Genomic DNA, 72089 nt, shown 5'->3' with positions numbered 1-72089 from the left:
TACTATATTTTACGGAAGCCTTAACAATGATTTCTAACCTATCTTTTTCTGGGACTACGATTGTTAGGGTTGATAGTTTGGTTCAGTTGTTATTGGTATTATATTATGGGAAAGAACCTCAGCCAAGTTTCAGAAAAGGTTAGGAACGTGCAGCATTCCCAGCACTTCCAATTGTCCAGTGACATCATTCAGTCCTTCAGGTTTCATATTAGCAAATTAGGACTTTTCTTGGTGTGTTGTGGCAAGACATTTAAAAGACTATACAAATGACAGTTGAAATCCAGCATAGTTGTTACTCGCTGAGATGGACAACAGGGTCATAAATGGTGACCTTCTCGTTACTTAAAGTTGGCTACTTCTGTGTGTGGTATGTTATTGTCGGTCAAGCTTGGCGCATGCTGTCTGTGTTAATTCTTTCTTATTGTATGTATTGCCATGCCAGCAAAGCTAAAAGGTGGTTTGGAACAGGTGAAATTGATAGCAGCACGGGTGGATGACAAAGAGAGGCGCCCGAGTGACCTCAGTTTTCTCTTAGTGTGGCAACGGATGAAAATGCCACCACAATTATGAAACAAATAGCATAAAAGTTACCATGTTCTAGTAAAGTAAGAGGCACTAATCACTTGAAAAAAGTGCTGCTGGTCAGAGCTTTGGAGTGAATTGCTCTTGGTCATAACATGACTATTTTTACAACTCAAATGGAACTGTGTCTACAGACTGATAAAGGGTGTTATTACTCACTTGCTTTATCAGTCTTCTAGTGATATGCAAAGTCTTCCTCCTGTTTTTAATCACCTGAAGTGTCCATCCCATGTTTTTAAGTTGGTAATGCTCTGGTCCAGTCTTGTGTGACTAACAGCACTGGAAAGAAGCATATTCCTACTTCAACCACTTCAGAACGCTGCCAGATTTTTTTTTTTTTTTTTTTTTTTTTTTTAGGGGGAGTGGGGGCTTCAAAAGCATGATTACACCTGAGTACCGGTGAAAAGGGTTTTATTCAAAGCTCCAGTGCGGATCACACAACAATACGCTTGAAATATTCCTCTTTTCTCTCTGCTTAATTCTGCAAAATATAGCACAGCCCGTTATGTTTTATCTTCCCCATTCATCCAGACTGTGCAGGGCTTCATGGAATCTTCCAGTGATCTCTCTAAATTCACCATTAGGGGTGATTTTAATTTTCACTCAGAGCTTCTTGACTATTCAGATAGTGAACATCTTGTAGACAACCTTTATGGTTTTAATCTTACTCAGATCATAAATGAACCTACCCATAAGACAAATCATACAGTAGATGGAGTATTTATTTAGTAATAATCCAGCCCCTAGTCTGGAAAAAATTCTGCTTCAAGTTTGGAGATATCATACATCCATTTTTCTCACACTTCAAGTTTCCTCTAATAACGGTCCCAATTCCGACTCTTCCAGTATGTTTAAAAGCCACTGTTAGAAAAACCTTCATTTTGGGCTATTAAATGACACACTTTCAAACTCTAGTCCTGCCTTAGACATTATTGTTCAAACTGCAGCAGTCAGTTATGTAAATTGGATAGACTCTGCAGTATTGTTGCTAGTCCCTGAGAAACTAATCACCGAAAGAGGCGCTCATCCCCCGGGAATTCACAGAAACTAAAACAATTAAAACAGAAATGTAGATATCAAGAGCACAGGTGGAGGAAAGAAGATCTTTCTAAAGAAGTATAAATCACTCCTTATTGAGTACAGGCGTTAATAATTGAAGTGAAATCTAAATACTACACAGAAAAAATAAGCTTGGACAAACTCTCCACTACAGAACTATTTAAAATAGTCAAACCATTGTCTAACTTTAGTAATGGCAGCATCTTTAATCGCAACAAATCCTTCTGCAACAAACTGGTGGAGTTTTTTCAGCCCAAGGTGAATCATATTTTTCAAGATTTGACCTCCAATCGTAATTCCTTTTGTGCTGATGGATATATTTCCACATCCACCACTGTAGACATTCAGGAAACCAGTATTAGTACTGACCAAAAGAGGTTTGATAAATGTACTCTTCTCTCCGTGCAGAAAGTAATCAAACTCATTAACTCCACAAAGTCGGGGACTTCTTCTGACCCCCTACCATCCTCATGTTTTACATGAGATTTCTAGGACAGATTCTGTCCATCTTACAGGACTACTAAATAACATTTTGATTGTAGTACAGTTTCCAGTTCTCTGGAAAAAAGCTTCAATACTCCTTTTGATATAAAACAGCCCTCTCTAGATCCCCAGGATGCAAAAAACTATAGGCCTTTATCTCGCCTCACTTACCTGCTAAGATATGCAAATGACTACACAGAGTCGGCTTTAGTGGCAGCCATGGCAGAAACAGGATGGTGGTTGACAAGGGTGAGAAGGAGGAGTTGGTTTTATTAGATTTATCGGCCTCTTTCGACACGGTCAACCACTTACTTCTTATTAACCGGCTTGAGGCAATCAGCTTTAGGAACTCAGCACTGGCCTTGCTGAGCTCTGTTATGTGTGATAGGGAGCAGGAGATGGAGCTTGGAGACTTCCTCTTGGATCATTTCTCCCTTCCGTGTGGGGTGACTCAGGTGTTCCTCGCTTAGTCCTACACTTTTAACATCTATGCCACCCCCCCTGGCTAATCTTATCCTCAGCTCGGCTTTGAAGAAATCTACGCTGACGACAAACAAATTGGGGCTGAAGAGGTGGCTAACTGCATGGCTCACATTGTGAGCTGGATGCAAAGAAACTGTCTGAAACTAAACTCAGATAAAACTGAGGTATTACTCTTTAGGAACATCTCCACCTTTTGGAATTCTTCAAAACCTATCCAACCTTGGTTCACTTCCTTCCCAGTTCAAAAGGCCAAAAATCTGGGAGTCATATGACACAAAATTATGTTTTTCAGACCAAATAAATAAAACCACCTCCTTTTGTTTCTTCCTGCTTAGGACGCTAAAGTAGATCTTTCACTTCATTCCTTTAGAATGACAAAAAAGGGCACTGTGGCACTTGTTATTTCAAGGATCGATTACTGTGATGTACTGTACACGGGAACCCAGAAGTATTTGGTTAAAAAAAAAAAAAAAAATTCAAGCTCTTCAAAATGCAGCTGCCAGGCTGCTTTTGAGAATTCCTAAATTCGCTCCATTTTCTCAATCTTTGCAAAGCCATCACTAGTTACCAGTCAGGGAAAGGATTAATTTCAAAGCACTATGTCTGGTGCACAAAGCTCTTCACTGAACAGGACTAGAATACTTTCAAAATATATTTTTTGGCACTCACCTGGCAGTGTGCTTAGAGTAAGTTCCGCTAGACTAATGGCTGTCCCCAGAATACAAAGCAAAATGGGGCTGCAGGAGTTTTTCCGTTGAAGCCAGCAAACTTTGGAATACTCTGCCGTTGAAGTTAAGATTTCAACCAAATTTGCTGCAGTTTAAGAAAATGCCAAACACCTGACTTCTCTCACAGACTTATAAATATTATTCAGCTCTGATTTAGGCTCGGAAGTTTTTTCTTTGGAACACTAACGTCCAAGAGACCCTTAGGTAATTGAGCTATATAAGTTTATTTACATTACATTTATATCAAGGACTGTTGATTGTACCTGCCTCAAGTATCTCAGAACTGATGCAAGTCTCTTTTGAGGCTGTCCCTAAAAGCTGGAATTCTCTTCCGGTACATCTGCATCCAGCAAAGCTCTTAAACACATTTTCACAACAATCTCAAAACATTGCTCTGTCTCTTGAGCAAGGCAAATAAAAGTTTATGTTCTCCCATTAGACAGAACCAAAAAGCTACAGTGTGAGTGTGCTTTTAGTATCCAAAAACATAAACGGCAACATTAGATGGATGAAAGACCTAACAGGCCCTGTTAGGATTTAAACATGACTTGCGGATTCTCTGTTTGTGTGCTTTGCCCACTGAGCAATTCTACTGACAGGAGAAAAAAAGTCTCTCAAGAACTCTGATGTTAATTAAGGGTAGTAAGGAGTGGCACTGCCCTAGGGATGCTTACTAGGTTGGAGTGGAGGGCCTTGCATGATATATCACTTGAATTAGCAATGGAATTTGGAAAATTGAAACGTATGCAAGCGAATCTCTCTACCACCCCATCACATGAACTGTGGTGTGACTAGTGGACTGATCCTCCACAACAATGGCTCTGAAAGCTAAAGCACTATTTTCTTCTTGATAACCATGCTTCGTCATCACCATAAGCCCTCACACAAACCAGAGCTCGATGAATCAATAACCAGAGCACTGCTGTCCATGTGTGCTTCAAACACCTCATCCAGTAAAAGGCACCAAACCTATCTTTGTTGAAGGATCCATAGCACACCTAACTATTCATTCCAGCAGTACTAAAAAACACATAAAGGCAGAGATGCCCTACCAGACCCTCTGATTGTTCCCTTAAGCAGCCTCTAATCCAACTAGATGGAGATACTGGTCTTTAACTCCTGGCCTTTAAAACCAGTGTATGGCCAAATGGACGTTGATCCATACGGCCTAGGTTCTCCATCTACAGCCTTAGCCCTGTCAGTTATAGACAAGGAGTCCCATCTAAATATCTGCAATCCATGCCTCCTGATTCCTGGACACAACCACATTCGCCTACAGCATCAGACTTATCATAGGCAAGGTAACTACCACATAGGCACTTTCCCACTTGTTTCAGGGATGTTTGTTTACAGATTCCGTTCAGAAAAGAAACAAGCCTCCTAATCATGAGAGGAAGAGGTGACGCATTCAGCTTCCCAATACATAAAGGAGGCAAAGCTTGAGAACACAGCACCCACAATCTCTAGTCGTCAGAACAAAGAGTGCCAGTGCACTCATCAACCTGAGTTATACATCTAAGGGTATCTAATTTCAAGTCATCTAAAGGGGTGTTACCCAAAGCTTTCCCATCTCTCTGGTCAACAAAAAAGTCTTCCACTTGCAGCCGCCTAACGATCCTTACAGACAGAAATGTCCACATGGAGCATCTCACCTTAATTGTCCTTGAATCCGTACAGACAGGAGTGTCAAATTACACAAGTTTTACTTTGGTGCTTTGGCAGACTGCCTTTTGCACAACGGAATAAGCACCCAATGAATACATGCACTCACTAACAAAACAATAAAAAGATTTTTTTAAACTGAAGACAACCTACAACCATAAAAAGCACTTAAATGGTCCATTATGGATAAAAACACAAGGTCACAGTTCATTTCTCAACTTATGGCCCTATGCCTGCCCCCATTTCATGTCCCCCCTTTCACTTTTGGAAAAGATATCTCTTAAATACCAGCTCTTAGCCAAGTATCATACCATGAGTCCTGCTATATTATAAACGATGTCTCACAGCAGACTGAATAAGACCTCCATATCTGCTTCAAGGTCTTGCCGTTTCCCTTACTTATGAATGAAGTGGATAATTCAGAACAAAACGGGAGAAATCATCCTTTAAGTCAAATTTACAATCGTTTCTTGAAGCCAACTTTCTCTTTCAAAACAAGATTCCAATAATGCTGGATTTATTAGCCTTACCAGGTGGGGCTGAAGAATTTGTGAGACATCAAAGAACCCCATTAAATCCTCTGCATTAAACCCATCCAGAGACACTAATCTTTTCTTAATACTACGCCACATATGTTTCATGGTATACAGCGCTCTTGGTATTGGATGTCTTGAAACCTGACCGATATCATCAATCTCAAGGCCTAGATGAAATGCTTTCATTTTTCAAGCAGGCTCATTTTCGAAGCAGGCACGTATTTTTACTGGGCACTTATTTCTGAGTCCTCCTTTCAAGTTTCCTTCGAGTTTTGGATTATGTTGAATGTTTCATTGCTTATTTTAAGAAGGTGCCAATCTACATCTATTGTGAGTGGAGCTATAGCAGACTTCAAGCTCCAAGGCAATAGTTAGAAATCCTGCTGGTTCTCAATCTACGGAAGAGTGGCCAAGATGGTGACCCCGCACGGATTCTAAACACACTACAAAACTACCCAAGAAATATCTGAGAAATTCTTCAATTAAAAAGCAGACACTGTGCACTCCCTCCTCTGGAGGGGTGGCGTTCGACAGGTAACCCTGGATAAACGCCTGTCAATTAACATACGTTGGCAGACTGGAGATGGACAATGTACAATTATATTACTGGACCATGCACCTTATTGCAGTGAATGACTGGCTGTTTGGAGATTAAAAGGACCCAACATTTGAACTAGAACATAACTTCTTTTAGGAAACCTGTTTGCTAAGTCTGCCATACGGAGGCAAGGCAGCTACGAAATCCCACCCCTGCATGGCAATGGTACTCTCATGTTGGTGCTTAAGATAATAGGGTGGGAATGTAAGGTCACCAAAGAAACACTATTTTGGGTGGACACTGTTTTTCCCAAGTAGTTTCATTACCCAGGATTTAATAGGTTATTTCTAGGCTTGGGAATATATAGGCCGGTGATCAAATAAATTGTTCACAGACCTATCTAAAGTATCTGCAGGTAAGACAAAGTCTTGGCTCCCATCCCCCAGCCATGTACAGCCCTAGAATTTAGCTCCCTTGAGTTGAACCCGATTGTTGACAGCTTTGAAACCAAAGGGGTGTAATGGGTGTATATATAGCATTAATCATTAATGCCCCAGTCACATTTGCACCCTTTAAAATAAAAAATAAAAAATTGAGCAGGGCGTGGAATTTCTAACCAATGAGGTTTTCAAGGTACGAAGGTGATGCCTAAGGAGATGGTAATTTCGGCTAAACTCACCTGATCCAATTTAAACTACCTACACGGGGGGCATAAAAACACCTAAAAGTCTCTGGCGCAAAGAAATATACCTGTAGTGCCTGCAATGCGCTTCTTCAGTGGGAGACTTCTTCCATACATAATGGGGTCACCCAAAAATCCAAAAATACTGGGAGGAAATCATTGACCTCTGTCAAAGGAATAGCGTTTGCAGTACTGAGCTGCAGCCCAAGGTGACCTTACTCGGACTGATTAATGATCCAGACATCGTCTTAAGTGCTAAAATGCTGATTAATCTGGGCTTTCTCATAGCCAAGTAAGACTCAACCAAGCATTGAGATTCATAACAGAACCACAGACACAACAGCTAAGAGGTATGGACAGATATGAAAAGAAGGATAAACACTGAATGATTTTGGGTTCATGGTGAGCATACTTCTATACTGAATCCCAGATACTGTGAACGGAGAAACACTAACCGTCCCTACATATAATACTGTAAATGGTGGTCAAATATTATGGTCTCACTTTTGTTGTATTGGTATAATCTAATTAAATGCTAAAAAAAAAAAAAAAAGTATTTTATTTCAAAATAGTTGAAATCCCTCTTGGCAATTAGGGCAATATTTTTCAAAAACTTCTCTTAAAGGGACCAATTTCATCCATTAGGTTTGAGGGTTGAGTCTCATATGCAATCTGGCTTTCACTTTAGCTTAAACCACTTTGTCAATTTGCAGGGAGTATCTGTTTTATGTTCACAGGCAAATAGAAAGATATCATTAAATGATGCTTTGGATTTTTTGACTGAAATGTTAATGTAATCTGACATGCACAAATTATTCGACAGTGTTACACCCAAATACAGGATTTTTTCAAGTTAATCTTTAAGGCATTTCAGTCACAATAATGTTCCTCAGCTTGTAACAGCGTGAAACCCTTTTGGGGTTCGGGCAAGCAGAACATAATCGATGTACAGCAATGCTGCAAAAAGGAAATCTTCCATGCTGGAACAACTTGAAAAGCAATCAAAACCTCCTTGGACACAATGTTCATGTAAATTGAGAAAATTAAAGTAGTGTAAGCAACTCGGCAGATCGAAGGCCGAGGAGAGATGAAACAATAATGGCATTTGCCTTACCATGCTACATCTGAGTAAGATATGAGGGGGGAGGAGAAAACAAATACTTGATTACAGAAGATAGTCCACTTTTGAAGCCTCCATGAATTAAATTCAGTGCATTTTTCTCCTCTACCAAATCCGCCACTGCATTCAGAATTTAAAATTTGATAGCCATTGATGTCAATGAGACTAATTGGTCTGTTATCCCAATGTAGGTCTGCTACAGAAGAAATCTTGAATTCGGGCAGTCACATCTTATCCCATGACTTTCTCATATTAAATCACATCTTGGAAATTTGGGTTTGAGTATATGTCAGAGTAACTTCTCATCAAGTAATAACACCACCAAGGCTATAGTGAAAGCAGCATTCTGGAACTGCATGATTAATTCTTACGATTGTAATGCCAAACCGGGTGGGTGGTGAATGTGTTTTTACCCACTACATTTGTACCTGCCATGGAACCATATTTGGCTGCAATCTTACCATCCCAAGCTTGTACATTGTTCATAAAATTTAGGCTGGGCATACTGCAGGTTAATAAGTTTACCTGCAACTGGAATTCTAACACAACCAAATCACCACATTGTAACAATGCGACTGAGAATGTTAACACTTAGTATTCTTTTGTCCCATGTATGTAAGGTCAAGGCGGACTTGGATCAAGACAATCTGCATTGCTCTGGACACGAGACATTTTAAAGCGGCCTACAGAATTGTTCGGATGGATTTTAGTCATTTTATAGTTTTCGGACTCAGTCGCTACCTGTATTCAGTTTGGTTACTAAGGAAGAAGCTGGGTATTTTGCTATAAGCCCTGAATTAATCACTGCTCATTTAAATGTTTTTTTTTTTTTTTTAAATCGCTATATTTTTGTTTTTCTTTGACCCTATGTTGGTATGGTGTATAAAAGCCTAGATCTATATCAAATGAATTTTCTATGCACCTCATCTTACTGATACATTTTATGAATTATTTGTTCCATGCATCTTTTTAAATGTGACTTTAGTTGTTATGCCAAACTATTTTTAACATTGTTCAGGTAACTTATCTGTTGTATTTTACTGCTATAGTCTAAGTATTTGTTTTATTTATTAGTAAATTATCATGTGTTTTTTTCTTCAATGCATGACGTTTTATTGGATAGTTCCAGAAATAAACGTATATTTACTTACTAATTACTCGGTACTAACTCAGTTTATTGCTGGCGCCTTTCGTTTACAGTGGTATTACTATACTATTTTAACATGACGTAGGATGATTGGTATATTGACATTTATATAAAAAGCAATTCCACAAGAGGTTAGCCCACCAGGAGATGCATGTAGGCTTAGTAAGTATAATATTTTGTGGGCACGAAGAGTGTCATGTATCAAGGCATCAACTTGCATCCTTCAAAACCCTACAAATACATATCTGCACCCCCTTTCTTACAGATGCTCATCTCTAGCCTTCCTCAAATGCTCATAGGCAGATGCTAGTCTTTACTGTTCTAACCATTAAGGGCGATAGAAACAATCTTGCTAATTAGTGCCTGATAAGTCTTCTAAACAATACACAGAATTTGATTCCCTGGGCACACCTCGCTAGGTGGGAGCCTAAGATGAGAATAACAAGATTATTTTCTATACTGCCAGACAAGTCATACAAAATAACCAGCATGATCAATTAGGAGTTTAGATTTGATCTACTTTTACAAAAATATGTTGGGGTTAGGACTGAACCACTTTATGCTGTGTTCGTGCACCTGAAATCCGCTTTTTACAATGTTCCTAGCATGGTCTATGGGTATTTCCAAGGTTTTTCACCTGGACTACTGTACATTTTGGTTAACCTTCATAATGCAAATTTTGGCAAGGAATGCTGGAGACGAGCAGGAGAAACTGTTAAACCTTTCTCGTCTAGTCAAAAAAGGCATCCATCCAGGTTGTTCAATAACCCCTCTGCTATTATCTTTATATACAAATCAAGTGATAGAGGCAGCTGAAGCACGAAGAAACGTGTCCCAAATATTAGGATTAAAGTTTTCAATCCTTTTGTTTGTAGGCCGTTCTTTACTGGTTTCCAAGGCGCTGTATGGTTTACAGAATCTAAAAGATAGGTTGGCAAGTCCTGCCCACTAAGGGTTTAGACAATAATTTAATTAAGTTAATGATTTGTATCCCATATAAAAAAGGTGCCACTAAATCTCAAACAAAATAATGTATCTATGGAGCAGGTACAAACAGTTGAGTTTAGATACAAAGTGAGAAAATTGAAGAAATGCATAATAAGATCTAGTAACCACTTTGCAAAAGGAGCAGAGACAACTGTACGCTTTGAAAGGAAAATTAGAGGTCACACGTCCTCACCAGACCTATAGGTCTACAAATTAGTAAAGATGGTACCATACAAAGCAAAATTATGGCACTAGTATGGCTCAGATTTATCGCTTTCTGAGGAGTTTCCTTAAATGTTTACTGAGAATACCCTCCAGCACCCTAATGTTACCTTTATTAACTGACCTCAGGAGGATGAATATCTCCTCACTTGCAAAGTGCAGGACTCTCTTATAAAGAGTAAGACTGTGGGGAACAGCAGAGTTGGGTCATTACACGAAGACGTTATGTGAAGTTTTATGCCTCACAGGTACCCTTTCACTTGGTTAGCTCAGGAATGTGTGATCCATTCAGACTGTTAGATCTACGGCATTTTCTTGAGTCTATTACCCCAGGAAAGGCATGCAAGGTTAAATATGCATATAAAATATGGCTTCAGGAGTCGATATCCTTGGATTCCACCCGAGGGAGATTATCTAATGCTTAGTTTTAACCTGTAAATGGGTATCTTAATTCGACAAGCATGTGGATGAGGTAGAGCCGGTGATGACCAGAGTTTTGCATCATATGCTAAGGATTGGTACCCTAACTGTGAAAAATGTCCTTCATAATTCTGCTGCTGCTCACGCTAACTCAGATAAAGCTAATGTCATTAGTACGTAAAGTGGGTTGGGGACAAGATACATTTTCCCCTGTTGTTCAAGTTATGCTACTCTACTAAGCTCAAGCAACTGTTAAAACCCAGAGGGTGAGGGCTCACAGTAATTCTAATTAAAACATGGATACCTCAAAGTCTGCCTCATGTTTTCAGTTTACTTCATGGATAAGAAGGCAACGTGCTGGCTCTGAATAATTACGATGTTAACACTCATTGCAGACAATGAATTTTAAAGGTATTTGTCATATTGTTCTAAGTCAAATGGAACAATATTTGTACCTGCATATTTCAGTTTGATGTTCTTATGTCAGTATTGATTGGTTTTTGAAGTTTTTTTTTTTACTGTTTAAAGTTGTATAGGCTTCGGGCCGAAATAAACTTGATTAACCTTTACAAGAGCATGCAGTAATCTGAAGGCTCCATGTGACGGCACAAAGGGGTGCCTACATTCAGCCCACTGCTTATTATAGGCTCGGATGCTGTGTTCCCTGCCATCAAACCTTAGAAGTAAGGGAGTACTTCTTGGCCCTCACAAGCTGAGATGTCCACCTTAAACGGAAGTTATCCCTGACAGTGTATTCATCTAAAGCTCTGCAGCAACACTAGCTGACAGGGATATATAAACACACACACACACACACACACACACACAGGCCGTATTCCACCATTAGCCCGACACTGCTGCTCAACTGAAGAACACTTTTTAACAATTCTTACAGACAAGACTGTTCGGCTGAAACCACCATCCAAATGTTAGGTAAAAACCTCCCAGGAACTTTCATATACTTTAACGAAACTCTAATTTGCCAGGAATTTCCCTGTCCACCAATACTTATGGGAACACCTGCCACAATTTTCATAGGCTGTTTGTCCCTTCACCTTCTCTATGTCCATCATGTGTCTATCTTAAAACCTACTCCCCAGACACTTATGGTAGTGTCCAGTGTTCCCATCATCTCCGTGAGCCCCCATTCTTCGTCAGGGACAACAATGTTCAACATTCTCACGCCTGCTTAACCTTCCCCACTGCTCAGGCCAAACATCCCTCTCAAGTAGCGTTATCTCGGACTCACAACCCCATAGCTCAAAGGCCAAATATCTCTGTCAGCCACCCCATCTCTCTGAAGCCCCACCCCTCAAAGCAACTCAATTTTCCTAGGGAAAAATCAAATTACTGCCATTGGCCCACCTCACTCATCCTGTTAATCTCGCCAAACCCGCACCTCATCTCTCCACGGAACCCATATGTATATCCTAGATTCCACCATCTCTCTCAAGGATTTCCACACCCGCCATGCTCTCTTGATGCCACCAATGGACCTCATGAAACAACGCACCAGAGATCCTTGTACAGGCCCCAGGCCTCTTATGCAGCCCCACCTTCTTCTCTCGGTCCTCCCTCCCAGTCCACTGACCTCCCCTCCACCTTACCGATCAGGCCCTGTGCTGGGCTCGCCCACACGATATTGGTTTCTTCTCCAGGCCCCTTTCCGCTCTCACTTCCGTAGGCTTAGGAAAGCTGGTTCTCTGTGGCCCGTTGCCCGCGGGGGGGCCCCGTTGCCCACACGGGCTCCACCGGGCCCCCGCTGCTGTATGCTCGTAGTGGGTATCCTAGTCGGTTCCAGGCCGTATCCCTTTAACTGCTTCTCTGGGCCCCTTGACACGGGCCCAGGACCTCCAGTCTCCTTGTACGGGGTCTACCGCCCCTGTCGTGCTCGCGGGCGCGGCCCCTCTGTCTCTGCCTGTCCCTATCCGCGCGCCGCCGCTTCACTCTTTCTGCTAAGAAACTGCCAAAGCCTAGTGCGAGCCCGAGCTCCACGGTCTCGCGAGATTTCCGCTCCCAGCCGAGACCAGCGTCAATAACAAACCAAGGAACCGGCCCTGGGAAAGAGAGCATTCAGCAACGTTCCACGTGGGCGTGGTCCAAACACCCCCTTTTCTGTAGACCACGAGAGCACCAAATCAGGAGGACGTAAAAACGAGCAGAGGGAGCAGCTCTGCCTCTATAGAGACAGCAACACAATCAGGGTTTAAAGGAAAGCGCAGGTGTCGAATAAAGTGGCGAGATGACATAGCAAGCAGGAGAGCGACACAAGGACGTCAGAAACGAGCAAATAGCTGGTTTACTACATCTGCTGCTGCTGTTTATGGACAGGCCGTCATTTTTAGTACAATTTTTGGCCCAGTGATTAAATGGAACAATCATTCGAAAATAGGCCTGGGTTTGTCAATGCTTGTTTTGTTATATATATATATATATATATATATATATGGTTAAAGGTACAGGGACGTTATAGTTAGGTTCTTAATTCTGTGTCAGGACCGGAGGCTTCGGATTATGCTTCTCTTTCTTTACTGTCAATAAAAACAGCAGCCAATAAGTTTACAGAAAATGAAAAACTACAGCTCCCACGAACCCTGTAGTCCAGCCTGACCAATCCCAGGTTAGCCCCTCACTATAAGAGTCACCATAATAATAGTCCTTCCTTTTTCTTTGCTGCTGTGCAGCCGGAGATAAGTCACATTTCCTTTTGATAATGTTTATTGTATGGTTGTTTTTCCACTGACTAATGTATTAGGGCTGTGGAGCGGGGCTTAACGGCGCTCGGTTGCTGGGCTTTATACTTGGACATGCTTGCGGTCCTGCCCTAGTGCAATTTGACCGTCCGGGGGATCGGGGACTTCCCCTTTCCCAATCGCGCGGTGCAGCTTTGTTCCTTTGTAACCTGGGGGTCCCTCCCACGCAACCGTGAGGTTTGTCCTTTCGGCGTGGCGGGTCAGCGAGCCCCCTCAGGCAAGTCCAAGTAATTTCAGGCCTCCCTGGGAGGCCTGCCGAGCGCTGCCGCTGAGAGAAGTCTGCTCTCTATTTATAGCGCTTCCCTCGCGTATGCGCACAGCCAGAGTTCCAATTTCGAATCGGATTTCGGTCAAGTGCTGCATGCAGAGTGTGCTAAACTTATTTTCATGCCCCAGGAACGCCCAACATTTGAGGCCTGGCATAGGAGGTTATTGCAGGTGCTCCCTCCACATAAAATTGAGCCCCATTGAGACAGTGTCTCAGTGATTACCAGAACAATTTTTTTCTTCATTGTTGAACCTGTAGGGGTTTTTCCTTCCCCCATTGAACTCCTTCTGTGCTCCTACTATGGCTTATTTTGCCGAGGAGGACGAGTACTATCAGGAAGAGGTGGAAGGACCCTTCCCTGAAAAGATGGAGGAAAGATTGGTGCAGGCCCTGGGCCACCATGTACAAGACTCAGTGAATCAAGCTTTAATTAAAGCATTACAATCCTGTACAGCGCCCTTGGTCAGATATGGGCAAAGAGAGTTGATGGGACCTCCACCCTCTGGGTCACGGATTAGAGCCTCAATCTGAGGAAGGCGGTTTTAATTCCAGAACATCTTTGGGTTCTTTATCTTCGGCAGAAAGTCTTTCTCAAATGGCCTGTGCGGTCCTTAGGGACCACGAATATGGTCCTGGCCTTGCTGCCGCTTCTGATAATTCCCCACCGCCATCAGACTAATGCAATGAACTCTCGCAGTCTTCGGATTCTCATTCCGACTCAGAGTTCTCTGAGCCAAAGCAATCTGGTAAACGCAAGCGTAAATTCCATCACATTCCAGATGAGATGATGTCTCAAAATAATTTATTGTTTGACTCTGAGAACATCATTCACCGTGTTCCACAGAATGGGTTCCATGTATGGAAGTGGCCCACTATGTGCAGGATAGACTGCGCAGAAGTTTCGATAAAGATGTGCGCAGCACCTTGCGTTTCGATTGTCCTCATCCCTCCCTTCTGGGGAAAGTGGCCGACACCCCAGAGCTTGACCCCAGTGTCGCTACCTTCTTGAAGAAGTTCATGAAGGATCCCAAGAAAGGACTCGATCGTGCCTGGAAGGGCTGTCAAGACAAAATGCTAGACCTATCTAGCCCCATCACAAAGATCCTGGAATTAGCTGTTGAATCTAAAGAGACTAATACGCCTTTGGATCCAGAAGCCGTTCTTGAATGGGCGCAGAGAGCCATCTGTCTCCTGGGTAACGCAAACTGCGCCATGTCCACTGAACGCAGAAAATCTTTTCTTATGCGCATAGACCCTAAATTGGCAGAACTGGCTCCTACCGAACCAGGTTCCCTGGCTAATGGACTCCTCTTCGGAGACAAATTTGTTAAGGACCTGGGTAAATATGTTTCCACCTTTACAACGTTAGATAAGGCCCATTATTCAATGAAACAGATGTTCAGTGGTTGCCTTTTTACCAGGGCCGGACGCTACAGAGGTCGTGCGCCAGGCCGAGGTTTCCATCAGACCTCCATCTTCAACGTCCCTAGAGGACAAGGTTACTACCAATCCTCATCAGGATTTTATCCATCCAGAGCCAGAAAAGGCTGAGGTTGCGGTTTCCGAGGAAAAAGTTCAGAGCGAAATCAAGACTCCTCCGCCTCAGGTGAGAATTATCCCCTTTTCAGAGGTAATCCTTGGGGGGAGATTAAAGACTCATGCTTAGGCTTGGGGTCGTATTACTCAGGACCCATGGGTACTGCAGATGGTTCGGGGTTTCAGACTAGAGTTTTATTCCACCCCGGTTCAGCACCATCTCCCTCTTCCTCTTCTTTTTCCCAAAAAGAGAGTGCCTTTATAGACATGGAGATCAAAGATCTTCTTCACAGAAACGCAATAGTCCGCTCAACTCCACATCCAAACGGGTTTGTCCGTACTATTTTCCTAGTACAAAAGAAAGGCGGAGGCTTTCGCCTCGTACTACATTTGAAAGATTTAAATTCCTGGATAGCTTATCGCCATTTCAAAATGGAAGGCATCCATTTATTACAAGATCTGCTGCTAGAAGGAGATTGGTTAGTACGTCTAGATCTCAAAGACGCCTATTTAACAGTGCCAAGTTTTTGTCTGCACCGATGTTTTCAGCAGTTTCTTTGACGACACCAAAGGTACAAGTTCAAGGTTCTCCCCTTTGGCCTATCCTCCGCTCCTTGGTGTTTCACCAAATTGCTTCCCCCCATAGCGCAATTCCTTCGAGACTGAGGCGTTCGCCTCATCATTTATCTCAACGACATGTTGATCATGGCCCAATCCAAAGACTTAGCCTTATTCCATCTGTCCTGGGTGATTCAACTCCTCCAAGATCTGGGATTCTTAATCAACAGAGTGAAGTCAGTAACTCTCCCCTCGCAATGTGTAGAATTCTTAGGCTTTCAGGTGGATTCGGTTCAGACCCAGCTAAGATTACCATTGACAAAACGATCTTCAAACAGGAAAGAGTTACGGAAAGCCCTTGCCTCTCCGTCTATATCCTTACGGATTTTGGCACAGTTGGTGGGGCTGCTGACTTCGTCAATTCAGGTGATTTTTCCAGGCCCGTTACACTATCGGGCTCTTCAACGCCTAAAGATTTTGCATCTCCGCAAAGGTCTAACTTATACGGAACGGATTCCGTTATCGGAGGAAGCCAAAATGGAGATCATGTGGTGGCTGAACTACATGGTGGCCTGGAACGGTAGGGCCATTTTTGCGTCCTCGCCAGAGATTGTGATAGAATCGGATGCCAATCAGTGGGGCTGGGGAGCTCGTTTTGTCTCGGTGGAGACGGGAGGACGGTGGCTTTGGAAGAATTGAGTCTTCACATCAATTACTTGGAATTACTAGCGGGAGCTTTTGCAATTCACTCGCTCTCCCCCAACAAAGCCCGTTGTTGCATTCTTCTTCGAATGGTCAACATCTCAGCAGTAAGATATATAAATCGACTGGGCGGGACCAGGTCTCGCATGTTAGCAGAGATCGCCAAGGAGTTTTGGCATTATTGTCTTCGGAACCAGATTCATGTGATAGCAGAGTACATACCAGGAACTCTCGTTTTCTGAGAGACTGCAGCAACTGGAAGCTTCACCAGTCAGTTTTTCAAAACCTTACCCAGAGATGGGGTCTCTCCTCAATAGACCTGTTTGCATCATGCGTCAACTCCCAACTGCCTCGGTTTTTCAGTTGGAGGCCGGATCCCTTTGCAATGGGATCGGATGCTTTTCTTCAGACGTGGTCGCGAGATCTGCTTTATGCTTTTCCCCCATTCTCAAAGATTCAGAGAGTCCTGGTTCAGGTCAAGGGACAACGGTCCAAGATCATTTTAGTGACACCGCTCTGTAAAGATCAAGTTTGGTTCCCAGTTGCGATGTCCCTATCATGTGCACCACCAGTTCTTCCTCCATTGTTCCAGTCACTGCTTCTGGAGCCTTTAGGTCTTCGCCATCCTCTAGTAATGCAGGGACAGTTGAATCTCATGGCTTGGCGACTTTCTGGAGACGTTGGCAAATGCCAGGAGTTTCAGGAGAAGTTATGTTCTTCCTATCTCAATCATGGGCTCCCTCCACCCATAAACGTTATGAAGCCTCCTGGAGGAGATGGGTGGATTGGTGCAATGAACAGAGTATTGATCCCTTGGGGGCCCAAATTTCCATGATTGCTAATTTCCTCTCGGAATTGGCAACTCAAGGGCTCGCTTACAGAACTGTTAATAATTTCAGATCTGCAATCTCGGCGGGATATCCAAACGTGGACATAAGCCCGTTGGAAAGCATCCCTGATTTAAAAAATCCTTTAGGGTATTCGAATGGTTAATCCTCCTCAAACGCGTTACTCTGTTCTGTGGGACGTGGATATTGTCCTTCATTTTATCAGGTCTTGGCCGTCCAATGATGATTTGTCACATAAACAATTATCTGCCAAGATTACAGTTCTTCTATGTCTAATCTTGTGCAGACATGTATCAGATGTGAGACCGTTGGATTTGACAGGTAGAGTATTTACTCCCTCCGGAGTTTAATTCACAATTTCCAGACGTACAAAAACTGCAACTAAATGTATTTCGTACCCAGCTTTTCCCCATAATCAGAAATTGTGTGTGGTGCAATGTTTGAAGTCTTATGAAAACTGTACTCGAGAGTGGCGTAGAGATCTAGGGGGTCAACTTTTGATTTCTCTGTGAAGACCTTATGGCCTTGTATCTTCAGCTACTTTAGCTAGATGGGTCAAATGGCTTTTGGGAGAGGCTGGATTAGACACTTCTATTTTTGGCGCTCACTCGATTCGGGAAGCTATGGCATCTAAGTCTCTAGAATCAAGTTCTAGATTAGAAGATATCATAGCAGCGGCAGATTGGTCTTCAGACAGCACATTTAAAATGTTTTATCACAAACCTATTGTGGATATTGCGACAACAGTGGTGGATCGGCTTAAACAAGCATAATCCGAAGCCTCCGGTCCTGACATAGAATAAAAAAAATTATAGCTAACACGTCAAGAATTTTCAATTCTATTAAGGACACAGAGGCAAGGATTATCCTACCCATATATTGAAAATGGTAATTTTACTGACAGTTAAATATTTATTGATTGTGAAACTTATGTTGAGGTGTGTTGTTATCTCTAAAAAGCTTCTACCCCCCCCTGTTTTGGTGATTCAGTTTTTTCCAAATGGTATTATGGGTGTTTTTTCCTTTGTTCTAGGTGCAGGTAACAAAGTCGAGTAATCATTTGGATAAAGGATGGTTCGTGCTCGTGTCTCCGTCGATTGTTGGTCAGCATGTTCCGCTGCAAGTTTATGATGTAATGGAGAAATAGTCGTCTGACGCAAAGAAAGAGGAAGCACTGTTAATATGGTGACTCTTATAGTGAGGGGCTAACCTGGGATTGGCCAGGCTGGACTACAGGTGTTCATGGGAGCTGTAGTTTTTCATTTTCTGTAAACTTATTGCCTGCTGTTTTTATTGACAGTAAAGAAAGAGAAGCATAATCCTCGCCTCCGTGTCCTTAGTAGAATTGAAAATTCTTGACACTTTAGCTAGAATTATTTTTATTTACTTGTACAAAGCCATAGAAATTGGGCAGTTATAGTTAGAGTTCTTTCAAGTAACGCCATGCACAGTCATCAATAATTGTATTGCAAATGTTGTAGTGAGAATATGAAATATGGTATAGAATATGTCATCAATGATCTAACGTGGAGTAATTAGTTGTGCATGGCGAAGGCCCAAGTTATAGTTACTTTAGGGCGTGAGTTTTAGTTACTTAAAAGAACTCTAACTATAACTGCTGAATTACAGCGGGGGGAGGAGCGTGGGGCACAGCCCACGCCATGCACTGCTAATTAACCAACACATTTCGGCACTCATTACATCTTTGATAACATTATTGATAATATCAATGTAATATGTGCAGTAAAATATTTGATGAAAAAACTGTGCAAGTTATAGTTACCTTGGGGCACGTATTATAGTTACTTGAGGTAAATCTAACTGGTAAATCTCTATGTTTTCGTACGTTTAAAATGTGAGCCTAACTATAATGTCCCTGTAATCTTTGTTTTTTTAAGTGAATTATTTATATATATATATATATATATATATATATATATATATATATATATATATATAAAAGACTCAGGAGATTTATTACGGATTTTGGCAAATAACTGGAATAATGAGTACTTATTGGCACACATTGACGGAGTATCTCAGTACACATCCATTAGGCATGGAGTAGGTTTAGCAGCATGTGAATATTTTTTAAAACAACGGAACATTAAAGAACTGGAACATTCCAAAATGCTGCTTTCTGTGATAGAACTCTGCTTGAAAAAGAGCATCTTTATGTTTAATCATGACATTTTCCATTAGATGTGTGGTACAGCGATGGGCATTTATCTATCTCCAAACTATGCCAACTTGATAATGGGTTGGTGGGAGAGAAAGACAGCATGGGGTCCAGCAAATTAAATTTACCTTGAGAAGATCGCTTCATGGGTAAGATATGCAGTTGATCTGTTCATAATATGGCATGGGACACAGGAGGAGTTCATGACTTACTTTTCTATCTTGAATGCCAATGATTTAGGATTACAATTCACATGTGAGGTGAGCCGTGAAAGATTAAAAATTTTGGACTTTACAGTATATATTCAAAATGATCAGATAGAAACCATGTTGTACCGGACAGAAAGAGACACCTGCAAACAGTATCCTGCATGGAGAAAGTTTTCATCCGAAAGCGCTACTAACCAGCATACCGTATGGCGAGCTTATAAGAATGAGGAGAAATTGCTAGAATGATGAAGAGGCATTCAAAAAATTTGGAGACACTATGCATGGATTCAAAATGAGAGGATACAAACAAATTACTTCAAACAAAGGCATGGAAAGATAATGGATGTTAAACGCAATGATGTGTTAATTTCAAAACAGAATCGGAGGAACAATGAGGTGAACGAGCCCTTAAGAAAAATTAGCAAAACATTGGGATTTGATCTTGAATTATCCGGATATTGGCTCCAAAGTGGGAACAAAAATCTATAATAGATCGAAAGGTACCTTCTATAAAAGATAAGATATTCAGGAGTCATTTTGCTTTGAAGCCACCAACTATTTGGCTAACAGAACTACAGATGAGCTTTGTTAAATGTAACAACTGCAAAGTGTGCAAAATTGGGCAAACTACTAAAAACATTTGTGGCAGAAAATAATATTGAAGTTTACCTCTAACACAGACTAATGTGTGAAACCAAATTCGCAGTGTATGTAATTGAGTGTTATTGTGGTCTTAAGTACATAGGAAGTACCATTTGCATGCTTAGAAAGAGAATTCTTGAACACGTAAGAGCGATTGTACATAGGGATCAAACTTATGCAGTAGCTAAACATCTACAAACACACGGGACAAATGATTGGAGATCATTGAGATATTATGCCATTGACCATGTTATGGATCATGAGAGGGGAGGAGACAGGACAAAAAGATTCCGTCAACTTGAATCAAAACATATTATTCGACTTCTGACTTCGACTTCTGACTAAGAGTCCTTCTAGGATGAAGAACTGCATGTTCACCTCTGAGAACTATTAATTTTATATGATAGCATAATACAGTGTTTTGATATGAGAACTGTGAGATATTAATTATAAGGTAAGGTATGATAGCCTTTTTGCATGATTACTAAGTGATTAAGTACTATACAATTTGAGTTAGAGAATGTAGGATCAATAGTGTTAAAAGGATTTACTTTAGCAACTATTGCATAGATCAGTGAAGGTTTGCTAATCTTAAAAACATACACTATATAATATTGTTTTTGATATTGACCTATCAATAGTATTAGTAGACAATACTGACTTCTCATTTGTGGTTTAATTGGGTTTTGATTTTAGTTTTTCACTACATTTCCCAGAATGCTTCATAATGGGCTTTTGGGAAGATCATTATAAAAGGGGGACATAGTGATAGGACTCACTAACCGTGAAAAAGACCGGTGTGGTTGAGACGCGTCAGTGCAGTTGCGATATTTATAATAAAGGATATTGAAGTTCACGTTGCTGTGCCAAAATCTTTGGAACATTGACATATATATATAGCAGCATTAATTGCATGTCATGGAATTGAAGCCCAGAAAATAAAGAAGCAGCATATACGGCAACTTTGGAGTGTGGTTTATTCCTTCAATTTGATAAAGGAATCTGTGTTTCAAATATATGGAATACTGTAAGTCGCCGAGTAGTTCTCTGACCATACTGTATACTGGAGCTATGTTGAAGGCTGAGTCTCTTTATGAGGTCATAGAACAGCCCAGACAAGTACCACACACCAGGAGTTAAACTAACGCATTTTAATGCTGGTGTCCACACCACCGCATTAAAATGCATTAGTCACGTATATATAGCTCCCTGATATGCTTTGGGGATCATGAGGCGCTACAAAATTACCTTGAGTGAAACGCTAAATATCTACACCATCACTATGCATAGGAAATAATTTTATCCTGCCGGCACCAGGTTTGTAGGACTTGTCCTGGTGGCAATGTGGGTTCTGGATCCTCCGGCGGGTGGGACTGCTAATTGGGGTGTTGGGCTACGACCTGCTGCACCCCTGCCAGCACTGGCACCGCTGGTTAGGACTGCTGGCCTCCTCTGTCTCATCCTTGGCAGTCCTGGTAATGGAGCACCCCAATATGAAAGCCTGAAACTTTAAAAGTGCTAGAACCTGCCCTCACCTGCTAGGACTCCTCCGAGGGAAAGGGTGGCCTTGACTAGAGAGAAGAGAGAGAGAGAGAGAGAGAGAGAGAAGAGAGAAGAGAGAAGAGAGAAGAGAGAAGAGAGAAGAGAGAGGAGAGAGGAGAGAGGAGAGAGAGAGAGAGAGAGAGAGAGAGAGAGAGAGAGAGAGAGAATCCACAGCCTGCTAGCAATACAATTCAGAAGCTGCAACCAGAGGCTGATACTGCTAATAAGCAGTAGCAACACCAACAAGCCTGAATTGTTTTTGATATATGTTCATTATTACCTGAAAGCTGTAGATGCAATAACAAATCTAACAGAGAGGCATCTAAATGATGATCATTCCTTTGATTTATCCACGAGAAAGTGTCACTCAAAGAGTCACACATTTGTTAGTAGAATGTCACTCATACACACACACTGAAACCATAAAAATGTCACACACAAGCAATGTGAAAATATGGCAGCTGTGATAGAACTTCAAAGTGACTTGCAATATCCTTTTAATGTACAGCAGCTGATATTTTGTTTTGTATAATGCATGGTCATGCCATCACCCTTCCCATAAACCGATTAAATTGTGTGTGCTGTGTTGCGCCCCCTCCTCTGGCTGATATTGGCCCCTGGGACCCCATCCCCTGGGGCCCAACCTTGATATATATAATTTTTTTGGCAGAGGGAGGCCGCGTGGCCACCCTCCCTGGGCAAATCTTGGACCCGGGCCTCACCCTTCTAAATTATTTTTTGGGGGTAATGGGGGCTCCCCTCCTCCGGCCAACTTAGGCCCTGGGGCCTGATCCCCCAGGGCCCGGCCTTCAAATATTATTTTTTTAGGGCAGGGGGCCACGCAGCCCCCCTCCCCAAGTCAATCTCAGCCCCGGGGACCCGATCCCCTGCGGCCCAGCCATGTCATCTGGGTGCCCTCCAAGGCACTCAGTGACAATGGTTGGGGACCGCCGGGGGAGCCTGAAGGTGTCCGCAGTCCCAGCTGGCTCCCCACCTCCTGCGGGAGCCAGCGTTGCTGACACAGAGAGGGACTTGCTAAAGATGCAGCTCCCTCTCTGTGAGAGCAGTAGTTTTCTCTGTTTCCCTGCATGCTTGTCTGCAGGCAGGGAAACAGAGGAAACCTCTGGTTCCAGTAAGTGAGAGCTGCTTGACAGCTCTCACTTGCTGGAACCGGAGTGTTTGCTCTAACTTGTTAGGAGCGGTCAAAGCTCCCATAAAGTCAGAGCAAACAGGTATGTCCCGGGGACAGGCACCCTGGGACATAGCAAGAGCTCCAACATTCATAGCGAGGTGGTGATCCCCAGGGCTAAAGGGGGTCCGAAACAGACCCGTCACTTTTTTTATCTATGTCCTGGGGAGGTGGCGTTCCCTGGGACAGCGGTGGGGGGGGGCACGGGGGCACAGGGCCCCACCGCACTAAATTCTAATGAAGCCCCGGGGAGTTGGCGGTCTCTTGGGTGGGGTGAGGGGTTGGGTGCCCCCCCGGGTTGGGTGCCCCCCTTATTTATTTTTCAAATCCCCAGGGATGTGGCGATCCCTGGGGGAGTGGGGGGGTGCCAGATGGCTCCCTGCTTCGTTACTAATAGAAGCCCCCAGGAGATGGCGGTTCCCAGGGATGAGGGGGAGGCCAACATTCTATTTGCCCTGGGGAGGTGGTGGTCCCCAGGGCTCGTGGGTCCACAACCAACTCCCTTAATTATTTTATTGTAGCACAGGGGAGGTGGCGGTCCTTGGGGCTGCAGGGGGGCTGCGCACAATTGTATGTTTGCCCTGAAGAGGTGGCGGTACCGGGGACTGCGAAGGCGGGGGGCAGATGCCACCTCACTCATAATTTCAATAGCCCTGGGTAGGTGGCGGTCCCGGGGGCTGCAAGGGGTGGCAGGCATACCCCTGCACTTTATTTCAATAAAGCCCCAGGGAGGTGGCGGTCCCCAGGGCTACCGGGGGGGGGGTGGTTGGGCACCCCTCTGCGCTCATAATTTCAATGGCCCCGGGGAGGTGACAGTCCCCAGGGCTGCAGAGGGGCCAGGCGCCCCCGCACTCATAATTTGAATGGCCCTGGGGAGGTGATGGTCCCTGTTGCTGCTGGGGGCCAGATGGCTCCTCTGTACACAGATTTCTTTTGGCCCCGGGGAGGTGGCGGTGCTTGGGGCTGCGGGGTGCAGGCCAGCCCCCTGCATTGATTTAGTTTAAAGCCCCAGCGAGGTGGCGGTCCCCAGGGCTGTAGGGGAGGAGGTCGCGCGCGCCCCTGCATTTATTTAGTTTAAAGTCCCGGGGAGTTGGCAGTCCCTGGGGCCATATGGCACTCGCACATATGATGAGTTTGGCCCCAGGGAGATGGCGGTCCCTGGGCTGCAGGGGCACCAGGCAGCCCCCTGCATTCAATATTTCACTGACTCCAGGGACTTGACCCACCTCGGGCCTGCATTTAAACAAGCGCAGGAACCCATGTTTGTTTTTTCAAATTTTCGGTAGATCTGCCACATCTCTCGCCGATAATTAAAAAAAAATGCTTTTTTGCTCGGGTGGGTCCTCTCGGACCCCAGCACCAGAGCTAAGGGGTCAGGGTGTCCCAACCCTGGCCCCTTTTCGATTTTTAATCTTTTTGAGTCCCAAGATGTCTGCCAACACTTCTTTGTTGAAGTGTTGGCAGCTAATGAAATCTCAGCATGAGATCGGGAGGATTCGCAGAGCCTTGATGTCACTATATATACAATTAATTTTTTCTTTAAGTTCTCAAAAACTACTGAACAGATTTATACCAAATAAAAAAAAAAGTTGCTTTCTGGACCAACAGTTACTTTTCTGCCAAATTTGGCATAATTCCGTCCAGTGGTTCAGATGCTATTCCTGTTCAAAATCCCTACGGAAAAATGCATGGGGGAAAAAGCACCCCCCCCTTCTCATCCCTTGCTTGATGGATCACCCCAAAACTTTCCAGACAGACACGGAAGTGAGCATCATATTTTGGGGGAATTGTTTTGAAGATTCATCGAACGGCGACAAAGTTAGAAGCAAAACAAAAAACGTTTTTTTCTATAGAAACTGTATCCTAACTATAACTACCTAGTCCCTGCACTTTATTTCAATAAAGCCCCAGGGAGGTGGCGGTCCCCAGGGCTACCGGGGGGCGGGGGAGTTGGGCACCCCTCTGCGCTCATAATTTCAATGGCCCCTGGGAGGTGACAGTCCCCAGGGCTGCAGAGGGGCCAGGCGCCCCCCCACTCATAATTTGAATGGCCCTGGGGAGGTGATGGTCCCTGTTGCTGCTGGGGGCCAGATGGCTCCCCTGTACACAGATTTCTTTTGGCCCCGGGGAGGTGGCGGTGCTTGGGGCAGCGGGGTGCAGGCCAGCCCCCTGCATTGATTTAGTTTAAAGCCCCAGCGAGGTGGCGGTCCCCAGGGCTGTAGGGGAGGAGGTCGCGCGCGCCCCTGCATTTATTTAGTTTAAAGTCCCGGGGAGTTGGCAGTCCCTGGGGCCATATGGCACTCGCACATATGATGAGTTTGGCCCCAGGGAGATGGCGGTCCCTGGGCTGCAGGGGCACCAGGCAGCCCCCCGCATTCAATATTTCACTGCCTCCAGGGACTTGACCCACCTCGGGCCTGCATTTAAACAAGCGCAGGAACCCATGTTTGTTTTTTCAAATTTTCGGTAGATCTGCCACATCTCTCGCCGATAATTTTAAAAAAATGCTTTTTTGCTCGGGTGGGTCCTCTCGGACCCCAGCACCAGAGCTAAGGGGTCAGGGTGTCCCAACCCTGGCCCCTTTTCGATTATTTATCTTTTTGAGTCCCAAGATGTCTGCCAACACTTCTTTGTTGAAGTGTTGGCAGCTAATGAAATCTCAGCATGAGATCGGATTCGCAGAGCCTTGATGTCACTATATATACAATTTGTTTTTTCTTTAAGTTCTCAAAAACTACTGAACAGATTTATACCAAATAAAAAAAAAGTTGCTTTCTGGACCAACAGCTACTTTTCTGCCAAATTTGGCATAATTCCGTCCAGTGGTTCAGATGCTATTCCTGTTCAAAATCCCTACGGAAAAATGCATGGGGAAAAAGCGCCCCCCCCTTCTCATCCCTTGCTTGATGGATCACCCCAAAACTTTCCAGACAGACACGGAAGTGAGCATCATATTTTGGGGGAATTGTTTTGAAGATTCATCGAACGGCGACAAAGTTAGAAGCAAAACAAAAAACGTTTTTTTCTATAGAAACTGTATCCTAACTATAACTACCTAGTAGCGACCCCGAGGTTATATTCACTGGAAAAAAAACAAAGAATAAAGTAACGTTATAGTTAGGTGAATTTGATTTTGACAAAATTAATGTTTTGAAATAAACAGCACAGAAATTAACCAGTTATAGCTACTTGCGTCCCACTATGCACTGCTTATGACCTCACATATGACATCACTCATGACATGCTCAATGACATCATTGATGACATCACTCATGACATCATCCAATGAGTGTGTTAGTTTGTTTCATAGTTTATGTAGTGGTGTGTAAGTACCATATAACATTTCTACCTAATTTTGTACAGTTTATGTCCAGTTAATCAGTATAGGTGTTTACAAAACATGTGCTCCTAATGCACCGTAGGTGTTTAGTTGTATTGAACATGTTACAAATCTTTTTATTGAAGAGTAAATCTGTGTGCAGGTGGCAGTTGACTTTTGATTTATCACTAAAGAACCCCCGGGTCTATCACAGAATTAGAACTACAAAAGTGAGAAATGGAAATATGCTGAGCCTAGCTTCCTAAAAGATATTCTTTAAAAGACGAATTTCCTCATTCACACAAAAGGTAGCATGCATCAGTATAGGGAACCTCCTCGCAGCGTGAAACCTGGTCACGTGAATGCTTCAAACCCCTCTCTGGTGGGGGGGAACTCTGCAAATGTATTAATAGGTATGTCAATCTTAGCTTGATGAGCAGAGTGTAGTGAGGGGTGCAAAGTGTGAACAAAAAACTGATAAAACTGACTACAGAGTATGCTGCTGATTGTATTGGTGTGGTCCTATGCCAGGATTAAAAAGCAAGGCAAGATTGGAAGATTTTGGGCCTGTCCATACAGATCTCTAAGGAGATCGACATGTTTCTGCCTATCAACCTCAACAACAAAGCTTGTTAGCTAGCTTGCTTTAACTATGTGGGTTGCATTTATGATAGTAGTAAAGACGCTTCATATTATTCCAAGCTAATTTGCACTTACTGCCATAGCTCTAACGGTATACCCGTTTATAGAACAATGAGTACAAAAGAAGCTTGGATGATGTCATCAGTGATGTCATCAGTGAAATCATTAATTGTGTCATTTAAGATGTAAAAAAAATATGTTACAGGACACCCATAAAGCATCCAACCCCGCACAGTGCAGGGCCGTTAGTAGTGCACATCGGGCGTTTGGCCTCCCCTGAGGCCAAGCTCTGTGGCCACGCCCCACATGAAGCCAACCCTATGCTGTACACAGCCTTCCACCTGCCGTGCACATTGGAGGGTTGGCCACTCCACTTCTAGCCCCCCCCCACCCCGAACTCAGCCAACCTCACACTGCACATGGCTTTTGGTCATGTGCAGCAGCTGGGGGTTGACCACAAGGCTTGGCCCTGGGGACCCAATCACCATGGCCTTTTGTTTTTTAAAAGGGGAGGAGGGGGCACGCGGCCCCCATCTCCAAACCTATTCTGATCCTGGAGACACCGTGCTCCAGTGCTTTTTTTTTTTTTTAAACAAAGGCAGCCATGCAGCCCTCCTCCGACTTCCTCTTATGGGCCTGGGGGCTCAATCCCATAGGGCTATATATATATATATATATATATATATATTTATATATATATATATATATATATATATATATATATATATATATATATATCTTAAAGGGTGGGGGGCCTGTCTGAGCCTCATTAGTCCCTTGGAACCCCATTCCCCAGGGCCTTATTTATTTTAAAGTGGAGAGGGCCACGTGGCCCCTCTCCCAGAGCCTTGCTATGGCCTGGGGACCCCATCCCAAGTAAAGGGGAGTGGGGCTGCACAACGGCGCTCCGAGCTCCTCGTTACAGGGACTCCATCCCCCAGAGCCACTCATTTTAATAAAGGAGAGAGGGACCAACATCACCTCCTCCCCAAGCCTGGTTAGCCCGTGGGGACCCCAGGGTCATACTAAAAAGGGGATGGAGGCCACGCGCCCCCCAGCCCTGAGCCTTGTTAGGCTCTGGTGACTCCATCCCCCAGGACCACTCATTGAAATAAAGGGGTGGATGGCCACACAGCCCTCCTCCCTGAGCCTTGTTAGGCCACTGAGGCCCCATACACCAGGGACACTGATTTCAATAAAGGGGAAGGGGGCACATGGTCCCTCTCTCCAAGCCTACCATCCCCCAGGGTCTATGTTAAAATAGAATGGGTCCCTCACTCCCCGAGCCCTATCGGCCCTGGGAAATCCATCCTCCGGAGCCCACATCTGTAAAAAGTGGGTGCTCTTGGAAGAGAGGGATGCCACCCTTATGACTGAGACGGACTACGTAGACACCAACAATAAGGAAGACACACAGCCGCTTTGGGTTGGACGTAAGCCACCAGACAAATTCAGTGCAGTCTGCTAATTGACATCACAAAGAGGACTGTACTTACCCTGGTGAGATCCTTGCAGGTCTTTCCCCGACGGCTTTTGAGGGTGAGCGTCCACCCAATTAAGTTTTCGGAGATTAAAAACAATACACTCCTTATACAGTCCTGAGGAGACCGGAAGTGGACAGGCAGAAACCTGTTTACTTCCTTTTCTATAAGGAGTCCATAACAAATGGTAAAGGATTTGAGAATACTGAGGTTACCAGCCGAATCACATGAAGTGTGAGATATTTGGGCATTAGACAATTGGTTTAAAAAATGGACTACCTTAAAGATGAACCTAATGAGAAATACTTCATTATGGTGCCCGTGGATCTTGAAATGTATTGATATAAGGACAGTGTGTTTTGTAATATTTGTCTCAGAATGTTTGTTTTGTATTGTATGTTTCCATAATCATGTCATGTGAATGGTATTAGCTGATTAAAAACAATTTTTTTATTTCACTACTTAGAAGAGTTTGGCATCAATGAAATAAGTACAAAGAGATGTGGTGAAGAATGCCAGAAGTCCAATACTAATTAATATATTATTGTAGACTAAAAGCTTCTGTATTTATCCCTCACGAGTCAGATATAGATAGAATTTATGTGTGGTGCTCACTCAGTGCACCCATCACACTCTCGTTAGGCACAACAAGGGAAGGCCCAAGGCCCCTTAGCCCCAGCCCGCTCCGTGCATATAGCGAGAACCAGCATCGCTCCTGCCCACAGGGAGGAGCCACTAATGCTGCTCTCCCTGTGAGAGGAAGCAGTATTTTGATCTGTTTCCCTGCAGCAGGGAAACAGTTAAAAAGTCAGCTCCCAGCGGGCATGATCATTTTTAAATCTTCCACCTGCTGGGAGTGAACTTGGTGTTTGCTCCCTGTTAGAAATGGGGCTCCTGGTTGGCTAGGGTAGACACCTAAGCCAGGCAGTAACCACCACTGTAGTAAGGCCAAGGGACTACACACCTAAGATAACCCCTGCTCACCCCCTTGGTAGCTTATCAATGTTCAAAACGTTTGCACAACACACACAACCCAGTGGCACAATTAATACACTACAAAAAGAGACTTCACAACAGAGTATACAAAAATAAACTGTATTGCACATAAACTGTAGACCATAGCAACATTTATCAGTAATACTTTGCCAAACCGGCAATTGTCAGACCATCATAGTACAACTAAAAAGAAATAATCTCACATTGTACATGTCATGTGAAACATCACCAAGGAAACAGCGTTGTGCATAACATGCAGCCTCTAAAATAGTAATCTCGGCTCCTGCTCACAGAATGCACAAAATACCTCAATCTTGGAAAATGAAGCACGTAATGCAGCTGGCATGGGAATCACCCATCACCCACAACTGAAGTACACATGTAGTTATTGCGCACATGTGCTCATACTACATACCTTGTAGTAATCTGTACCCAATGCCTTTGTTACTGGGCCAACGGCCCACTTACAACAATGATTATGGTCAAGAACAGCTTGGCAAGAACGGGACTTCCGTCGAGGTTTCTTCCCCATCCTGCAAGCCACTAGCGAATGCCCCCAAAAGGTATGCTCCTAAGAAGAGGGGAAGGTACCCACACCCCCACACCCTCACACTAGCAGTGAGATCTCTCCTGTTCTCCCACAAAAAGAGCTATGGGACGGTAATTAGGGAGAGCCTCCGGGCTCGGGCACCTCATCCGGCGCAAAAACCGTCTGGGCTTAGTGAGTGCCTATGGGGACATGGCTCTCCTACCCTGTGCCTGCACTCAGCCTGGGCGCAGGGTCACCAGGGGCAGCTCCTCTGGCAGGTCTCTCCGACATAGAGGCTGCTGCAGCACTTAACCGGTATGTCCGGTGTTCTAACTGTGTCTGTCTGCCTATCCGTGCGAGTCCGCCTGACGTCAGTGGGAGACAGAGGCATACTGCTGCTGCCTGCATGTGTGCGTCTCCCGTCTGCCCCTGTCCCCCGCCCCTGCCTGTGAGTACCTTTTTGCGACCCGACACTGAACTGTTATATACAAACCCCTATTCCACAGTCCCAGTTGGCTGCCTAATCTTGTCCCCCCCCTTTCCTGTTGGTCGTTTCCCACAGTCCTCGGCTAGTAACCCCCTTACTGAATCCCAATCGGTCTTATATGTTGAGTCCAGTCCAAATGAGGGTAGCTACATAGGTGCTGCTCAGTCGAGCATTCTTGTGTAGCATTACTAGAACCCAGAGAGGCCATCAGACTGATCCATATGGAACCAGTGTTTCTCACTCTCGTAGACCAACCACTGAGAGATGAATTGTAAGTGGGCGGCCCAATAGTTCTTGAGGATATTCGGGCAGGCCACTCCCCCACTTTCTCTAGGCCACATGAGTAAAGAGTTACAGATCCTCCATTGCTTACCATTCTTAATAAAGCAAAAGTCCCACTCTAAGTGAGTGATAGCATCTTGGGCAGCCTGACTGTGGCAAAGACGCATTATGGTCAAAACAGGGCTGTCTTACTCTGACAAAAATGAGCAGCAGCAAACCGGTCTCTAATGGGCCATCACTAACAAGTTTTGTCATTTATATCCAAACTTTGGAGTGCGTGCCAAAAGGGAAGGGAATACAAGTACTCTTCAAAAGCCCGAGCCCACCCCAACTTCTAATAATCATACTGTGGATACTTTTACAAATTTGTTGTGTCTGCCATACCCAAATAGTATGATTGTCATCATGTGTTTGAATGCATGTTTTAAAACTTTAACAGATGTTGTCTGCAATGATGGAAACAGTTGAGATAGATAGCCAATGGAACTGAATATTTGTGAAAAATTCAGAAGGGGCCACAATTATTATTCCCGTACTGGGGTAAGGAGTGGCATCACATTTAAAAATGTGAAGACTGGTGGTGTAGAGTGTAGTGGCTTGGTGCTGGTGGAATTAGTATTGTGTGGATTGGTATAGAGAGGTGTACCATTGTGTGGCGTGGGTTTGCAGGGAGTGACATTGTGTAGCTTAGAGTGTACTGGCATAGAATGGAGTGCTATTTTGTGGTGTGAAGTGAGGTGTGGAATAGTGTTGCATTCAGTAAGGTGGAGTGGCACTGTGTGGCTTGTAGTTACATTTAGTGGAGAACAGCCATTCTGAAACACTCAGATCATACATAAGGAAGGAATTATGACAAAATAGAAAATATTGATATTCCAGCCATGGAAATAAAGGATTACACCATGTACGAAGAAGCATTTTGTAGGAAAATGGCTCCTTGTTACAGTTACCCCCCCACTTTTTGCCTGATATTGATACTGACTTCAATTGAGAGTGTGCTGGGGTCCTGCTAACCAGGCCCCAGCACCAGTGTTCTTTCACTAAAAATTTACCATTGTTCCCCAATTGGCACACCCATGGCACACAGATAAGTCCCTTGTAAAAGGTGTCAGTGGTACCAAGGGCCCTGTGACCAGGGAAGATCCCTAAGGGTTGCAGCATGTTTTGTGCCACCCTAAGGGACTCCTCACCTAACACATGCATGCTGCCATTGGAGATTGTGTGTGTTGGTGGGGAGAAAAAGGCAAAGTCGACATGGCATCCCCCTCAGGATGCCATGCAAACCAAATACTGCCTGTAGCATAGGTAAGTCATCCCTGTAGCAGGCTTTAAAGCCCTAAGGCAGGGTGCACTACACCACAGGTGAGGGCATAGCTGCATAAGCAATATGTCCCTACAGTGTCTAAGTCCATCTTTAGACATTGTAAGTGCAGTGTGGCCATATTAAGTATACGGTCTGGGAGTTTGACAAAACGAACTCCACAGCTCCATAATGGCTACACTGAATACTGGGAAGTTTTGTATCAAACTTCTCAGAATAATCAACCCACACTGATGCCAGTGCTGGATTTATTACACAATGCACACAGCGGGCATCTTAGAGATACTCCAGTATTTTACCCAGTCCTTCAGTGCAGGACTGACTGGTCTGTGCCAGCCTGCCACTGAGTGACGAGTTTCTGTCCTCCTGGGGTGAGAGCCTTTGTGCTCTCAGAGGCCAGAAACAAAGCCTGCACTGGGTGGAGGTGCTTCACACCTCCCCCCTGCAGGAACTGTGACACCGAGCAGTAAGCCTCAAAGGTTCAGGATTTGTGTTACAATGCCTCAGGGCACTCCAGCTAGTGGTGATGCCTGCCCTCCGGACACAGCCCCCAATTTGGCGGCAAGTCCGGAGGAGTTAATGAGAAAAACAAGGAGGAGTCACCCACCAGTCAGGACAGCCCCTAAGGTGTCTTGAGCTGATGTGACCCCTTTCTTAGAAAATCCATCTTGCTTTGGAGGATTTCCCCCAACAGGATTAGGGATGTGCCCCCCTCCCCAAAAGGAGGCGGCACAAGGAGGGTGTAGCCACCGTCAGGGACAGTAGCCATTGGATACTACCCTCCAGCCCTAAAACACACCCCTAAATGTAGTCTTGTGAGCCCAAGAAAATAGATTTCCTGACGCCCTAAAGAAGATGGACTGCTGACCTGAAAGCCCTGCATAGAAGACAGAGACAAATGACTTGGCCCCAGCCCTACCGGCCTGTCTCCAGACTCAAAGAACCTGCAACAGCGACACAAGTGCTGTTTCCCGTTGGCGTAGTTGAGCAGCCAGTAAGCGGCCTGCTTTCTCCCCGTGTTCATAGTGGCGTCCCTTCAGCCGTTGTAGGGCATATTCTGCCTGTGAGGTGTAGAGGGTGTTAAGCTCCATTTTAGCCTGTTCTAGGGAGCGGCGATTGGGGGGGGGGGGTGGGTTGCTGTGTGTATTTCCTCATGGCCTGTGTTATTGTGTCTTCTACCGTGTGTTGTCGGGCCCGTCTGTTGGCACTGGAGATAGCTGCATCTCTCATTAATTGCCCTCTGATAGTTGCTTTCGCTGCAGCCCAGAGAAGTTGTGGTGAGGTCACTGAGCCTTTATTGTCCTTCAAGTATGTGGCCATATGGGTCTTAAGTTGTTCCTTCCCAGTCGGGGATCGGTATCTAGTGTTAGGGAGGCGCCAGGGTTTACGGCTGGGTGTAATCATTCCGAGTTCCAGGGCTATTACTACCGGAGAGTGTCTGATAGTGCGGCTACCAGTATTTCTATTGACAAGTGTATTCCCTATTGGAAGGGTGGGAGAGACGCCAACAATCTATTAGGCCATGATCTGAGAGGATATCTTTGAAAACGGCTCTATCTGCATTGTTACCCGCGTCAAGACCAATTGATCGGTCTAGGATGGCATCTTGGACTATGTTCCAGTCCCCCTCAAGAATATATTGTGAGGCACCTATCTGTGTCAGAAGACGGTTGAGGGAGAGGAAAAAGGTGCGCTTCGAGCCGGTGGGGGCGTATATGGAGCCTATGCATATTGTGGAGGATCCCACCACTAGTTTAGGCAGTACGTAGCGTCCCTCTGGGTCATGCCATGTTTTAATTAGTCGGAATTGCAGGGAGCGACGCAGGAGTATTGCCACTTCACATTTTCTTCCCCTTCCCTGTGTACCTGCCAACATGGGTGGTGTTCCGCTGTATATTACTTTCCCCACCCAATCTCTACGTAGTTTCTCTGATTCCGTCGAGGAGAGGTGTGTTTCCTGTAGTAGAGCAATGTCGGTATGTTTCGAGCGGAGATAGGACAGTATCTTCTGTCGTTTAATATAATGGGTCATGCCGTGTACATTCCAGGACAGTGCCGTGAGTGGGGTTGTCGATCCCGAGGGCGCCGGGTGTGTCATGGTTTATGGTGTATTGAATATGTTATGGTCCGTGTGGTGGGACCAGTAAGTAAGTAAGGACTGTGCTGGGAGGCGAGGAATATGGATTTCTTGTTCAGTTAGGCCTTGGGAGGTTGGGAGACTTCCCCTTGGTCACAATACGAAAAATATAGAGGAGAAGGGAAAAGAAAAGAGAGGGAGGGAGGAGGATGGAGAGAAATAGAGTGGAGTGTGCAGAGAGAGATGGACAGCGATTAAAAATAATTGGTGAAAGTAATAGAGAATAAATAAGAAAAGGAAAAAGGAATAGCAAATGGAAATTGGTCAGAGGGTGAAAACACTCACTACTGTCTAAAAGCCTTCTAATCTGCAGGTCTAACCTGTAAGGCCCGCGCGCCGGTAGGGTATTATATCAATGGGGCATGATGAGGGAATAGATGCTTCTTTCCTGGTATCATGGGACCTCCCAGGGTGGCGGGGGGGGGGCAGTCGTGTGGGTGCATAAATAGGTGCATGAGGTGCCAGGGTGGGCTGGCATGGGCCCGGGGTAGATATTATGGTCCAAGAACGAGGAGGGAGGGGGGAGGGGGAGAGGGACGGTCCCGGGGACATGTGCCACAGGACCTCCCGCTACACGTTCTGTGCTTATCATCTGTTAAGACATCTTAGAATATGAGAATTCTTAGTATCTTATGATGGCCTGCAGTGTTGTATTTTGAGTGTTCGTCCGGGAGCATGCCCCTTGTGGTAGTCTTGGAGCCACCATGACACCGAGTTGTGTTAGTCTGATTACTCTCTTCAGTGCAGTTGTTATATGCCTGAGAGTTAGCTGTGCTGTTCTACAAGTATCTCTATGTGTTACATTGTGGCAATCAGCATTTGATAAATGTGTTTTTAGTAGGTCCCCACTCCCCTATTGGGTGAGCAGCAGATGTGGTGAATGGGCATGTCACTTATCTGTCCCATGGTGAAGAGTAGATGTTCTAGAAGCGGGTCCGGATCTCCGGGGCAGCTGTCTTACTGGGGGTTTAGTGTTCAGCATGTTGATCTTCTGATGGTGGTTTCAGGGGGGAGCGGGATTTGTCTCTGCCCGTGTCTTGAGTGTGATCAATCACTGCTTGCAGGATGTGCTCCCGGGATTCCTGTGTCTTTGGGGACCGATCATATCCTCGGCCTCTTTTTTGCAAAGGGGGACGTTGAGTCTGGGGACATGGAGTTGGCAGACTAATAGCAGTTTCTGTATGCAGCGCTGGGGAGTACGGACGGCCAGGGGCGGTGTCCATAGATTGCGGGGTCACACTATGTAGATAAGCGCTGAGGTCCTCGGGGTCAGTGAAGTCTCTGGATGTGCTGTGATGTGTGATCCACATACGTGCTGGTTCAAAAAGACCATACTTGATGTCTAGAGATGTCAATTGCGGACGTAGGGCAAGAAAGGCTCTTCTTCTGACATTTGTTAACCTCGAGAAGTCTGCTGACACTCTGATTTCGTGTCCATCCAGTGATATCGGTTGTCGTGCTTTAGCTGTTGAGATGACCTGGCGGGCTTGTTCATGGCGCAGGAAACATGCGATGATAGGGCGTGGTTTATTTGCAGACGCTTTGTGTGAAGGACCAAATCGGTGCACCCTCTGAAATTCTGGAGGTGGTGAAAACTCTATGCTGAAGTGGTTGGTCAGCAGTGAGCTAAGAAAGGTTTTGATATCTGATCCTTCTTTTTGTTCCGGTATGCCGAAAAAGCGTACATTGTCTCTACAACTTCGGTCCTCCAGTTCAGTAAGTTTAGCTCTGAGGGACTTTAGTTCTTCTTCCTGATCAGGGGTTGTCGATATATGGTCTTCTACTGCCAACAGGCGCTGATCTAGGTTATTTGCTGTTTCTCTGAAGCCTGCTATATCAGCGCGGATTGAGGAGGATGCTAAAGTTAAGTCTGTTATTTTTAAGTCCATTGCCTCCAGGCGTCGTCCAACTGAGGCAATCTCTTGCAGTATACGGTCTGTGGCGTGTAGTGCGGGTTGATCTACCGGGGGAGATGTATGCCCCTGTGATGCCGTTTGTGCCGTCATAGCTTTGGGTTGAGCAATGGCTTCTGAGAATAGCAGTTGACGACAATGTTTACTTGCAGTCTTGTCGTTGGGCATTGTTCTCAAGGGGTGGAAATCAATTAGGAGATATTATTTTAAGAGCTAGCACTTGTAGGTCCACGGAAAGTTTCCTCGATTTCCAAGGATGGGTCAGACCTTGGGGTATAGGATCTGCTGTGGTCTGCTAAGCTTTAGAGCGTGATCTATAGAGGATTAGAATATGCTCAGTTTCTGATAGAGGTCCATTGATATAAAGCTGAATAGAGATCAATGAATTTGAGTGTGATGCAGCGTGCAACGGGGGGGGGGGGTATGTTGTCTATGTTTTAGTTTAGATCAGTCTCTTATTGTGGTACCCAGTATCATGGTTCTTGTTTGTGGGAGGGCAATTGACTGTTTGGCTGGAGGATCGGGTTGCGTAGTGCGACACGTGTTGTTCTACTCTTCCTTCTTCCTGTTCCGGCTTTCCTCCCCCTTCTTTACTTCTTTATCGTTCCTTATGTGAGAAATCTTTGTCCCTCTGTTGCTCTTTGAGATCCTTTCTCTGTCTCCCTTTTGTCTTCCTTCTCCCTTTTCCTCTGCCTCCCCTCTGGGTGTCGTGGAGGTTCTTATTCTTTGCGCGCTAGATCATAAACAAGGGGGGGGGGGTGGGGGGGGAGGGGAGTATGTCCTTTGTTTGCTGCTGGTGGTGTCATTAGATAATGTTATTTGAGGGTCTCACCGCCTCAGCGTGCGGTCTCCTTCAGGCACTATTTAGTCCTTGTGTGATATTGCTTTTTTTCCTTTCCGCCGTGGTCGTCGTGGTTGTCCTCAGGCCTAGGTTCCTCAGTGGTCCATCCTCCTCGGGTCCCCTCTCCCTCCATCCGCATGAGGAGGCAGTGCGGCGCTCCAGCACCCGGGGAGCCGAGGCGGAAGAGGGCCGATCCGGGCGCCTCCCTCGCGACGCCCCCCGGGCCCGTGTGGCACCGCACCTTAGTCCGCGGCTCCGTGGAAGCTCGGAGGCCGCATTTGCTCTCGCGTCTCCGGACGCGTCTGCCGTCGCTCGGGTCCCACAACTTCGCCCCTCCGGAGGCCCCCTCCGGCGGCCCCCTCCCTCAGCCAGCCGGGACGCCACACTAGGGGTCAGGATCGCAGGGGGAAGACCCTCTGTTTGCCAGCTTGACATGCCCGGCGCGCGGACAGCTTTTCTCAGGCGGCCATTTTCTTCGACAGCCAGACCACACCCCCCCCTCCACTGCTTTCAATGCAAAACCCGACACCTACTTTGCAAACTTCACCCAGCCGCCTCTGTGCCACTGAGGGTGTATTTTGTGTGCCTGTTTGTGACCCCCCCGCCAGTGCTCTACAAAACCCCCCTGGTCTGCTCTCCGAGGACGCAGGTACTTACCTTCTAGCAGACTGGAACCGGAGCACCACTAGTCTCCATAGGCGCCTATGTTATTTGGGCCCTAGTTTGACCTCTACACCTGACAAGCCCTGTGTTGCTGGTTCTGGGTGTTTGGGGTTGACTTGAACCCCCAACCGTGGGCTGCCTATGCCCTGAAGACTGAACTTGTACATGCTTTACTTACCTGCTAAACTAACTTGTACTTACCTCCCCCAGGAACTGTTGATTTTTGCACTGTGTCCACTTTTAAAATAGCTTATTACCATTTTTGCCAAAACTGTGTACATTACTGTTTTACTCCAAAGTTCAATATTTACCTATGCCAAGTACCTTACAATTTATGTATTTACTTGAATTCTGAATCTTGTGGCTCTAAAATAAATTAAGAAAATAATATTTTTCTATATAAAAACCTATTGGCCTGGAGTTTGAGTGTGTGTTCTCATTTATTGCCCGTGTGTGTACAACAAATGCTTAACACTACCCTCTGATAAGCCTACTGCTCGACCACACTACCACAAATAGAGCATTAGTATTATCTATTACTGCCACTATCAACCTCTAAGGGGAACCCTTGGACTCTGTGCACACTATCTCTCACTTTGAGATAGTATATACAGAGCCAACTTCCTACACATTTCCAATGCAATTGGTCTCACATTTGCTTGAGGTAGAGCTATTAGCATTGTAAACTCCTAAGCAAACTTTTCGTTCCATATAAATTTGAAATGAAAAGTAATACAAGCTCGATGTCCAAGGCAGTTACCAAACCGCCACGAGGAGGGACAATCGTAAAGCATTTACCATTGATAACAAATAACTATGAACGATCAATAGTGATGGGCATGGCTAAAAGCCCAAATAGATGACACCACGTCAGAAAAGCAGCACTTGCACACTGCTATGCTCGACCTCAAAAGGACTACACGTTAGAACTTGAATACAACACTATTAAGTCAATGCAGTAGCAGCAGGAGAGTAACAATTTGCAGACTAAAAGGTGAAGTGTGAGAAAGAAACACGCACACACACAAGCCAAGACAGAAACAACAACAAGCATCAAGTGATGTAAATGGACTGTCATATGGCAGGAGCATAGTGCAGGTTAGAGTGGAGAAGAGAGAGGAATAGAGTAGAATTGAATATATTGAAAAATCCATTGCACACTTCGAAATTTGTCTGAAATAACATGTTGATCACATTTCAGTGATGCAAAGTTCTGAAATCTGAGGGGAGACACAAACGTCCTTCCACCCAACATTCCCCGAAGTCAATGGTACCTTGCTTGTGCCGGTAGGCCAAGTGACTGCAACAGAGAAGGCCCCAAAAGGTACTGTAACAATAAGGATAACTGAGGTGAGTGTGCTAATTAAGCCTGGGATCTAAAACCATTTATGGACACCCTACAAAACCCAGTCAGTTCTAAAGAATAGATACCCAGGGGAGTGCACAGAGGGGTGGCTTGCATGGTTTCCACAAAGTATTTCAACACAGAATACCATGCAAAGGTATAACATTGAATAAAAGCACGTATTCCTTGCAATTACTGTGAATTAAACTACAGAAATATGCATGGATCCATAAACATCTTACCGCCTACCGTTCCCCAAGTTGCACCGATAAAAACGCTATCCCATATGCGTGCCTGGGCTTACTGCCTGTGACAGGAATGGATCACACAAGGGTCTGGTAGTCCTTGCATGAGGGCTGCTGTTGAACCTGGAGTTAGCTGTTCGTAATGCAGAAACTAGACACAGGCAAACAAGAGGAGTTGTGTTTTTATCAGGCCAAGTAGAGAAAGAAAGGGTGGTAGGGTTTTTGTGGATCCCTGCACATTTTTGTAGTTTACATAAAGGAGAAGAAAGGAAAAATAGTGTTTCTAATGACTGTATCACCTTCGCGGGGTATTGTGGGTAAGCTACGTTTGTGGGATCCACAGACGCCACATCTCCATGGACTGCCCGGGTGTCTATTTTATGAGAATTTCTGGGTTTGGTAGCTTCCCTTATATGGCGACGGAGCCCAAGACCAAAGACACAGGTGAACATCTGACAAAACCAGCTGGTTTTGTGATAGGTAATTTTGATCGCTCATCATTACATTTTGGGCCCTCCCTTGTCATGGTCACTTGCACACCCAAACAGGTGAGGGAACGTTCTTCTATGGAGCCTTAGAAAAACGCTAGGTGGTAGGAAAATTGTGGCTGCCTGCAGATCCCTGGACTTTCCCACACAGAAATCCAACACATTTCTGCACTCACAACAATTTACTGCCACCAGACAAGGACCCATCACATTCATACACTACAGGATAGAATAAGTTTCACCAGGAACTTCATCCACCGCTCTCACAACGTTGTAACGAGCCTCCCGGGCGCTACTTGTGCGCAATGCCCCACTCCGTGATGAATTACGGAGTCCAGAGCGAGGGGCTTAAAAATAAACAGAGGCGGGGCCGCAAGGTCTTTTCTGCGCTTGAACTACAGAGCGCGTGTGTGCGTGTTTTATTGCGGCTCCTGAGACACGCGGGCGACAGACCGTGAAATTATACCGGCCTGTGCCCTCTACATTTGGCAACGAGGCGGTGCCCACGCACTCCCCTCGCCTGCGCCCGCTACACCGGAGCAGAACTTGAAAAGACCTGTCTAGAAAGCTGGTGTATCCTCCCCACAAAAGACCACCTCCTTGAATGGTTCCAAGAGCGACTGTAATAACTTGTACTCACTGATTGTTAATATTGTGAACAGTGGTGATCGTGTTTAGTATCAGATATGTGCAACGTGGCAGGGTATGTTTGTGAACGATGCCAAAACTAATACAATATCCCATGTAAACAGAACAAGTCCCCCCCCCTTCCACCCCCCACCCCCCACCAGTACTGCTGTCCAAGAAGAGCAGGTGGGGCTCCCATAGAATGTGTTGGGACAAGAATCATACCACAGAAGACTCAACTCTTCAACAGTCAAAGCATTTATTGGAGACTTCTAGAAAAGGACACAATTTAGGTGTAAAATATTACTTTGAGAACAAATAACGTGATGTTGTGAAAGCAATTTGTGAAGCTATATAAACCCACATATTAGGAAAGATGTGCTCAAGGCAGAGTTCTAGAGGTGAGCATTACATGGTTGGAGGACAGTGCGATATCTGGTGGGCGGCTGGAGGATGGAGCCAGGAGGGTCTGAAGAGGTTGCTGTGGGTTAGGAAGCTGAAGACTGTGTTAGTGTGAAACAGTATGCAGTCAAGTCAACCAGGGACAGATCACAGAAATGAGAGTTTGAGAGTAGGAGGTGCGTGGGCAAAGGTCCACTTAGAACATCCCACCTTCCTAAAGTTTCATGCAGGAAGACTATCTTCCAGGGATTTAAAAAAAAAAACTAAAATACACATTTCCTGACCATTTTTGTTCCACCGCCTCAAAAAAGTGGATTGCCTACTTTGATGGATTGCAGCTAGTTGCCGCGCAATCAGGATACATGATGGCCAAAGGAAGGCCACTTGGTTTAGAGGAAAAAGCCTTTCCATGCAGGGTTTAAATTAACCTGCAAACCATCTGCACCTACTAAGTTAAAGTTAGTAAGCGCTCCTGATACTTGGAGATTTTATCTGCAAGTAACAAGCGATGGACATGATCTGGCTACATCCCCTAAGCAGAACTGTTTTTGATCTTCCTGCTCTTTATTTTCCTCTTCAAGACAAACTGGCAGCAGCTCTTGCAGCCGAGTACAATGTTCAACTGCAATAGGGCCTAAGGAACAACAGGATTCCATCACCCCTATAACTTTCACTGCACATACACAATCCTAGTGCCCTATGACCTGCCAGGTAAATAGAAGACTGCAAATCAAGAACTTGATGGAAGCCAAAATGTGGGGTCTAACAATTGTTTTCTAACAAAACTCAGAGTAATACCTCTGCAGAAAGACCAACAACTTTCCCAATATGGTTTATTATGTGAATGCACTCCCCACTTACCTGTGGAGTGTGCTAATGTGTCTAAATGCATAAAGAGACAAGCGCCTGTGCAGTAGGGAGATGCAACAACTGCAAAGCCGCCTTTCTATTTGCTACTCGGTATTACAGTAAGATCTGCTATGAAGCTCACTGAGCTTACCAAAATCTTTTTAGCAGCAGGCGTTGCACTTCAGTACTGGGCAGGCAGCAAGCATGCGCAAGCATGAGCCAGTTTACCAATGTTATTTCTCAGTTAGTCACATGTACCATTCTCATCCTGCAACAACTAAAGTTTTCAAGCGGCTGAAGTCAGTCTCTGTTTTCAGGGAGCACTGTTTCAGGACCAGGGGATTCATGAAGTCCGCTGCTATGTGAAGGCTGTCTGGGGCCAAACCTGGGGAGGGGTTCCAGTTGTTAGGTCTGTTGGTGAAGGAGAAACCTTTGCACAGGGTAGTTGCGAGGGATCCAGGGGAGACAAGTCCAGATTGAATGCGACCAACATGACGGAAGGATTCAGAATGGTTAAATTTGGGGTGAGGTCCAGATAAACGAGAGCCTTGTTGACATCTTTGACATTTAGGGCAGCGGGTGGTGGTCTGCATGAGTTCCTCCTCAGAATCGGGCATTTCGTTGTAGGTCAGTGCTGTTAGAACAGAGCCCCAGAGGTAAAGCACAGTAGCAGTGACACCAGATCGCTTCTCCAGGGTGTCGTTCTCCAAAAGACGTGGCCGAGTGACCGATCTAACAGGAGGACCGCTATCATGGTTGGAGGACAGTGCGATATCTGGTGGGCGGCTGGAGGATGGAGCCAGGAGGGTCTGAAGAGGTTGCTGTGGGTTAGGAAGCTGAAGACTTGCTTAGGGGCTCAGGATCAGATGTGGTGCCTGGGGACTCAGCAGTGATGCGTCGTCCAAAAGGGGTTCCCTAGATGGGGCCACGGCTATGGAGACATTTTTCACATGAGCCACTTGGTGCACCACGGCAACAGATGCAAAGAGAGTGGCGACACCGGCCAGATATACAACTCCCAAAATGCATGCCAACTGCGAAAAAAACACAAGACATCCATTAATACACGCAAGCCCACTCGCACACGAAAATAAGCTATCATTAATGGCATAGCCACCAACAAGGCCAAAACGTACATGACAAACATTCTGTGAGAGTAAAGGGGTAATTTAATGTCAGAACACCCAATGAGCACTGTAGAAGAGATGCGTTCCCAAATCAGCTGGCCGTGAAAGGAAACAGAAAATTTACTACATCAATGGTGCTTGCTAAGTACATTATCTAGAAGCAAACTACCCGAAGAAAACCTGAAAACAGAAACCAGGCCACCCCAATAACATCTGCTAAGCTTAGAAGAAAGGACCGCGGTAGCCATTAATCGTCAATTGTGAAAATATATGTATGTCTGACGCCAGGACCCTTACCTTGGCAACATGATGATAGAACTGGCTGAGGGCCTGCTGCCACACACACTGCTCCAGAAGCACACACAGATCAGTGTAGGTGAACCACCCACGACTCCGGCCCTGCTGTTCTGCTACCCTGAAAAGAGGAAATAGCTAGTACTATCAACATGTCAAATTTTACAAATTAACGAAATGTACCATACAAATAAAAACAAGATGTTGTAAGAATACCAAAAGCTGTAAGCATGACCACAATCTATAAAACTTCAACTTGAGACCACTCTCAAACAAACATTTGCAATGCAATGGGTTTTGCGTTTGCTCGATTTATAGCTTTTAACATTGTAAATTCCTAACTGGACTTTTCTTGCCACATAAATTGAAAATTAAAACAGTTCACATAAGCAGCCGATTTTAAGCACCACGGCCGGCATGAGTGCGAGGGAGAGACAAAAGGAAAATTAAGTTCGCTCACAGTCAAACGTATCAGCAAATGTGCAATTATCTGTATAACAGTGTCAGTCTGCAAGGCAGTAACCAAACCGCCTCCCAAGGAGGGACAAGCGTAAAGCTTTTACCAATGATGATAAAGGATTTTTGAAAGGCAAGGCCAGGAACACGTGATAGTGATGGGTGTGGCTAAAAGCCCACAGATAGTTTACAACATGTCAGAGAGCTTGCGCGCTCGACTTAAAACGTACTGGAGGCACAATTCCCAAAAACAGAACCTAAAAAACAGTCATTGTGCATATAGGCAGCTTAAGTAGTACATGCTTTCAGTTCAATTAAAGTCTTAGGTACGAGGCTAATGTATAAGAAAGCAATCCTTTCCAAGTATGTCAGTATGAACTTATTCCATCTTAATGTCACATATGTGCAGCGAAACATGATATGCTGGGCACTATCCACAAGATCTACGCCCATGATTTTCCCTCTTAAAGAATCCATCCCAGAAAAGGAGCGGATTGCAAGCTGTGTGCCTTTGTACACCGAATTAGTGCTGATGCAGTCATACAGATCTGATAAATATGGTTTCTGGTCTGACTTAAATAGAGCAAACAATGCTAGCAATCTCTGCACACTTACCGGCCCTCCAGCCAACTGAGAACTTGGAAAAACTCCTTGGGGTCAGTGAATAGGCTCCAGTCCTATAGGAGAGGAGACAAGATGTTACTGTCTGCTGTCGATGCATACGAAACACAGAACACAGCAGAGGATGGGAACTGAAAGACATTGCAGTGCCTTCCTGCAGATGAAATCAAAAGGCGTCTAGGGGTCTCCAAGGGAACCAGCTTGGAGGAGAACACTGTCCATCTACAGGTTAGGACTAGAAAGCACATACTCAACCTTCCCGAGGGTGGTGCTTGGCTCAAGTACCTTTCAGAATGAGAAGGGTCTTTCCTTATTCTGTGCTACTGAAACACAGCCAGGGGCAGCAGCAATGTGTTGATTCTTATAGTGAGGAAATATTGTGCTTCGGATCAAATGCATCCTGAGGTATTGCCCTACTCTATACATATAGAAATAACTTTGGTGATCTAACCATCCACACCAAGCATAGACACCAGCAAGCCTTGTTCTGCTGCGGCAATAGAATGACAAATGATAGAAGGCAGTCATAATGGCAACCAGATAGGAAACGCCTTGCAGAGGAAAAGGCAGGCAGCAAAGTTCAGGAGGTTGGGCTGACAGGCTACATGGGCCAATCATATTTAGTAAGACTGCAAGACAAGCGGAATTGAGAGGCAGAGACCCAGGAAAGTCGGCTAATAGTAGTGTAGGAAAGTAGCCACTTTCTTGGCATGGCCACCCCCCATTTTCTGCCTGTTGTCAGTGTGTTTGACTGTGTCTACTGGGATCCTGCTAACCAGGACCCCAGTAGTTATGTTTACTCCTGTAAACTGTACCTTTTTCTTTCCACAATTGGCATACTGGTCCCCCCATGTAAGTCCCTAGTATATGGTACTTAGGTACCCAGGGCTTTGGTGTTCCAGGGGATCCCTATGGGCTGCAGCAGTTATTCTTCCACCCTTAGGGAGCCCATGCAAAGGGATCTGCAGGCCTGCCATTGCAGTCTGCGTGAAATGGGTGCATGCACCCGTTTTCACTACAGGTCACCCCTATGGTAGGCCCTCAGTCCAGAGGGCAGGGTGCAGGTACCTAAGTGTGAGGGCACCCCTGCACTTGCAGAGGTGCCCCAAAAAACTCCAGATCCATTTTCCTGGGCTTTGTGAGTGCAGGGATGCCATTTTACACGTGTACTGGACATAGGTCACTACCTATGTCCAGCTACATAATGGTAACTCCGAACCTGGGCATGTTTGGTATCAAACATGTTGGAATCATACCACAATACTGTTGCCAGTATTGGAAGCATTATTCCATGCACTCTGGGAGCTCCTTAAGAGGACCTCCAGCATTGCTACCACCAGTCTCACAGGGTGTTCTGGGCAGACCGAGCTGCTGCCACCCCTCAGACAGGTTTCTACCCTCCTGCTGCTTGATCTGATCAAGCCCAGGAAGGAAGAACAAAAGGATTTTTTGGTGGAGAGGGAGGTAACACCCTCTCGCTTTGGAAATGTGTGACTGGCTTGGGAGGAGTAGCATCCCCAAGCCACTGGTATGCTTTCAAGGGCACATTTGGTCCCCACCATGCATAAACCAGTCCACACCTGTTCAGGGGCCGCCCCTTCCCTCCCAAAGTCCCTGCTGTGGCGCAAAACTGGACAACGGAAAGGGGAGTGATCACTCCCCTGTCCATCTCCACCCCAGGGGTGGTGCTCAGAGCTCCTCCAGAGGGTCTCTGGGTTCTGCCATCTTGTTTTCAAGGTTGGCAGGGAACTCTGGGAGCATCTGAGTGGCCAGTCCAGGCAGGTGACAGCCCCCTACTGATAGGTGCTTACCTGGTTAGGTGACCAATCCCCCTTTCAGGGCTATTTAGGGTCTCTCTGTTGAATGGGTCCTCAGATTCGGCTTGCAAGACTCCAGCAGGATTCCTGTGCAACCTCCACTTCGAATTCTAGCCACTGGAACAGTGACTGGACCCTCCAGGAACCGACAACGCTGCAATAAATGAAGAAGACTCTTCTGCAACTTTGTTTCCACGAATCCTGCCAGCTTTGCAACATTTCCCCGGCAATGTGTGGTTCTCCGGCGGCATGGGATCCTCTCTGGTAGTGCTGCGTGGGCTCCTTCTGCAACTCCTGTGTCCCCGTGGGACTCCTGTGGGTGCTGCATCTGCTCCTGTGGACTCTCTGCAACACAGAGGGTCCCCTGTGCCCCCCCGAGTTGAGTCCTCCTGGGCCTTGCTGGTCCGCAGCAGCACCATTCTTTTCACAACCCACTAGTTTGTCTTTGCCAATGCTTGTTGGTGGAATTCCTACATCAACAATTGTCTGCAATCTTCACTCCAGCGTAGGACATCTTCTGCATCTATCAGGAACTCTTCTCCGGCTTCACAGGTGCAGTGCTGACCAGTTCATCACTGTCAACCAACTTCTGCAAGTACAGCTGGGTGGGTAGTAGATCCTACTCCTCCTGGACTCCACTGAGACTCTTGGACTTGGTCCCCTCTCTTCACAGGTATTCTGAAATCTACCGCTGGTTTCTTGCAGTGTTCTCTGGGTGTCTTTTCCTCCTTTTGGGTGGTTTGGGTAAATCCCAGTGATTTACTCCTGCTTTCCTGGTCCCTCGGGGGTACTGTGTTACTTACCTCTGTGGGTTTCTAGTACTCCCAGCTCCCCTCTACATATTCCACTTACATAGGTGGATGTCTTGTGTTCGTATTCATTTTTGTAATATATGGTTTGTGCTCCCCCAGGGTCACTATTGGTTATTGCTATTTGCACTGTTTTCTAACCTTTTCTATGCCTATTTCTGATTGCTAGTGTACATATTTAGTGTATTACTTTCCTCCTATTGGAGGATTGCCCTTCTAGTATTTTGTGAGAATTTGCCCCAAAAGTAAAGTACCTTTATTTTTGAACACCTCAGCGTTTTCTTTCATGTGTGTAAGGACTGTGTGACAACAGTGGTAAGGCATGAACTTTGCATGTCTCCTAGATAAGCTTTGGCTGCTCATCCACAGCTACCTGTAGAGAGGTGGCTTCTAAACAATACACTAATAGGGGATACCTGGACCTGGTATAAGGTTTAAGTACCTTCGGTACCCACCGCACACCAGGCCAGCTTCCTACAAGCAGAAAAGCAGTTTACGTTAGGGCACAGACCCGAGTCATTGTGAGAGCAGAGGTGAAGGGAGGGCTGAAGGGGGTAGACAGAGGCCTTCATAGAGATTATGTATGTGAGTGAGTAGAAGGAAGGACAGGTCAGGGGGAAGCCCAAAGAGGACAGCAAGGATCACTGTGGCAGGCCTAGCAGTTCTGTGTAGAAAGAGTATTGATTGAAAGACTAATACTGATAACTCAGGAAAGGGAACAGCTAGAAAAGCAAGCATTTTAAATGCAATGGGTCTTGCGTTTGCTCAAGTTAAAGCTATTAGCGTTGTTAACGCCTAACCAAACTTTACTTGCCACAAACTGAAAAGGAAAAGTAAAACAGTTTCACGTAAGCGAGCCGACGGCTATCATGAGCGCAAAGCAGACCCACAAAAAGAAACAGAAGTTTGCTTGCAGTGAAACATATCGGCATAAGTGCAATTATCCATGTAACCGGCAAAAGTGCAAATATCCATTTAACAGGGTCGATGTCATGCAGAGCGCATGACCACTGCCCAGCGAGAACGTGCTACATACGAAATAGAGAGAAAAAGTAGTCCAGAAACAATACCGAAAACATGGAGCCTCTTATGTTTTCAGTAGATGGCTGGTGCGCTCGAGGCAGGCTAAACACCAGAAAAGGTATGACGTCTGAGTGCTTTTCACTAATTAAAACCAAGCAAATTTTAAAAGGCAAGCCCACGAACCAGCCAAACTGATGGGCATGGTTGAAAGACCACAGAGAGATTACACCAGGGACAGAGCACTTTGTGCGCTCGACCATATAATGAAACTGCTGTTTTAATAGTTAGTAGAAATGCAGTTCATTTGTGAAGTCAGACTTTTAATACATTTATTAGAGAAAGTAACTTTTAGATTAGGTCTGAAATAGGGGTTAAATGGCCCCCAGTAGTAAATAAACCTCAGTGGGCAGAGATGACTTCTGTACGCCACAGAATATGAGGGTTGGGGCTTACTTTTGACAGACCAGTGTCAAAGCTAATCCACTTCGACAGACCTATTACCCCACATGTGAAATTTGGGGCACATCTGGAAGGAAGAGAACAGGATGCCAAGACAATCCTTGTGTATCCCCTGTTTGGTTGCTGAAGGACTCTAGTTTTGTCCTACAGACTTCTGTCTCTGGGTCTGCTGTGGTACAGTGCCAGTCACAACTGCATTTTCGCGTTATATGTGGGAGGACACTAGGGTTGTCATAGTACACTCCCTGCGCATGCCCTCAGAGCCCAAGTTTATTATGGTCAAAGAATTTTGTCATCCTGAAAACACCCTGATAGGTGGCATTTTGGACATGTTTGCAGTAAGGCAGATAGTAAATGCTGCAAAATTAGGTAGCGCTACCCTTTGGAACTTTCACCCCACTTGTTAGGAAGGGGCTAGGAGTTACACCCATCCACTAGTTAGTGACCGTCATAAATGTAGCATCGTCTTCAGAGCGCTTTCTGGACCTGCAGAAGATAAGAAGAGAACTGGACCTGCAGTCTAAAATTCACCTGCTTCCTTTTGTACCCAGGGCAAGGAAGTGGACTCCAAGGGTCCGATGGTTGACATGCATGGTTACAGGGAGATAACCTGCAAGAGACCTTTTCCTGGAAGTACCCATCTGACCAGTAGCAACTGGACCCGAGCTGGGACAATGTACAGTTAACATCTGGCCCAGAAGACAGCGATTAGATTCCCAGGCCAGAGGGCCCTCCTTGCACATGTGCAGCTGGCTTACTCTTGAACTAAACCCCTGGCTACTTAGCAGGGGCTGCCTGGGACTCACCGAGCAACATGAGAGGCATACTTCTTCTGCAACCGTCGGATGGGGCTGGGAGCATTCTTCTGAAGTAACTCCACCGCAATATCTAAAACAAAGGATTAAAAAAAAAAAAAGTTACTCAGAGAGCTTTACAAACCAACCTCATCTTCATTTAGCACTTAGCCCATTAAAATAAAAAGAAACCAGCTCCGTCTTATAAACAGTTTTCTTTTTGCTTCCAACATGCATCAATATCAGACTCAACCAGCTCTCATTACCCCACTTTTGACAGGCTTTGCAAAGATTGGTTGAAATGAATACAAAATGAACCAGTGGAACATCAATCAGGCAAATGTTTCAAATATGAAACACTGCCTTTCATAGCTCTTCACTCAAGTTTCACTTTATCGGAAACACTAAACAAGAGGTAATGTCTGTGTCTGAAAAGTTAAGTGCCTTTTGTTCATTGGTGGTACTCGCCTGATTGTAATAAACAAAAGAAAATACAGACTATATACAAAGGAGGATAAAAACGTGCTTATTGAGAAAAAAGTCAACGCTCAAACTGTGGGATTACTGAAAACCTGCAATCAGGAGTTCGTAGGTGCACACACAGATGGCACTGTAAGAGCCTACTAGCCCGACCGGGTCACTATTACCTGTTAAACGACTTAGGGCCTGATTCTAACTTTGGAGGACGGTGTTAAACCGTCCCAAAAGTGGCGGATATACCACCTACCGTATTACGAGTTCCATAGGATATAATGGACTCGTAATACGGTAGGTGGTATATCCGCCACTTTTGGGACGGTTTAACACCGTCCTCCAAAGTTAGAATCAGGCCCTTAGTGTGTGGAGGGGATCCATCGCCTACAATGCTTTCTGTGGAACCAGAATACCTGGCCTCGAATCATCACTAAAAGAACTGTGTGATGCTAAATAAATCTACTATTACTGCTACAAAATCGTACTCCTAGTATTAAGATACAACAAAGTTGGTATTCTTCTACATTAGTACTCTGTGAATAACAAACGGCTAATAATCTGAAAATACTGTGGCTGGGCCTAGACAGACGTCAGCTCCCTTATGTCAAGACTGCAATAGACATATGATAACAGGAACCTACATTCACTTGAGATGTCTTTAGATCAAGTTGCCTATACGCTGTAATCTTGTTTTAGATCACATTTCTCAGTCAAAAAGTCCCATGACACCAGCAGTCGCTGGGTGTTACTGCAGCATGGCTGTCAGAAACACGTCAAGTGTTTTAGAAGTGTCTGGGATAAGTTGATCCTTTCGCATTGCTTCCCACGACTGTGCTCTTGGTCGCACCAAAAACTGGCTTACAAGACGCCAGTCATAATAATTTGGAATTAAAAAGCATGCACTTTAGTAGGGAACATGTGACTGGGCCCAACTAGTAGGCTGCAGCCACTGAAGTCCATCCAGCTGTTTGACTTTTGGGTCTGTCGGCCATGTTCGATAGTCTCTCTCAAATAATTCTGCTCTCTAGACTCCGATCTTGGACTCTCTAAAGAAGCTCTTTAGTGACTTCATTCTTTTTGATGGATAGAACCCAACCAGTTTTCATACCACTGTTTTATTGCAGTCCATCTTTATCACGTGGAATATCTCACTACTCTTCCCGAAACCCAACATTAAGTAATGTATATATAGCCCCCTATGGTCATAAGTCTGCGCTTTTGGTTTTGAGACTGTCTTACCACAACCACCAAGATCATCCTTAGACCAACTATTCTCTGCAACTCACCAACTGCATGTCTGCAGTGGCCAGAGTGATGACAGAACTGTCTGACACTCAATGCCAAGAATAGAGCAGTCATTATCATTGGCAAACATGACTTACCTTGGTCCCCCGCTTGGTGGTCTTCTGAACCAGGTGGTAACCCCACGCCTGTCAGGTCAGCCAAACCGAAGTTTATTCGCTGACCAAAACCTGTCTTTGTTAAAGAGATTACCACCCTCTCAGCAAATTGATTTGCTACCCTGAGGACCTTGAAAGAAATCTTTACTTTGTCCCTCAGGCCACTAAGAACTTTAGTTCATGTGCCTATTTTGTCTAGACTAGAGTACGGAAACTATTTGGGTATAGCCGATTACCTTACACGTTGATTTCAGATAATATAAAAAACATTGCAGCACGCCTTATTCTGAATTTTCCTCCTATGACGTCTATGATGTCCCACTTTAGGGAACTGAACTGGATAAAAGTGCCCAATCCTTCTCCTTGATGCACAGAACAGTATATCGGGCTGTGCCTATTTGTCTTGGGCAAAGTTTCACATACACTGCTCCCTTGCAATCTTAGTTCATAATTTCTACTGGTTGACATCCTCAGATCAAACGCTCCAGATACCAATGTGTGCTCTCTCTTAATGCTCAGCCATACTCTAGAACAAATTCCTCACCCATTTTTAGACTGACTCCTGATCAGGGAGAAACTGAAAACAATGCTCTTCTGATTCTCTTTTGTTGGCCCATAATATCACCAGATTACGCTGATCCAAGTGATAGGACACCCTACTGGGTAACAACCACACTTTTCAAATCTTTAGCATAGCTCGATCTATCCTGTGTCTTGGGCACCGCCCATTAACACGCATCGCTTCAAGGACTTAATGTCAAAAGTAACCGAGGGCCTGCCCTGAAGTGGCTTACCTCGGAGGATCCCACATTACATCACGTCTTCTCTGAACAATTCTTCTCCATTGTAGGTGCCCCTCAAGGCTCTATCATTGTCCCTCTTCCCATCAAAGTTTATCACTGCCCTCTATCTGGTTGCTGCTCCTCCTCCTTCAACCTTAGCTGTTACAACCATGCTGATGACACAAATCATACTGAAGCTAGAAAACCCATAGAGTTTCCACCGATGTACTCCAAGTAGCTGACCGCTGGATGCTTTCTAATCACATTAAACTAAACCCCTCCAGAAAAACGAAATACTTGTTTGTGCAAAGTGATTTTTCCTACCCTTGACAAGAATTACACTTCCCACCTGTCCACTTAACTCAAGTAAGAGACTTAGGTGGTCATTCTGACCCTGGCGGTCTTTGACCGCCAGGGCGGAGGACCGCGGGAGCACCGCCGACAGGCCGGCGGTGCTCCAATGGGGATTCCGACCGCGGCGGTAAAGCCGCGGTCGGACCGGCACCACTAGCGGGCTCCCGCCAGTGTACCGCCGCCCCATTGAATCCTCCACGGCGGCGCAGCTTGCTGCACCGCCGCGGGGATTCCGACCCCCCCTACCGCCATCCAGATCCCGGCGGTCGGACCGCCGGGATCCGGATGGCGGTAGGGGGGGTCGCGGGGCCCCTGGGGGCCCCTGCAGTGCCCATGCCACTGGCATGGGCATTGCAGGGGCCCCCGTAAGAGGGCCCCTACATGTATTTCACTGTCTGCTGCGCAGACAGTGAAATACGCGACGGGTGCAACTGCACCCGTCGCACAGCTTCCACTCCGCCGGCTCGATTCCGAGCCGGCTTCATCGTGGAAGCCTCTTTCCCGCTGGGCTGGCTGGCGGTCTGAAGGCGACCGCCCGCCAGCCCAGCGGGAAAGTCAGAATGACCGCCGCGGTCTTTCGACCGCGGAACGGTAATCTGACGGCGGGACTTTGGCGGGCGGCCTCCGCCGCCCGCCAAGGTCAGAATGAGGGCCTTAGGCATGATCATGACTCCAATAACTCTCCTATCACAATTAAACTACGTTTCTAGAAAACGCTTCTACACAAGATGCATGCATCACATTTTCCATTAACAAGCCATCCCACAGAAAAGTTGAACCAAAACTGCCTTTGTACCACCACTGCTCGACTGGGCCAACAGACTATTCTTCTGTCACTTTCTTCCAAATTCACAAGCTTAAGAGAAGACTGGCTAGACAGCTCCTCAAATTTCCAGTCTCGAGGCACATCTCACCAGTCCTCAACCCCTTGAACTGACGGCTAGACATCACATATAAAGGAATGTGCATCACGTACCGAGCTACCACGGTACTGGACCAATCTTCCTTCAACAAACTCAGCATCTACTGCCACTCTGTACTGCAAAGCTGTAGGTTGTCTCGCTATCACCTTAAAAGGTTCAAACAAAACTATTTTTTCTGTTCAGACAGCTAATCAGGTTTTCTGCACCAACTGGAGCACAACTCTGAAACCTTATGCACTTGAAAACACCCAACAACTCTGACGCTTGCAAATGTAAACTCCAACAGGGCACCAGGAACCAAATGTGCATTCAAGCTCTCTGTGGCATTGACATTTGATTGCTCGTGCCCTGTCGGAGTGTATGTTTGCACATGAACCATTGTACGCATTCTATAAGACATTACAACCCTTGACACAAATTACCTTTAAGTGAGCTTATTTATTGGTCTGTGGAGCACTGTGTAAAGTATTTAAACAACATAGAAAATATTAATAGATACATATATACCATAGTTGCTGGATATATATATATAAAAAAAGGGAATAGAAGCATGCTTAATTCTCTTAAATAGTTTTGGTGCAGTTAAATTTAAAAAGAAGAAGAAAAAAAAGCCTCACAACATACAGCCCATGCCAACTATCTACTCAAAGGGTAGTCACTTACTGACCTGCAAGCATGCCACCGAAATCTGGGATATCATCTCAACCCTCAACCCCCCGACGTAACCTTCATCACTGAAACCTGGATCACCCCAGCTTCCACACTGGACATCACCACAGCAACCCCCACTGGTTACAAGATGAAACACCAAAATCACACCAACAAACATGGAGGCAGCATCAGCATTATACACAAGGAGTCGATCTCCTGCACAATCACCGACGACCAGACCACCCCCATCTTGAAAATCATTAACTTCCAGCTCCACACCAGCAATAGTACCACCATCAAAGGAACCCTTGCCTACAGACCTGATTTGGCAACGCCATCGCTGAATTTATCACTCCTCTTGCCATACATCCAAACGCTACTAGACAGCCCCACCCACACCAGCTTCACCAACCTCCTGGAAAGACTGTACAACATCAGCCTCATCAGCTAGTCACCAACCCCACCACATCACAGGACACACGCTGGACCCCATTTTCTCATCAAGCAACATAATTAGGTACACCCACACCTTAGACCTCACATGGTCAGACCACTCCATCGTACACTTCACCATCACCGGACATACCCACGCCATCCTCAGCCTCCCCAGTGCACTCGGAGTCCTGGTGGCTAGGTTAAGATGCCACAAGCACGGGGGGCAGCTCGCACCCCTGTACGGATGCTCCCCGGCCCCTCCACGTCTACCCGGTCTCCACCATGCGGCCTCTCCGCTCCCTCGCCTCTAAACCTCCCTTGGAGGCAGCCCTCCATCACCCCGGTCTCGCTCCCCCGCCGGCGCTCACAGGAGAGTTAATCAAAAGTTTTTTTTTAATATTGAGAATCAGACCGGCCACTCAAGGATAAAGCAGGGAAGTCTGAATCATTACACGGAATAGGCAGTGGCTACTATAGGGGTGGTTGGCTGGCTATAAACTTAAGACCAAATGGCAGGGGGAACTAGATGTTACAATAGATGACACACAATGGACCAGAATAACCACACACATATATAGTTTCAAGAAATGCCAGGTTAAAATTAATAAACATATATGTTTATCACAGAGCTTACTTAACCCCCTATATGATATCAAAGATGTATGGTATAGAAAATGCCAGCTGCCCTCGGTGTGCAGAACTAGCAGCAGAGTTGCTGCACATGCTCTGGAGTTGCCCACTAATCGAGGACTACTGGACGGGGATATTTGAGGCACTCTCCACTTGCACAGGCAGAACATTATCCCGATCAGCCATGGTGGCGGTTTTGGGAGATTTCCCCCGCCCCAGCAAGCATAAAATCACAAACCGATTCATAGACCTGGCTCTGATACTAGCAAGGAGAGAAATAACTTCACACTGGAAAGATCTGAAGGGCCCACAGATAAATCATTGGAGAAATGCATTAATCAAATGGGCGGATACTGAAGGGACAGTATTACTAAGGGAAACAGTGAGGGGCCTAGGAACTAGAGACAATGCTCAGCATTGGAACACAATACTGGACAATTTTAGAACACCTGACATTTCTAACTCTGATGCAGAGGCAAATTTATCAGAGTCAGATCATGTATAGTTGTCCAAGACATTCCTGTTGAAGATCGTACAAGAGACCAAATAAGTGACTAATTTGTGAACCGAACAAACACCTCTGTATAATTGATGAGAAGTGCGAAAGGGGGGAGGGGGAGTGGGGTTACAAAAAGATGGGAAGTTATTTTGTTCTGTATGCGTTTTCATGCAATTAAAAAGCAATAAAAGAGATCTTAAAAAAAAAAATAGGAGTGGGTGGCTGGCTGTAAGGTCACACTAATACAAACTGAAGTATGGCGGATTGCGAATGTAGTGTCTGGCATATAGGCAAGGTGATTTCTGTTATCATTGGGCTTGTGAATACTGTTAGGCCAACCACACCATCAGCTGGCCAGGTTTGTCCCCTAATGAGCGGATTCAGCATGGAGTGTGAGAGAGGGTGGACAGGAGTGAGGTTTAGTTGATTTCAGTCTACCCATGGCGTGTTCCTGATCAGTCCAGCTAACAGGTTTATTGTTCACTGTATGTGGGGTGACTACAGCCATTGCTCATGGTGTAAGTGTCCATTGTGGCATTGGAGCCAGCAACCCTCTTACCACCTGGGTGCCATGCTATGCGGTGTTAGGTCTGCTGAATCGATGACACGTTGCAGCACTTGCTTAGTCCCTGCTGGAATTTTCTGTCTTCTGGCTCTGTATATAGTTGTCCAAAATGATATATAGTGTGCACAGAGTACAGATGTTCCCCTGGTACTTAACAGACGCTAAAGAATACAATACTAATGATCTCTGTTGTGTTAGTGTGGTAAGTTAGGCTTATCAGACGGTAATGCAGAGCGTTTGTTGTACACACACAGGCAATAAAGGAGGCACACAATCAATGACAAACTCCAGGCCAATTGTTTTTATGTAGCATTTTATATAGCAAAAATATATATAAAAGGATCTTCTTGCAGGTAAGTATATTAGCAAGTAGGTATCAAACATATGTATTAACACCACTTTGATTAGAGTTGCAAAGAAAACGGTTTACAGACAAGTAACACTTTTCACTGTCAACACTTCAACTTTTAAACAGTCCTAGGGTGAGAAAAGTGTTATTGCAGTTTTGTGGTAGTGCTGCCTGCTGGACGTTGCTGTACTGGTGGTCGGACTCCCTAAGGTTAGGGGGCTGTGGGTGCGATGGTACTTTTTGGCGCTGGGGCTCCTCAATTCTCAGTCAATGGCCGGCATGGGTCCTTCCACCATTATACGCCCCCACTGGGGCCTGTAAGGGTTGTGTGACCACCCCTCAACTCAAACTCGCGGGTCAGGTGCTGAGCCGGGAGATGCAGCAGACCTGCACCGCTAGTCTATCAGGGGGAGGCAGTCTTCAGACTGCTTACACACCAATATGGCACCATGGATCTAGATTTTCCCACCTCTGGGAACAATACAGCCCCAGTCAACTGACCTCTTTCCATGGATCATTGTGATCCGTGTGGGTGTGGCCACTCCCTAGAAATCGATATGCCTACTCCTTACCTCCTTGTAGGAAGACGGGCCCATTTCTGTTAGGCCCATCACCCGCTACTAGGGCTGAAACAGCTAGGCACAGCAGGTGTGGGGGCAGCTGGGGCCCAACCAAAATGAGGCAATACGAACCCCCAAAGAAGCTACTCAATAAGTGCAACTTAAATAAAATGGTGAACCTGGATGCGCACACACAGGGCATCTTAAGAGATGCCCCTTCTATTCAGAAGCGGACCAGTGCCAAAGGCATTGAAAGCCGGAGGCTGAATGGCAATATTGACAGAGCAGTCTGTGACAGACCTGCCCATAACCAAATCAGAAGATATGGAGAAGTGCTGATGAATGAGGGCTGCCCTCGATCCGATAGAAGTCACGGATTGGTGTGTATGTGTCTGCGTGCGGTCACTCCCTAGAAGTCAGTATGCCTGCACCCACCTCCTTGTAGGAAGACTGGCCTATTTCTGTTAGGCCCATCTCCCGTTAGTGGGGCTGAAACAGCTAGGCAGCAGGCGCGGTGGCAGGTGGGCATTGACATGATAGAAGTCACAGATTACTTAAAACATGACTTTCCAGGGATCTAGAATTGTTGTGGTGTCTCTTTGGATAAAGCCACTACTTAAGAGTTCGACCTGTTCATCTTGCATACTTTAGACTTTCATGTTTGCTTGTGAGTACTGTACATTGGTATTTAGCTTGTATTTAATTGTCAAAATGTTGCTTGTTTTAAAACTTTAGCACTTACCCAAATAAAAAAAATGATTATGCTTTGCAAATGTGTCACTCATTAGCGTTGTTCCATCTTCGTAATAGCATGAATATGATTAACTGTCATAAATGAATGGACTGCTTGAATTACCAAAACTATGGAGCATTAAAGGACCTGTCTAGTAGCAAGAGCAAACCTGCTACAGAATTATAATATTGAGAGAGAAGTCATTTGTCAAATTTTGGAAGGTAATTGTTATAAATAGGTTCTCTCGTTGGCAGTCGGTGTGAACCCTGTCCAAGTAGGGACCCTGTAGGAAGGTATCTTGCTAAGTGAACGCTAGACATATAGGTGACTTATAAGTTACTTAAGTGCAGTGTAAAATGGCTGTGAAATAACATGTGCGTTTTTCACTCAGGCTGCAGTGGCAGCCTGTGTAAAGGTTTGTCTGAGCTCCCTATGGGTGGCAAAAGAAATGCTGCAGCACATAGGGATCTCCTGGAACCCCAATACCCTGGGTACCTAGGTACCATATACTAGGGGATTAGAAGGGTGTTTCAGTGTGCCAATCAGAATTGGTAATATTAGTCACTAGCCTGCAGTGACAATTTTAAAAGCAGGGAGAGCATAAACACTGAGGTTCTGGTTAGCAGAGCCTCAGTGATACAGTTGGGCACCACACAGAGAACACACATTCAGGCCACAGCTATGAGCACTGGGATCCTGGCTAGCAGGATCCCAGTGAGACAGGCAAAAAACTAACTGACATACATGTAAAAATGGGGGTAACATGCCAGGCAAGATGGTACTTTCCTACAAGGACACACAGCAAAGTTCACCCTTTGCACTCTTAAGGCAGAAGCAGCAACTGCAGGCCAGTCCAGCAAAGCAACACAGCAAAGGGACAGTGCTCCTCCAGCTCTTCAGCTATTCTCCTTGGCAGAGGTTCCTCTTGACTCCAGAAAGATTCTAAAAGTCTGGAGTTTTGGGTCTTCTTCTTATGCCCTGGTCTGCCTTTGAAGTTGGCAAACTTGAAAGCAAAGTCTCAAGTGTTTGCAAGATCCTTCCTTGTCCAGGCTAGGCCCCAGGCGCACACCAGGGGCGCATTGTGTGAGGGCAGGCACAGCCCTTTCAGGTGTGAATGACCAGTCTTCCCTCCTCTGTAGCTCAGGTGGCTCATCAGGACATGCAGGATACACCCCGCCCCTTTTGTGTCAATGTCTAGAGAGGGCAAAACAGCTCCAACTGTCAAACTGACCCAAACGGACAATCTACAAAGAGGCAGAGGCACAGAATGGTTCAAGCAAGAAAATTCCTACTTTCTAAAAGTGGCTTTTTCAAATAGACAATTTAAAAACCAACTTCACTAAAAGATGTATTATTAAATTGTGAGATCAGAGAATCTAAACTCCAGCTTTTTATCTGCTCTCAACAGGAATCTGCGCTTTAAGGATACTTAAAGGCAGCCCCCATGTTAACCTATGAGAGGGATCGGCATTGCACAGTGAAAACCAAATTTGTCAGTATTTCACTGTTAGGACACATAAAACACACTAGTATAGGACCTACCTTAAACATACACTGCACCCTGCCCTTAGGGCCTACTTGACATAGTATAAAATTGACAGTTTAAAACTGCACACACAGACACTGCAGTGGCAGGTCTGAGCCATGATTACAGGGCTAATAATGTAGGTGGCACAACCAGTGCTGTAGGCCCATTAGTAGCATTTGATTTACAGGCCCTGGACACCTCTAGTGCACTTCACTAGTGAAGTAACAGTAAGTCAAATATGCCAATCATGGATAAACCAATCAACAGTACAATTTACACAAAGAACACTTGCACTTTAGCACTGTTTTAGCAGTGGTAAAGTGCCCAGAGTCCTAAAGCACCAAAGACTGGTCAGAACAATTAGGAGGAAAGAGGCAAAAAGACTGGGGGTGATCCTGCAGAAAAGGCTAGGTGCAACACTAATCCTGAGGGAACAGCAAATACATTTAAAATTAAGAAGTATTCCACATAACCAATCAAACTGACAGTTCATAACAGTCTACTGTCGATGTTTATGCCCCCATTTTCTTCTTGTGAAGAAAGCCGTCAGTTCTTTCATGTTCGCTCCTATTCAGGAAAGGCAGTTCCTAGAAGAGAAAAGACACCTCGTAACTCTTTCTTTCACAATGAATATGACTGTGTAAAGCAACCAATTTAGTCTAATAGCAATGTCACATAATATTCTCCAATACAGTCCTCAAATGCCTGATAACAGCAAAATACTTCTACCATAAGAAAGTCCCAATTGTGTTCTCCATCACCTTTGTCATCATGAGAACAGAAGCCTCCTGCTGTGGGCTGGGGTGATAATCATTGCTTGCCAGCGTGTCCTTGCTAGAAAGCTAGGAACCTGTACATTCTATTTCAGGACCACAGTTGAATATTAGGATAGCTGCAGATTTTTAACCTTAGAATCAACAGGCAAGTATTAGCATTCATTGCGGTTGATGGAAAAGGACAATAACAGTCCCTACTCACCTGGCCTAACTGGCAGTAGTGATTGATAAATGTGTGCAGGGATTCCAATGTTGCTGCCTGGCAGCGATCCAGTTACAGAACTGTGTAGGCTAACGTAGGGATTGCAGCTTTAGATATGTGAATATGAACCACAAAGCACTCTGTTTTCCAAAAAACTTCAACATGTTACTATGCTAGCGGTGCTTACTTAATTGAACAAGTTACTGCACCTACCTGTAATATACTTGATGATCACACTGTTGCTATATGCTGTGATCTTGGGCAAATATTTGACGTCGCCTTCGTTTTCGTCATCACCACTATTGAGAGCAGGTTAAAACATTAGAAGTTCCGTATTTCTGCCACACAAATATTTTGTTGGATGTTGTAGGAAGTTGGCTCTGTATATACTATCTCAAAGTGAGAGATCGTGTGCACAGAGTCCAAGGGTTCCCCGTATAGGTAAGATAGTGGCAAAATCAGATAAATCTAATGCTCTAGTTTGTGGTAGTGTGGTCGAGCAGTAGGCTTATCAGAGGGTAGTGTTAAGCATTTGTTGTACACACACAGGCAATAAATGAGGAACACACACTCAAAGACTTAACTCCAGGCCAATAGTTTTTATATAGAAAAATATATTTTCTTAATTTATTTTAGAATCACAAGATTTGAAGTAAATACATAAAATGCAAAGTACTCCATATAGGTAAGTAAGGAACTTTGAATTAGAGCAGTAACATACACTGTTTTAGTTAAAATGGCAATAAGCTATTTTAAAAGTGGACACAGTGCAAAAGTCAACAGTCGGGGGTTCAAGGCAACCCCAAAGTCACCGCACCAGCAACACAGGGCCGGTCAGGTGCAGAGGTCAAAGGAGGGCCCAAAACACAGGCACCTATGAAGAACAGGGGTGCTCAGGTTCCAGTTGTGGGGACACAAGTAGGCACACCCTCAGCAGCTCAGGGGCGGCCGGTGCAGTGTGCTTAGCAGGTGTCGGGTGGTTTTCAATACGAATCAATGGAGGGACCCGGGTGGGGGCGCGGGGGTGGTCACTCTAGCAGTGCAGGTAGGGCACAGGGGGGCTTCTCGGGCCAGCCACCAACTGGGCTAGGCAGAGGGTCGCCTGATGGTCACTTCTGCACTGGAGTTCGCTTCCTTCTGGTTCTGGGGGCTGCGGGTGCAGTGCTTGGTCCAGGCATGGGTTCTTTGTTCCAGGCAGTTGCAGTCAGGGGGATCCTCCGAATCCTCTCTGCATGCTTTGCTGTGGGGGTCCGGGGGGGGGGGGGGTCATCTCATGTTACTCACGATGTCGCAGTCGCCTGGCAGGCCTCCCTGCAGGGTTGGTTCTCTGGAGCTAGAGCCGGGGGCGTCAGGTGCAGAGTGTGAAGTCTCACGCTTCCGGCAGGAAGAGTGAAGTCTTTGAAAGTTGCTTCTTTGCTGCAAAGTCGTTGCTGTTTTTGAACAGTGCCGCTGTTAACAGGAGTTTCTTGGTCCTTCGGGTTCAGGGCAGTCCTCTGAGGCTTCAGAGGTTGCTGGTCCCTGTCGAATGCGTCAGTGTGCAGGTTCTTTGATTCTTGAGACAGGCTGGTAGGGCTGGGGGCCAAGTCAGTTGTCGTCTCCGTCGTCTCTGCAGGGCTTTCAGGTCAGCAGTCCTCCTTCTTCGTGTGGGTTGCAGGGGTGTGTTTAGGTCAGGAGGGCAGTAGCCAATGGCTACTGTTCTGGAGGGTGGCTACACCCTCTTTGTGCCTCCGGGGGGGGGCGCTATTCCTATTGGGGGAATCCTCCAAACTCAAGATGGAGGATTTCTAAAGGCAGAGGTCACCTCAGCTCATGGAACCTTAGGGGCTGTCCTGACTGGTAGGTGACTCCTCGTTGTTTTTCTCATTACCTCCAAAAGTGGGGGCTGTGTCCAGGGGGCAGGCATCTCCACTAGCTGGAGTGCCCTGGGGCATTGTAACACGAATCATGAGCCTTTGAGGCTCACTTCTAGGTGTTACAGTTTCTGCAGGGAAAGGTGTTAAGCACCTCCACCCAGTGCAGGCTTTGTTTCTTGCCTCAGAAAGCACAAGGCTCTCACCCCAGGGGGGTCAGAAACTCGTCTGAGTGGCAGGCTGGCACACACACCAGTTAGTCCTGCACTGAAGGATAGGGTCAAATACAGGGGAGCTGTGGAGTTCGTTTTGAGAAATTCACAGACAAAACACTTAATATGGGCACACTGTACTTACAATGTCTAAGAATAGACTGAGACACTGTAGGGGCATAGTGCTCATGCATTTATGCCCTCACCTATGGTATAGTGCACCCTGCCTTAGGGCTGTAAGGCCTGCTAGAGGGGGTGACTTACCTATGCCACAGGCAGTATTTTGTGTGCATGGCATCCTGAGGGGGAATGCCATGTTGATTTTGCCTTTTTCTCCCCACCAAACACACACAATCTCCAATGGCAATGTGCATGTGTTAGGTGAGGAGTCCCTTAGGGTGGCACAACATATGCTGCAGCCCTTAGGGACCTTCCCTGGTCTCGGGGCCCTTGGGACCAGGGGTACCAGTTGCAAGGGACTTACCTGGGTGCAAGGGATGTACCAATTTCTGGAAACAATGGTACATTTTTAGTGAAAGAACACTGGTGCTGGGGCCTGGTTAGCAGGGTGCCAGCACACTTCAGTCAAGTCAGCATCAATACCAGGCAAAAAGTGGGGGGTAACTGCAAAAGGGAGCCATTTTCCTACAAGGTTCATCCAGGTTTCAGTGAGGAAGGCGATGTCTGGGGAGGTTGATGTGAGCAGGTCCCAGAGTTCAAAGGCGTGCTTGTGGACGGAGCGGGTGTTGAGGAGGATGCAGCTAAGGCGGTTGGTGTTGTTGTGGTGCTTGGTGGCTTGAGCGCAGGTGAAGTGTACAAGTGGCAGAAAAAAGGTCCGTGGGTGTGCCTGGCAGGGGCCTGGACGCAGGCGGTGGTGTGGCTGGGGTTGAGCGTGAGGAGTTCTGAAGTGGTGTATTGGCGTCTGGCTGTGTGGGGGGCGCGAGGGGGGCTGGCGCTGGGCTCAGTCCAGGCACCGACGGGCTTGCCTCTGGCGCGCCTGCGGCTGGCATTAAGAAGGAGAGGTGGTGGCGAATGGGGGCAGGAACCGGGGAGAAGGAGAGAACAGAACCAGAAGGCAAAGAAGGCAATAAAACAGAAAAGAGGCACAGAAAAACAAACGCATTAATATAGATTACAAGACACACACACAATACTTACAAAAACACTAGACACCAAGGATGAGGCGCAGGCGGTGGTGGAGGGCCTCGTACTCGTGGCAGCGGCGAGGGAGGGGTCGAGAGCACGACGGTAGTCTGGTGGAGCTGCTCGGCATGCAGAGTGGTGCCTGGCCTCAAGGCTTTCAGGGAGTGGTCCCTAAAGCTGCTTGCGGCCCAGCAGTAGCCAGCATCCAGCTTAACTCCTCAGAGGTCCCGGTCAAGGAGAAGGTTTGCAGGACTGCTCCAAAAACCCCAAGTCCACTTCTTCCCACTCAAGGCCCTCTGGAATTTTGGGTCCACAAAAACAAAAAAGAAGTCTAAAAGGAAGTCGACTCTGTCTCGTCCATCGGCTGACGTGAGAACTTCAGTACATCGTAGTTCTAGGCAACATTCCACAGCATTGATGCCACGTCTGACTCACCTTTTCCAGGAGCTGGAGCTTCCCCCCTTTCTGGTAAAAGACTTTAGAGAGGATCTAATGGGGTCTCATGTATCCAAATCTGGATCGGTGCCTGACGTACCCATGCAACATTCTCTGGTGCCTGTCACGACGCTGATGCCCCCGGCACCCACCCTATTCCAGACGGTCCGCAGCCAGAACAGTGTTACTTGACACCGATTCCACCACCCGTTGTTGCCAGATCGTTCCCTGAGCATTATTTTCAACAGCCAGGCATGAAAGAAGATTGTGAGGGGGGTCACTGGACCCTTTAGAACACCAGTTATTGAGATCTATGGATTGGTATGAGGAACTAGGAGAGGCCAGTGGACTAAAGACCTCTTCCGATACTGGCTTGCTCTTCCCCCACTGTGGCTAGGGAGGAAGTAGCTTCGTATACAATGGTTGTGCGTAGTGCAGCGGCGGTCCTTGACCTCAGACTGCCTTCAGCGGCAGTCAAAGCTAACCCCTTCAGCTTAGGGTTTCCACTTCTGAACCCCTCCTGCCCTTCAATGAGGCACTTACTGTTGTTCTGCTTGTGAACCTGGTCAGAGGCAAGCACAGGGGCTCCTGTAAACAAGATGTTCTGATGAATACAACTACCTGTGGATTCCTCACCTAATGAATAGTCCCATGGCGCCAGCATTCGACGGAAATCTGCTTCCTAGCTTCTGCACATGCTTCTGAGAAAACACCTGGGGCTGCGTCACTTCTATCACCGAAGAAGAATGCCCCGGCGAAGCCGGAGAAGGCAACGGCGTCGACGGATGTGGTGTGACTGTGGGACTGACCTCCCAAGTCTTTCGACGCAGAGCCGAAGGCAACCTCGATCAAGACTCCTTGCTGGAATGGTGTCGTGAATCCCTACAACGCCGGGAGTCTCGACGCCGATGAGACCTCGGCGAGGAAGACTTCTTATGATGCTTCTTTTCCTTCCTTTTTGACTTCGCCATGAAGAGTTTAGCCTCTCGTTCTTTTAGGGCTTTCGGATTCATGTGTTGACATGAATCGCATGTAGCGACGTCGTGGTCGGAGCTTAAACACCATAAACAGTCGGAGTGAGGGTCAGTAACGGACATCTTGCCCCCACACTCCAGACAGGGCTTGAAACCAGACTTTCTCTGATACATAATAACCTCAGCGAAAATCCACGCAGCAGAAAAATACACTGTAACCTCGAAAGTAACAGTAGCTCCCTCAAAGATAACCGTTTTGAATGCACGTAAAAAAGGGAACTGACGTCGGCGAGGACCTCTTATTGCCTGTATGACGTCAGACGGCGTCGCGTGGGCTAATGTGACGTCCTCGTCGACGTGCAGAAGCTAGGAAGAAGATTTCCATCGAATGCTGGTGCCATGGGAGTATTCATTAGGTGAGGAATCCACAGGTAGCTAATGTATCCACCAGAAAAGTCTTTACCGAAGGTAAGTAACTCGTTCATTACACACCACGATTGTCCTGCACCGTGCAACCCTGGTATCCTCATTCAACAATCCACCCCTGACAGGTTGTGCAGGAAGCTGGCTTTCTATATAATGTACTAAAAGAAGTACACCAGGCAGAGAGTTCATCGAATCCCCAGTTGGTTTGCAGAGGCCAAAGTAGATAACTCTAATGCTCTATCTGTGGTAGTGTGGGAGAGCAGTTAGGCTTATCAAGGAGTTGTGTCAAGCATTTTTTACACACAGAGACAATAAATGAGACACACTAAATGAATAAATCCGAGACCCCCCCAAAAAAAAAAAGTTTAAAAAAATATATATATATATATATATATATACCACCCCCCCCCCCCCCCCAAGGTATGTACAAATACTTTTCTATTCCAATAATAGACATCGTGCAATTTTCGGAGTCTTCAATATTAACCCACAGGAGGAAAAAAAGGATGCAGTTACACAGGTAAGTACTTGACTTACAGTCACAGTATTTTAGACTAGCACCGCGCAAGAATCATGTCGGTACAAAACGTGCACCCACTGCAGCACGTGGACAGCTGGGTGCAGAGCTCAAGTGAGAGTCAGTGCCCAATATTAATCAATGGAGTCTGGAGGGGATGAAGACGCGCTGTTCCCAGGTAAGTAAATGCAATGTCAGACATTTGTCTCTGTGGGTTGATGTAGACACTGGGTTTAGGGGTGTGGAAAACTTGAAGGGGGAGGAGGAATGGGGGCACAAGGCAGCACCAAACATACAACCTCAGTGGCAAAGGGGCGCTCCGGCTCCCAATGCTATCCAAAGGAGACTGGGTATCTGCTGAAGAGCTACTTACAAGTGACTAGAGGGAGGTCATGGGTTGATCTGCAGTTGAGTTAAGTACTGGTGGGGGAGGGGGGGGGTGGCACAAGGTAACACCAAACATTCACCCTCAGTGGCAATGCTGTGGCGAGGAGCAAAGTGCCAACACACGGTCTGGCTCCAATGTTATTCAAGGGAGGAGATGACTTCCAGTAACAGGCTGCAGGCTCTGGCCAGGAGCCCAGAAAGAGGTCTAGCCACAGCTGCTTAGGTAAGTTGAGATGCCAGGGGTTGTAGGGACATCACTGGTCCTGCTCCCCAAAGTCGAAGGACTCCGAATGCAGGTGTGCTTTCTTCTGGGGGCACATTATTTGAAGGTGTCATACAGACTAGTAAGACTGGGACCAAGTCTGTTGTCTTCAGACTTCTCTGCTGGGAGACTTGCGTGTTGTCCAGCTCTTCTTAGGTCAACTTAAATCATGAGTTCTAGAGTTCATGGTTGCACTTAAATATTAAATTTTGCGGCATTTCAGGGGTACCAGGTGGTAGTCAAGGGCTGCTCACCTTTAGGGCGACTACACTCCGTCCTATGACAAATTCCTTTGGGAAGTGTGAATAACACAAACCTGATTGGCCTACTTCCTTCCATCCAAGAGGGAGGAATCTGAAAGAAGTGTCCACTTCAGCTCGTCCACTTTAGGGGTGGGCCTTGCCTGAAGAGGGCACTCCTCCTAAGCTGCCTAATTGTCCTGCCTCCAAAAGTGGGTCAGGACTGGGGGAAGGAGGAGGTCGCCCAGGCTTGGGGGAACAGCCTCCTCCTCTACTTGGAGAGGCCTGGGTCGTATTTCGAAGACAGCAAGAACTTTGAAGCTCCCCACCCTAGAATGTCCATCCGGCCTGGATGAGGTGTTATCACCTCCACACAGAGCAGGCCTTTGTTTTGTTCCCTCAAGAGCGTTCTCTCTCACCATAGGGGGCCATAACTCTGTCTAAGGTGTTGCACTGTTGTTGCAAGTGTTGATGCCAGCTTTGATTAGCAGTGTGCTGGGATCCTGCTAACCAGGCCCCAGCAACAGTGTTCTTTCCCTAAAACTGTACCTTTGTTTCCACCATTGGCACAGCCCCGGCACACAGTTAAGTCCCTTGTAAAAGGTACTCCTGGTACCAAGGGCCCTGTGGGCAGGGAAGGTCACTAAGGGATGCAGCACGTATTATGCCACCCTCAGGGACCCCTCACTCAGAGCATGCACACTGCTCTGCAAAGACAAAGTCGACATAGCACTTCCCTGTGACATAGTAAGACACCCCTCTAGCAGGCCTTACATCCCTAATGCAGGGTGCACTATACAATAGGTGAGGGAATAGCTGCATGAGCACCATGCCCCTACAGTGTCTAAGTCAATTCTTAGACATTAAGTGCAGGGTAGCCATACTGAGTATATTGTCTGGGAGTCTGTCATTGCGAACTCCACAGCGCCATAATGGCTACACTGAATACTGGGAAGTTTGGTGTCAAACTTCTCAGCACAATAAATCCACACTGATGCCAGTGTGGGATTTGAGAAATACACACAGAGGGCATATTATAGATTCCCTCTGAATGTTAGCTCAACTACTAGTGCAAGGCTGACCGGTCTGTGCCAGCCCGCCACTTCCAGATGACCACAAGGGGTGAGTGCCTTGTACACTCTGGTCAGAAACTAAGCCTGTCCTGGGTGGAGGTGCTTCACATCTCCCTCTGCAGGAACTGTAAACACCTGGCGGTGAACCTCAAGCCTGGTGTTGCAATGTCCCAGGGCACTCCAGCTAGTAGAGATGACCATACCCCCACCCCCTCGGAGCCACCTCTGGTCCTTGACCTAAGGCAGAGTGCTTCCAGATGGCCGCCCTCCGAGCCCGGCCATCTGGCCTCACCAAGAACTCGGGGCATCTGGTCGCCCTCCGCGCGGGTTTGCTATGGCACATCCAGATGGCCGGGCTGCCCCGGAAGTCCCGATGAGGGCTCATTTGCTCCCTCGTGCCCAGCCAGGGCTCCAGGAGGTCAGGTGCGTTCTGGCCGACGGCCCCCTCCGTCACTCGGTGTGCACCAACTCCAAGGAAGGGCCTAAACCTTCCTCCGGATTACTAGGGACAGGGTATGCCGGACCCCATGTGGTCCAGTGGTTCTCGACCGGGCGCCCAGGGCCCGGGTGGCGCGGCCGCCTCACACCCTCGTCCGATGGGTCTCTCTTCCGAACCTGGCTGCCCAGAGAGCAAACCGTCGTCCTCTTTCCCCCGGGTCCAGCCAGCACCGTACACCGATCGATTGGGCACACTTGGTCCGTTTGGGGATGGACTGCTTGGCCAGCCTCAGCTGTTGTTTCAAGCAAAGAGCTTCCACCCAGCCAGGGACCGCCCAACTTGCGGGCCTGCCATTTCTCAGAGGCCCTTCCAGGCAGAGTGAAGGCCAAGCAGCCCGCCAGTTTGCGCCCCCTCCAGTGTGGTCCGACCAGAGTGGAATGGGGTCGGGTGGTGCCAGGTCCCGGGAAGCCGCCGCCCCCCCCCCGGCGGTCCGGGCACCCGAGTGCCGTCGCTTGCCTCTTCCACCCAGCGCATTTTCCCCAGCAGGTCAGAACGACCGTTCCGTGGGGTGTCCCCGCCGGTCCCGGCTGGCAGGCACCCCTGTGTCCCACGCTCAGGCTGCACTTCGGCCCGGCCGTCTCCCTCCCGCGGAGGCGGCCGGTGCCCGCCGGTTCCCGTGCGACCGCCCTGTCCTCCCCCTCCGGTGGGGTGCAAAGGACGGTCCGAGATAGGCACGCGGCTACCCCCTCCCCTCAGCAGGTGCGGCTACCTGGTTGATCCTGCCAGTAGCATATGCTTGTCTCAAAGATTAAGCCATGCACGTGTAAGTGCACACGGCCGATACAGTGAAACTGCGAATGGCTCATTAAATCAGTTATGGTTCCTTTGATCGCTCCATCTGTTACTTAGATAACTGTGGTAATTCTAGAGCTAATACATGCCGACGAGCGCTGACCTCCCGGGATGCGTGCATTTATCAGACCAAGACCAATCCGGGCTCGCCCGGCCGCTTTGGTGACTCTAGATAACCTCGGGCCGATCGCACAAGATATATGTACACAAACCAACATTAGGTAAGTAATAGTAATGCAAATAGTGTAGAATTACAATAGGAACACAGAGGTATAGGGGCAACACAAACCATATACTCCAAAAGTGGAATGCGAACCACAAATGGACCCCAGACCTATGTGAGCTTGTAGAGGGTAGCTGTGACTGTAAGATAACAGTGAGGGTTAGAAAAATAGCCCACCCCAAGACCCTGAAAGGTAGGTGTAAAGTGCACCTACTACCCCCAGAGAGCACAGAAGTAGTGATAGAGTGTTTCTGCAGGAAGAACAAACACCAGCAATGCAACATCAGTGGATTTCCGGACCTGAGTACCTGTAAGACAAGGGGACCAAGTCCAATAGTCGCAACAGTGTCAAGAGTGGGCAGGAGCCCAGGAAATGCCAGCTGAGGGTGCAAGGAAGCTGCCACCTGTTGGAAGAAGCTTGGAATTCTGCAAAACAGAAGAGCACTAGGAACTTCGCCTTTGGAAGATTGATGTCCCACGTCGCGATGAAGCTTGCAGAGGTGTTCCCATGCAGAAAGACCGTAAACAAGCCTTGCTAGCTGCAAGGGTCACGGTAGAGGTATTTGGGTGCGGCTGTGGCCCAGGAGGGACCAGGATGTTGCCACTTGGAGGAGGAGGAGACAGAGGGGGCACCCAGCAACTCAGGGAGCCCTCACAGAAGCAGGCAGCACCCGCAGAAGTACCTGAACAGGCACTTGGAAGGAAAGTGAACCGGAGTCCACGTGAAGTCACAAAAGGGAGTCCCACAACGCCGGAGGACAACTCAGAAGGTTGTGCACTGCAGGAAGGAGTGTTGGGGACCCAGGCTTGGCTGTGCACGAAGGAAATCCTGGAGGAGTGCACAGGAGCCGGAGCTACTGCAAATCACGCGGTACCCAGCAATGCAGTCTAGCTTGGGGAGGCAAGGACTTACCTCCACCACACTTGGACTGAAGAGTCACTGGACTGTGGGAGTCACTTGGACAGAGTTGCTGAGTTTCAGGGACCACGCTCGTCGTGCTGAGAGGGGACCCAGAGGACCAGTGATGCAGTCTTTCGGTGCCTGCAGTTGCAGGGGGAAGATTCCGTCGGCCCACAGGAGATTTCTTCAGAGCTCCTGGTGCAGGGAGGAGGCAGGCTACCCCCAGAGCATGCACCACCTGGCAACAGTCGAGAAAACCGGCAGGATGAGGCGATACAAGGTTGTTAGTAGTCGTCTTTGCTACTTTGTTGCGGTTTTGCAGGCGTCCTGAGCAGTCAGCGGTCGATCCTTTTGCAGAAGGGGAAGAGGGAGATGCAGAGGAACTCTGATGAGCTCTTGCTTTCGTTATCTAAAGAATTCCCCGAAGCAGAGACCCTAAATAGCCAGAAAAGGAGGTTTGGCTACCAAGAGAGGTAAGAGCCTATCAGAAAGAGCCTCTGACGTCACCTGCTGGCACTGGCCACTCAGAGCAGTCCAGTGTGCCAGCAACACCTCTGTTTCCAAGATGGCAGAGGTCTGGGGCACACTGGAGGAGCTCTGGGCACCTACCCTGGGAGGTGCAGGTCAGGGGAGTGGTCACTCCCCTTTCCTTTGTCCAGTTAAGCGCCAGAGCAGGGCTGGGGGGATCCCTGAACCGGTGTAGACCAGCTTATGCAGAGATGGGCAGCATCTGTGCCCATCAAAGCATTTCCAGAGGCTGGGGGAGGCTACTCCCCCCCAGCCTTTCTCACATTTTCCAAAGGGAGAGGGTGTAACACCCTCTCTCTGAGGAAGTCCTTTGTTCTGCCTTCCTGGGCCAGGGCTGCCTGGGACCCAGAGGGGCAGAAACCTGTCTGAGGGGTTGGCGGCAGCAGCAGCTGCAGTGAACCCCCAGAAAGGCAGTTTGGCAGTACCCGGGTTCTGTGCTAGAGACCCGGGGGATCATGGAATTGTCTCCCCAATACCAGAATGGTATTGGGGTGACAATTCCATGATCTTAGACATGTTACATGGCCATGTTCGGAGTTACCATTGTGACGCTACACATAGGTGGTGCCCTATGTGGAGGGCACACATGTAATGGTGTCCCCGCAATCACACAGTCCAGGGAATTTGCCCTGAACAATGTGGGGGCATTTGCACCCAACCGTCACCAGGTGAAGGTTAGACATATAGGTGACTTATAAGTTACTTATGTGCAGTGGTAACGCGGACGTTATTTCACTCAGGCTCCAGTGGCAGGCCTGTGTAAGAATTTTCCAAGCTCCCTATGGGTGGCAAAAGAAATGCTGCAGCCCATAGGGATGTACTGGAACCCCAATACCCTGGGTACCTCAGTACCATATACAAGGGAATTATATGGGTGTACCAGTATGCCAATGTCAACACATACAGGGCACATACTTATGAGCACTGGGGCCCTGCCTTGCAGGGTCCCAGTGACACATGGACCAAAACAACATACATACAGTGAAATATGGGGGTAACATGCCAGGCAAGATGGTACTTTCCTACATGCTGGTACTGGGTGCTAGGGGTTGCCTTAAACCCCCCCAATGGTGGGCTACCTATGCCCCGGAGATTGAACCGGTAAGTGTGTTACTTACCTTTGAAAATGTACTGTACTTACCTCCCCCAGGAACTGTTGAAAATTGCACTGGGCCCACTTTTAAAATAGCATTTTGCCATTTTAATGAAAACTGTGTATAATATTGAATCTATTCAAAAGCTCACCTATTACCATGCAAAGTACCTTTCATTTAATGTACTTACCTGCTAAATAAATCTTGTGGCTATAAAAATAAATTAAAAGAATATTTTTCTATATAAAAACCCATTGGCCTTGAGTTAAGTCACTGAGGGGGTGATTCTGACCTTGGCGGTCTTTTCGCAAGACCGCTGAGTTACCGCCGCGGTAAAGACCGCCGACCGCGGCGGTATGCCGCGGCGCGTATTCCGACCGCTGGGAGCGTTCCGCCGGAAAACCGCCAGCAGCCACACTGGCGGTCGGCGGGAAAGTGGAGACTGGTCAACCTCCACCGCCACACCAGCAGAACACCGCCCACAGAATTACGACCCACATTTCTGTGTGGCGGTCTTCTGTTGGCGGTCACGTCCCTATGGCTCCCGTCGCCTCCCGGAGGACCAACGCAAGGTAAGTTGATCGTCCGTGAGGGGAGGGGGTGGGGGGGGGTGTTGTGTGATGTGTGCGTG

At 46.6% G+C, this 72089-nt stretch overlaps 1 protein-coding gene and 1 long non-coding RNA gene across 2 annotated transcripts in view; both read right to left on the bottom strand.

Moving 5' to 3' along the window:
• Positions 1–12829, bottom strand: part of TAOK1 (TAO kinase 1) — a 959977-nt gene extending 947148 nt beyond the window's left edge. The window contains exon 1 of the mRNA XM_069226237.1: positions 12257–12829. The gene's annotated coding sequence lies outside the window, so the exon portion shown is untranslated. The remainder of the gene's footprint in view (positions 1–12256) is intronic.
• Positions 12830–40694: 27865 nt separating this feature from the next.
• LOC138283484 (uncharacterized) lies at positions 40695–44215 on the bottom strand. Its single transcript, XR_011201268.1, has 3 exons — positions 44135–44215; positions 43067–43184; positions 40695–42676 (listed from the first exon to the last, which is right to left on the bottom strand). It is a non-coding gene; the product is annotated as an uncharacterized lncRNA (long non-coding RNA).
• Positions 44216–72089: the final 27874 nt, after the last annotated feature.

The sequence above is a fragment of the Pleurodeles waltl genome, chromosome 3_1, assembly GCF_031143425.1.
Source record: "Pleurodeles waltl isolate 20211129_DDA chromosome 3_1, aPleWal1.hap1.20221129, whole genome shotgun sequence".
NCBI classification, from domain to species: Eukaryota; Metazoa; Chordata; class Amphibia; order Caudata; family Salamandridae; genus Pleurodeles; species Pleurodeles waltl.
Note: the sequence above shows the minus strand (reverse complement) of the source record. Positions and strands in the feature narration are given on the sequence as shown.